The 69754-nt window shown below is 49.8% G+C and overlaps 4 protein-coding genes across 6 annotated transcripts; all 4 read right to left on the bottom strand.

Annotated features, from left to right (window-relative positions):
- Positions 1-10312: 10312 nt before the first annotated feature.
- Positions 10313-19986, bottom strand: TREML2 (triggering receptor expressed on myeloid cells like 2; the record flags this gene model as incomplete). Its single annotated transcript, XM_080664173.1, has 5 exons — positions 10313-10497; positions 10721-10827; positions 11913-12321; positions 15776-16096; positions 19929-19986. 5 exons carry the CDS (start codon positions 19984-19986, stop codon positions 10313-10315), a joined length of 1080 nt encoding a protein of 359 aa, XP_080520299.1.
- A 12949-nt stretch (positions 19987-32935) lies between these two features.
- On the bottom strand, positions 32936-39233 carry TREML4 (triggering receptor expressed on myeloid cells like 4; the record flags this gene model as incomplete). The annotated part of the gene is made up of 6 exons (XM_080665122.1): positions 32936-32943; positions 33334-33470; positions 37676-37736; positions 38220-38270; positions 38649-38987; positions 39173-39233. 6 exons carry the CDS (start codon positions 39231-39233, stop codon positions 32936-32938), a joined length of 657 nt encoding a protein of 218 aa, XP_080521248.1.
- Positions 39234-47726: 8493 nt separating this feature from the next.
- LOC308245666 (triggering receptor expressed on myeloid cells 3-like) lies at positions 47727-55021 on the bottom strand. The gene is made up of 4 exons (XM_080663260.1): positions 54807-55021; positions 53311-53655; positions 48355-48483; positions 47727-48034 (listed from the first exon to the last, which is right to left on the bottom strand). Exons 1-4 carry the CDS (start codon positions 54874-54876, stop codon positions 47988-47990), a joined length of 591 nt encoding a protein of 196 aa, XP_080519386.1. The 5' UTR covers positions 54877-55021; the 3' UTR covers positions 47727-47987.
- Positions 55022-59946: 4925 nt separating this feature from the next.
- Positions 59947-66961, bottom strand: LOC308245664 (triggering receptor expressed on myeloid cells 1-like). 3 transcript variants are annotated; one of them, XM_080663256.1, is made up of 4 exons: positions 66735-66961; positions 64883-65239; positions 63202-63403; positions 59947-60366 (listed from the first exon to the last, which is right to left on the bottom strand). In XM_080663256.1, the coding sequence occupies exons 1-4, from the start codon at positions 66781-66783 to the stop codon at positions 60261-60263; spliced, it is 714 nt and encodes a 237-aa protein (XP_080519382.1). In that variant the 5' UTR covers positions 66784-66961; the 3' UTR covers positions 59947-60260. The 3 variants fall into 3 exon arrangements, with proteins under 3 accessions (XP_080519382.1, XP_080519383.1, XP_080519384.1); XM_080663257.1 differs by having other exon boundaries at positions 63215-63403; positions 66735-66870; XM_080663258.1 differs by having other exon boundaries at positions 66730-66825.
- Positions 66962-69754: the final 2793 nt, after the last annotated feature.

The following is a 69754-nucleotide window of genomic DNA, read 5'->3' as shown; positions in this document are numbered from 1 at the left end:
CAGGAGACATAGTAGCTCTACCTAATACATAGGACAAACACAGAGAAGCAGCCAAAATGCAGAAACAAAGAAACATGTCACAAATAAAAGAACGAAAGAAATCTCCAGAAAAAAAACATACAAAACAACACTAAATGAAATGAAAGCAAACAAACTACTAGATACAGAGTTCAAAATAATGGTTATAAAGATGCTCAAGGATCTCACTGAGAGCTTCAAGAAACTTACTGATAATTTCAAGAATCTAAATGAGAATTTCAAGAACCCTAGTGAGAACATAAAAAACATGAAAAAGGACCAGACAGAAATTAAGCCTACACTAACTTAAATAAATAATAATTTACAGTGATTCAACAATAAAGTAGAGGACACTGAGAATCAAATCAGTGGCTTGGAATATCAGGAAGCAAAAAATACCCAGTCAGAAGAGCAAAAAGAAAAAAGAACCCAAAAATATGAAGATAGTGTAAGGAGCCTTTGGGACAACTTCAGCATGACAATATTCTCATTATGGGGGTGCCAGAAGGAGAAGAGAGAAAGCAAGATATTGAAAAACTATCCGAAGAAATAATGACAAAAAACTTCCCCTACTTGGTGAAAGAAATAGACTTATGAGTCCAGAAAGTGCAGAGTCTTAAACAAGAGGAACCGAAAAGAGGCCCACACCAAGACACATCATAATTAAAATGCTAAAGATTAAAGACAAAGAGAGAATTCTTAAAACAGATAGTTACCTACAAGGGAGTGCCCATATGACTGTCAGCTTATTTCTCAACAGAAACTTTGCAGATAAGAAAAATTCAAAGTGATGAATAGTAAGGACTTACAATCAAGATTACTCTACCCAGCAAAGCTGTCATTTAGAATTGAGGGTGAGATAAAGAGCTTCACAGACAAGAAAAAGCTAAAGGAATTCATCACCAACAAACCAGTATTACATGAAATGTGGACAGGTATTCTTTAAGAAGAGGAGAAGGAGGAGGAGGAAGAAGAAGAAATATGAACAAAAAATGGCAATAAATACATATCTGTCAACAACTGAATGTAAACATCAAAACACACAAACAAGTAATCTAATGAACAAAATAAACTGATGAATAAGATAGAACCAGAGCCATGGAAACATGGAATAGTCTGACAAATCTCAGAGGGAAGGGGGGTGGGGTGGGGAGAGATTAACCAAAAAATGTACATGCAGATATGCATTATCTATGGACACAGACAATAGGGTGGCGAAGGCCTGGCGCAGGGTAAGAACAGGTGGAGGGGGGCAATGGGTGGAAAAAGGGGGACATCTGTAATACTCTCAACAATAAAGATATAAAATAAAATAATAAGGAAGGCTACACAGAGTGCAATAAGGTCAGAGGGCCAGCAGCGCCCTAGATCTATTGGCCCAAAGTCTCTGGGGGTGGGACCCAGAGTGGCTGAGCCACTGGCCGTCATTACCCAGCAGATAAGTCAGCATTAAAAGCTGTCTCCCACAGAGGGAAGGTCAAAAGCTTGGTCAGTCAGCTTCTCCCTCCCTCTCTGAGGAGTTTGAGTTGGGAAATATGGGAAAAGAAAATGCATAGACAAGGCATTAGGGGCATGACCAGTCACAAGTGAGTCCAGGTTCAGAGTAAATAGAAACTGTAAGTAAACAGAAGCCAGAAATTTGGAAGAAGAAGAAAAAGAAGGAGGAGGAGGAGGAGGAGGAGGAGGAGGAGCAGCAGCAGCTCGGCCGGTGTGGCTCAGTGGTTGAGCGTCAACCCATGAACCAAGAGGTCACCAGTTCTATTCCTGGTCAGGGCACATGCCCGGGTATGGGCTCAGTCCCCAGTAGAGGGCATGCAGGAGGCAGCTGATGTTTTTCTCTCATCGATGTTTCTGTCTCTCTATCGTTCTCCCTTCCTTTCTCTCTAAGACAGTGGTTCTCAACCTTTTTAATGCCGTGACCCTTTAATACAGTTCCTCATGTTGTGGTGACCCACAACCATAAAATTATTTTCGTTGCTACTTCATAACTGTAATTTTGCTACTGTTAATGAATCATAATGTAAATATCTGTGTTTTCCGATAGTCTTAGGCTCTACATCAGCGCCTAAGAGCCTATGATTCATTAACAGTAGCAAAATTACAGTTATGAATCAGCAATGAAAATAATTTTATGGTTGGGGGTCACCACAACATGTGGAACTGTATTAAAGGTTGCGGCATTAAAAAGGTTGAGAACCACTGCTTTAAGATCAATAAAAACATATTTTTTAAAAAGAACAATAATGAAAACAAAGATACCCAGGAAAGCTGAGAGTCCCTCTGACGTGCGGGGGGATCCGTCCGATGCACAGTTTCATCCTCATGGGTAGAAATGTCATGGATGTGATGGGCTTTGCCCTCACCTGTGAAAAAACAGGTTTAAAGGAGAGACCCCTCTCTACCTCTCTCCTGGCAATTCGGGTGATGCTGGAGGTCCTGGCTGGGTAGAAGGGACCCTGCCTGACAGGGGAGAGGCTGAGCTTGGCTGGTGCCATCCTGCGGGAGGTCCAGCACAGATCAGTGCCAGAAAGCAAACATTAGTGCTAAACTAAGGAGCAAGTCCGATTGGCTGTCTGCATCTAATTTGCATCAAACCAGTAAACTTGATCCACAGACACGTCACTGGTATGTGGTTAATAAACACAGTGCGAATGTCCTGAACGAACCAACAAAAAACAAGGTAGGAATCATCAAAAGGCACGGGTACAATCATCTTGCACAAAATGCCATAGATTTCACACGTGCTCAGTGCTAAAACTTAGAACTTGGAGATTAAAAAGTGCTCCCAGTGCTTTTAGGAAGGCGATGTTTAAATGTGATAGCAACGATTAAAAACGCAGTGCCACACACCAGAAAGGCCTTCGGATCAATTTGTTTTAAAATCCTTAACTATAAAACGATGATAAAATATCTGGTCTCAAATGGATACTAGAAAACCCAGCGTTAGGCAAGTTGGCACTGGCCTCTCAGTCTGTTTCCTTGTTGGTCACGGGGCATAAGCCTGTCTCACGGCTCGCGGGCTCCTCACATGGGCGAGCGCTGGGCGGTGTGCTCAGACCCAGCGGGTTTACCTGCCCTGGCTCGACGCTGCTGCCGGGCTTTGCTGACGAAGTACAGGATCACCAGGAGGGCGAGCGCCAGCAGCAGCAGGAGCACCACCATCACACTGAGGAGGACATCCCAGGGGCCTGGGGAGCTGTGGAACGAGGACCAGCCAGGTGAGGAGAGAAGAGCCAGCTTCTCTCATCCCTCATCCCCTGCGGGGAACTCATCCCTCCCCAAGCCTGTGGTCTGGACGCTCCTGCTGAGCTGGCCAGGAGACAACCCATGGCCAAGGTCTCTGCCCCGGGGCCGTGCAGTGTCGGTGCCTATCCCGCCGCTGGGTGTGTTTCCTTCCTCCTCTGTAAGCAGGAATGCTGACTGTGTCTCCAGGTTTGCTCTGACTGCTTGCTGTCCCCTATCTGGCCTTCGGGCCCCCTGTTTTGGGATCTGTGCTCACCTCTCAGGCATCTTCCCTCAACTGCTCTTGGTCCCAGCCCCTCACCCTCAGCCCTTGGCTGAGAGGTGCAGTTAGCTCTCGGAGAATACCCGTGTCCTTTGACAAAGAGCTCTGTATGCAATAAACACATTCTGACAGGCCCTGTCTTCAGTCAAAGGAAGAAAAGGTAGACTTTCTCACAACATATTATAGCAGGCTCCTAGGGCAGCCGCCTGGCGTGTCAGGTGTCTTGGGGCGAGGCAGCAGCTCTGGAGACACCGACTACTCAGCTACACTGACAGCACCCTTAGTGTCTGGTGTAATGCCTTGGAGAGGGAACTGGAGTTTGCAGGAGCTCAGGATTTGCAGTGACAAAGGGCAGAGAGAAGAAGGTGGGAGGACAGAGGTGGGAGGAAAACCAGCCCTCAGGCCAGTCACAGGGCCGGGGCCTGGGAACCATGCGGCAGAGGTAGAGAAGTCAGGCCATGGGCTGAGGTCACTGTGATGAGCCTTTCCCTGGATCCCGTGGCTGCCCTGAAAGGAGGACATGGGCTGGAGCAGGGAGAAGGGAACAGACCAGGCCAGGCACTGGGTCCTTGGTGTCCCCAGAGGCAAACTTCGCACTGTCTGGAGACTTTTTCGGTTGCCTGGGTACCTGGCACAATGGGTACCTGGGGGAGGTGTGTGCTATTACGGGATAGTGGGTAGAGGCCAGGGATGCATAGGACAGCCCCTCACAACAAAGAATTGTCTGGCCCCAAATGTCAATAGTGCCAAAGGGAGCAAACCCTGTTGTACAGTGGGAAAGTCACTGATTCCATTTTGCAGATGAGAAAACTGAGGCTCAAAGAGGTAAAGTGACCTGGAAAGGGCCCCATTTCATCCGCTGAGAGCCAGGTGTCATGGGAACGTGTTGTTGGAGGTATCTGGCACGGCTGGCAACAGATGGGAGGCAAGGGAGGCGTAAGCGGACAGGGAGGATAGTACCTTTCAATGACAGGGCTGGTGGCAAAGGTCGAGGCTGTGGACCTGGTGGTCCCGGTGGACCTGGTGGTCCCGGTGGTCCTGGTGGTGGTCAGGGTTGGAGCTGTGAGAGATGACAGTGAGGGGAGCACCCCTCTCTGCCCCACACTCCAGCGCTCGGCCTTCCAGCCCCAGCCCTGGGCAGGAGGAGCCCATGCATGGCCCTGGACACGCGAGGCCAGAAGCACCACGTGCCCCGCGAAGGCATGGAGGCGGGCATGCCCTCAGGGCAAGCGGCTTTAGAGGAGACGTCACGCTGTCTCTTGTATGCTGGCTGTATTCTATGGTCTCTTCTGTTTCCATTGTTTTTTAACATGTCGTGCATGTTCCACCTGTAACGCCGCCCTCCTCCCCTCCAAACCCTTTTGCCTTCCCTGGATAAATTCCTGCTCGCCCAACCAGGCCCCTGTAGTGTCACCTCCTCTGGGGAGTCCTGCAGGCAGGTTCATACTCCTGGCTTTCACCGGCAACCTGGCTCCCACCCTCCTCTGGGACTCCATCCAACATGCCTCCTTTATGCCACCCACCACCTGCATCATAACCTTTTATTTATATGTCTCAGGGTTCCCATTCTCCTTCCAGGGCCTAGCCCCTTGCCCTACATGGCGTGGGCAATGAGCCCAGGCTTGGGCAGAGAATGACCGAGCAGCTGATGTGGGTGCCAGGCCCCCAGCTGACCGAATAGCTGGGCAGGCTCGGCAGCAGGGCGGGGGTCTTCGAAGGTACTGCTTCACCCTTGACTATCACGGGGAAATGTAGGGGGGCTTTGCAATTCTGTAGTTTTCAGGAGGCATATGGGGGAGGGGCTCAGGATTAGGAGGAGCCTCAAGCTTCCCACGCTGAGGCTGAAGATCACTCAAGTATCAGGGGCGGGTGCAGGGTGGGACACAGGCCCTCTGAGCCCTCAGGCCCTACAGCTCCCAGCCTTACCCCGAAGTCCCATGTCAACCTCACTGTGGCTGTCTCCTGCCTGTCCGCATTTCTTGAGCCCAACACAGCCCTTCGAGAGAACGTTGGGATTAGGGTCAGGGCGAGGGTGCCCCGGAATGGATTGATAAGCCAGGCTTGCTCAAGCCTGAGGCAGCTTGGTGATCAGTACGAGTCGACGGGGAGTCCTGTGAGCAACAAGTGTTCAGAGAAGTGTGTGTGCTGGGGAAGGAAGAACCGACCGAAGCCGGCAGTCTGAGTTCTGGTGCTGGTTCTGCCCGTAACCAGTGGCGACTTTGGGAAGGGGCCCGGGGTTCAGCCACGGGGGCTGGGGGATCTGACTTAGGTCCCTTCCGGCATCCGCATCCTGTGGTTCAGGGAACCTGGGAAGCACACACAGAGGGAAAGGACTCACCCTGAGATACCACCAGATGGATGACTCTGAGAATAACGATCCCGGAAGATGCGAAGGTTCCACACCAATACAAACCCGAGTCCTTCACTCCGAGCGCAGTCATGGTGACGGTGAAGTACCTTTGTTGGAGGTGATCCCTGATGACGTATCGCGGGTTTCCAGGCTGGGCCCGGAGCCTGGGATAGGTGACTAATATGGTACAAGTTCCTGCTGGTGTTACTCTGCACCAGGTTTTCGTCTTCGAACCTCTCTGGGGTGGATAATTGCACCTTACGGAGACTTCCTCCCCTTCCAGTTTCCGAAGCAGCTGTGGCTGCTGTTCCCAGGAGCCTGAGAATAAAACCTCGGGTCAGGGAGCCCCCTGCCTACTGCAGAGCTGAGAGGGCCCCCCTCCTCAGGAAGTCCTCCCTACGCTACACTCAGTGCCCACCCCCCCGCCACCTCACCCCTCCTCCCCACGCCCCTCATGCCACCTCACTAGCATCCCTCCTCCTCTTCCCCTCGCCTCTGCCCTCACCTGAGGCCAGGAGCACCAGCAGGACAAGGGGCAGCAGGTGCGTGGCCTCCCAGGCCATGGCCCTCTGTGGGAGCTGGGGTGGCAGCGGCCGCCCTGAGGAGAGGGTGCCAGAGCTGGCCGGTTCAGCAGCCACCCAGCCTGTCTGGGAAGAAGAGCTGAGGACGGCAAAGACTGCAGGTGGGAGGTGGGGAGGGGGGCAAGGAGGAGGGGAGACCGGGGCCTAGGCGGGACCCTCCCCTGCCCCGCTGCCTCTGGGCCTGGGTGGGGGCTCTCTGGGCCAAGCCTGCCCGCTGCCTCCCTCCCACAGCATGGGGAAATCGGTGAAAGCCCAGGAGGAAACGATGGTGAAATAAGAAGCCATTCCTCCTCCCTCTTTCTCTCCTCTGTCCTACCACTTCCTTCCCCGCCTCAACTTTCTCCTCGCCACCACGAAAAGCAGGGCTGACAGTGAGTGACAGAGGCAGGGGACCCTCTGGAGGCCCCAGTGGTCAGAGGCCTCCTGCCCAGGCCTGCTGGGAATTGGGGCATCCTGTGGGAACTAGAGGGGCAGGAGGAGGTGGGGAGTCATTTCCAGGGGAGGAGGTGCAGGGAAGGTCCCTGGCAAGGGTGTGAGAGCAAAGCAGACCTTGTGTGGGTGTGTGTGTTGCGGGGGGAGGGGGAGGCGGGGGGGCGGGGCGTCGAGGGATATGGGTGCGGAAGGAGGGGATTGGGGGAGAAAGGGGGTCTCTGCCCTCTGTGTCCCCAGCTCCCAGCTTGCCACTGTCATCACTCCTTAAGCATTTGCTGAAAGGCCATACTAACCAAGCTCATTTAGAAAATAATTTGTACTTTACATCCCCTTGACTAATAGGGCACCTAGCCAATAATAACTAGGAATGGTGCCAGCGGCTGGGGGGAGGGGGGGGAGGACCGCTTTGTAAAGTGTGTGACTGTCCACCTCTATGCTCTACACCTGAAAGCAACACAAAATCACACTGAAGGCAAACTGTAACTGAAAAATAAAAATTAAACTATAAAAGAAAAGAATCTGTCATTGAGAAGCTACAGGAAAACATTGTCACAGCTGCTTATAGTCACTAGACAGACAACCAGGTCAGAGAGCCCTGCACACGCGCAGTGTGGCCGGCGGGGCTGGCAGGGGCAGACTCCCGAGACAGAGACTGGCACGGGGTGGCGGGGGTGGGCACAGTGCTGGGACCAGGCTGTGAGGCAAGGGCAGGAGCAGCCCTCAGCCACCAGGAAGCTTCGGCCACCCTCTGAGGACAGGCTGTCCCTCGGGACCTTAGTCCCCTGCCTCCCATTCCGGGGCATGGGCTGCCCTGGGAGGGTTCACGTGGGGAGGGCCTTCCACCCTCACTGCTCCCAGCACTGGGGCGCGTCCCTCAGCCCTGCAGGAGGAGGGGAAGGCCGGCTGAACGGCCACCGACTGCCTGACCCGGAGCGAAGCCACGGTGTGCAGCATTTGCAAGAGCTGGGAGCCTCGGGCTCGCTGGCTGGCCTCACAGTGGCAGGTGGCAGGCCCGCCTGCCAGCTCCTCAGTTCAAACATCCGAATGTGCCAGGGGTGCTAGGGCCTCCTCGTCCATCCTTCCCCTGGCCACCACAGGTCACCCTCCGCAGGGTACCCCGTCTCTGCCCCTTGCTCGGGAAGCTCGGTTCTCACCGCTGAGGCAGCCACGGCCTTGGGCTGCCTGATACCCGCCCCTGCCTGCACTCCTGCCCTGGGTCTGCTGGGACCTGGTCCCCTGGAACTCAGGGACAAGGGTGGGAGAGGAAGACCGAAGTGAGATGCTGGGATTTGAGGGAGGATGTCCCAGAGGCCTGCAGCTCCAAAGAGGCCACCAGGCCCCTGGCAGCTGGGGAGCCGGGGACGGGTGTGCACCTCCTCTAGGTGCTGTGTCCTTCCTTGCCAAGGGTCATATGGGAGCAGGCTCTACGGATGGGCAGCGTGCGTGGGTCTGCCTGGTCCAGGAGCCCCTGATCCTGGGCAAGCAGGGACGGTGGCCACCCTGCCTGACACTAGGGCACACCCTGGCCCCTGCCTGGGTCCTGCACTGGCCACCTGGGGACCATGTCCCCCTCCACCCTCCCTTTCCCCTTACAATCGAGGACAAAACAGAGAAATGGAGTCCATAAGACTTTAGAAACATAGAATATGACACACAATATTAAACTTGAAAAGAACTTGAGGACCAGCAACCACAACACACGTGCTCAGTTACATAAAGTTCACATTCTTTTGTTTTATTCTGAAAAGTCGTGAGGTAGGAATGAGTGTCCCCTTTCACAGGAGAGGAAAACTGAGGCTCGGGAGGGTTAGTGACTTGTGCAGGGTCACCCGGGACAGGTGGCAACCCTGGTCCCTGGTCCCGGTCCTGAGCCCTGTGCAGCGCTCTCCACGGGACAGCCTGCTCTCCAAGAAGACAGGGCGGTCCGGCCGCTGTCAGGCCTCCATGGAGGTGGGCTCCTCGGGACCGTTTTCCCCAGGTGAGTTAAACTCCCTCCAAGTTGCATAGCAGATGGTAGCCACACCTTCCTGGTAGGGAGGACAGATGTCAGTGTGTGTGTGTGTGTGTGTGTGTGTGTGTGTGTGCACCAGGCCAGCCAGTTCCAGTTGAGTCTCCCCTCTGGCGCCCTCTCCTGGACACGGGGAAGAGGTGCCTCCTCCCGAAGATCCCATAGGATTACCCCCAGTCCCTTTCTCTCCCCATATCCAACTTGGAGTGGCCCCACTAAGGCCCTGGCTGTGTCGGTCTCCTGACCATGACATTTGCTCTCCCGCCTGGGAGGTCCCTGTCCCAGGGCTGAGCAGAGATGCTACATCTAGACCCATGTGTTTCCCCAGTCAGTCCAGGCTGCAAACCCCTCTTCAGGGGACAAATGCAGCCGGGATTCTCCAGCCTTCCCTGCAGGAGGGGCCAGGTCGGAGCCAGGAGCCTGTGAGGCAGGGGCACTTGCCGGCTACCACCTGCCAGCCAGCCCCTCCTGAGACGTGGCAGGCCACTGGGCCAGGGTCCTGGGCTGCATCTGCCCCATTGGCCCCGCCTCCACCCCCACCCTCCACCCCCAGTCCCAGGCTGTGGAAGCTCTGAGCTGTCTCCCTGTGTCACAGTGCCTCCTTTCTCCCCAGGGGAGGACACCCTGGGAGGGGGGGTTGGAGAGGTGGCAGTCCCCCCTCCCTGAGCTATGCCCCCCCCCCTTCGGGGGACCCTGAAGGGCCTTCAGTTCCCTCCAAGAGCTCAGACCTGGAGCACAGATAGGAACTGGGGGAGACATTCCTGAGTTCAGCCTCTGCACCCCAGTCTGGGGTCAGGCTGGTCCTGCCGCTGAGGGGCTGCCGGTCACAGCTGTCCCAGGAGGGGCTGGCCGGCAGGTGGCTGCGGTGAGAGGGTGGGCTCTGCTGGCTCCCAGGACTTGAGGGACAAGCAGCCTGGCCAGGACACATCAGAGGTCGGTTGGAGGGTACATGGCCGCAGGGCTGGGCTGGACAGCTTTGGGGCCCCTGCTGCCAATGGCTCTGGGACCCCCAGCTCTTAGTCACTTTCTCCTCCTCCTTCAGGGTGGGCCACTGGACCCTGCTGCCTCTGGAACTTTCTTCCCCAAGTTCACGGGGAAGCTGGAGGGGAGCACAAGGAAGCTGAGGACACAGGGTCCTGGTGGGGAGAGGGCAGCTGTCCACCCCGCCCCGCTCCCCTCCGCTGGACAGGACCCTCACCCCGCCTCCCTCCCCTCCAGAAGCCGTGGGAGCTGAGGCTCTGTCTGTAAACAGCATCAGGCAGCTGGGGCCGGGCTCTGAGCAGATTCCCTCAGGGGCTTCCCTGGCTTCCTGCGAGGTACCCTCCGCGGGCCCCACCCCAGGCTCCTGGCAGCCGGGGACTGGGCGGGTGAGTTGCAGCCCGGGTTAGGGAGGCCTGAGCCCATCCATGCTCAAGTCCTCACCCCCCAACCTGGCTCCAATCCAGACAGGTCCCCATCTTCACTTCTGTGACCTCCTGGGGTCCCTCGGGGAAAAGGTCCCCCACTCCATAAGTGGCCTTAAACCACGCAGGCTTCCACGGAGGCTCCGGCCTTTCAGGTGGGTCCCTCCAGGGCCTGGCAGCGCTCCTGCAAATGCTGTAGCCTGTGAGGACAGAGAGGGATGAGAGGCGGACTCTTGGGCTGAGCTCCCCCTCCTGGCCCTGCCCCCACTGCCGCCAGGTCAGCCAGAGGGGATGCTGCACTGTCCCTGCCTGTCCACCCTCCTCCCTCACCTGGTGCCTCGCAGCCCTCCTGTGACTCAGGTGAGGATGCACCACCTGGGGACCCACTGCCCTCGAGAGGCCGGGAGGAGGGGCTCTACTCACTGCCCACGTGTCTCTTCTTCCAGAAGCCATAGACCGCAATCATCATCACAGGCACCGAGAGCAAGGACAGCACCCCCGCCAGCACAGTGGGGTTAGCATCCCAGGGCCTGAGGAGACGGGAGGGAGCGGGATGTGAGCACCAGGTCCCCTCCCCTCCCTCACCCCCCTCCAGCCACATCTTTACACACACACACCACACACACACACACACACACACACACACACACACACACACACGAGAGGAGTCAGGAGAGGGGAACCCTGACAGCCCGCGAGAAGTGATGGCCTCTCTTCCTTGGGGACTCAGCTGCAGGAGAAGGCCGTGAGGCGTGAGGCACGGGGGGTTCAGGGGAGGACATCCCTAGGTGGAGGGGAGCATCTCTCCACTTTCGCACTCTTCCTCCATTTCCCCCCAAATCTGCTCATGGTTGAGGACAGGACTCTAAGAGACTCCCACTGGTGACAGAAGAGACCAGGGTTCTTACTCTCCTCATGGTAACAGGGGTGCTGGTCCCACCCCCGTCCTCTGTGTCAGAGGCTGGAGGTGCCCGGCCTGTATTCTTGGCCGTGTCACTTCCATGTACACCAGCCCATTTACTTTTTTGTTGTTTGTTTAGCCAGAGGATTTTCTCTTGTCACTGGTGCCCTCCATGCCACACATGGCCGGCAGCCCTCTACCGATGACCAACAGGAGCGGGAATATAAACACGCCAGCTCCCTGGCGCCCCAGGTGGCTGCTGGACCCTGGCACCCAGAGTCCCCGGTGGGACCGAGCTCCACTGCCCACAGAGGCCGCCCTGGCTCAGCTCTCTGCAGCCGCCTTCCCCTCCGTCTCACTTTCCCGTGCTCTCCCCACGTCCTGGTCTCAGAGTCTGCATCCGGGGAACCCAGATTAAACCATCCCCATTTCCCACTCCCCAAGCCACCTCCTTGCCCTGTCCCCACCCTCTGCATCCACAGAGCCTCGTGCTGACCCCTCCCCTGCCCTCATTTCCCACTGCCCTGCTTTATGTCCTGTGTGTCACTTCTCCATATCAGCTCCCAGCCTCCCACCTCCCATTCAACAAGCCAGCCCGAACTTCAGCAAGGAGTGGAGGTCGGCTGTGACATGTGCACCGTGAGGTCTGTTCAGGCACCAAGAACTGTTGCCATGCCTGATAGCATGTCACTCAACCCCCTGGCCCACGGGTACCTGATGGGGGATAATTTGTTGAGGAGCGATCTGCTGGTGTGGCACATTCTCATGGTGGGCGATGTGGGGCGCAGTGGCCTGGCCTTGGCAGAGACAAATGCGGGAGCTGCCGAGGAGGCTCTGGCATTGCTGGGAGACACAGTCACTGTCTGGGCCTTGCTCCTCGTGGGCCCCGGGGTGGAGGGGCTGGTGAAGCTGTAGCCTGTCACGGAGCTCAGCCTGATGGTCCCCGAGGCAGTGGAGGGCAAGAGCCTGGCCAAGGTGAGGACTCCAGGCGTGAGCATCCTGACGCTGGTGGTGAAGGGGGCCCCCGGGCCTGAGGTGGAGGCGTGGCCCGTTGTGACGACAACTCCACTCTTGAGGATGCCGGCCAGCTGTGTGAAAGGAGTGTTTCTCTCGGCTGTGGGGACTGAAGACCAGACAGGGAGGAACTTTAGACGAGTTAGGGGCGGGTGCTGCGAGCAGATCCCAGCAGCCCAGATGGCTGCCTGGATGCCGGGGTGGGGCCTGTCCTATTTCCCCTCCTGACCTGGGGCCTAGGATCTGCTCTGCTGAGTGACCAGGTGTGTTTCCTCGGAGGGTGATGTGAGGAGGAAGTAGCCCAGTAAAGAAGGAAGAGACTTTTAGTCTCTTCAGCCTCCCTGCCAGGCCTTTGGGGCCCAGAGGACTCGCCTCTCCCCATGCCCCTCTGTCTTGTCACTTCTAGACCCTCCTTATTTCTGTGGGTCAAAGAGATTCCTCTGCTGTGATGTTGGACAGGGTCTGTCCAGCTGCTCCATCATTGGTGATGGGAAGCAGAGATGAGGACAAGGAAGCATCGGGGGCCTAGATTCCAAAGGATGATGCAAGCGGCGGGTCAGACACCTCCCTTGGGGCTTTCTAAGGACACCAGTCATGCTATCCTCACCCACCAACCCAGTCCCTTCCCTGCCCGTTTTCTAGAGGAAGGTTGGCGTTTGGATGGTGGGGGAGAAGGGACTTGTAATGCTGGAGTGCAATTCTAGAGGGTAGTGTTGGGTCTTTCTCTGCAGGGAACAAGAAACTTGGAGAGAGATGGCAGGGGATAGAGAGGGCTGCGGCATCCCACAGTTGTGTTTGACGAGGATGCGTTCCTGAGGTCCAGGTGGTCAGCACAGAAGATACCCTTTTTTCTGGGCAAGGGAACCCAGAGCAAGCGGTATTGGTGAGGATGGGCATAGAGGAAGGACTGACCTGGAGCCAGCTCTCCCACATCATCCTGCTCTGCAGTGGGCAGACCCTCAAAAGACCCTGCAAAGAACTCACATGGAGGTGCCCTGGGAGAGCCAGCATGTGGACACTCACTTCATAGAGGCTCTCAAAGGTTGGGCAGAAAAGGAGTGGAATCCAACACTAACAGGGTCAGTGAAGTCAAAGCCTTCGTTCCTGCCCCAAGGAGTTGGCAGGGGGAAGACAAGAAAAGGTGACTAAGAGGAACCCCCCTTCCCCACCTCCAGAGAGGAAGGAGAAAGAGTTAGACTTCTCCCATTTCAGGTGCCCTGGCCCATGAAACCTGTCTTCAAGGGGGGGTAGAAGAGCGCATATATTGCTAGAAGATTCTGGTTTTAATTGGGCTGAGGATTTTTTATTTGCTAATGACTGAAAAGAAATGCATAGCTAGAATCTCCTGAAATTGTCATTGAGAGATGCAAGTTGAGATTTGACATAATACAATGGTGGGGGTGGGAGGGATATGCTGAGAAAAACAAAACTATTTCATGTTTGTATCCTTATAAATTGAGACTTCAGTAAACTGGTTTCAGCTACTTCCCTGGGTCTAAGTCGGAACTAGAGAGAGGAGGAGTGAGATGGGGCTCCACATCTGAGAGACAGCAGGCTCCCCAGTTCAGACTCAACAGAAGAATGGGACGCAGGTGGGTCAGGGACCAGCGAAGGGTGGGTAATGAATTCCATCATCGTTGGCTACTTTTTCAGGCTCTTTCACTGGCCCCTCACCCTCTCCTATGTACAAACGTGGGAGGGCCATGGGACTAGGTTCTTGGCCCTCCTTCTTTGTTTTCTACACTTAAGGGAGAGCTTTTATATCTCCTTGAATTTCTAAGAACTTTATTGAGATATAATTTACATCTCATGTAACAATTCCATTTAGTGTCAATTTCCATGATTTTTAGTATACTCACAGTCATGCATGTGGTTATATTTTTGGTATAACCACAGGCAATTTAAGAAGTTTCATCATCTCAAAAAGAAACCCCTCACCCTGTAGCCATTATCCCTCAGCCCTAAGCATCCACCAACCTATTTTCTATCTCTATAGATTTCTCTAATCCCCTTGACTTTAAACTGTCTTTACAGAGACACTTCCCAGCCTCTCACATGAGCTTCAGGCGGATACATCAACTGCCTGCTTCATTTCTCCATGTGAGGTTCCGGGAGGTATCTTAATAATGGTCATGGGACACAATAGAGCTCTTCACCTTTCTCCTCCAAACTAGCTCCCCTACCCAGTGCACAGTCCCGCCATCCACCTTGCTGAGGAAATGGAACACCTTGGAGTCATTCTTGATTTTTCACTTTTGCTCAACTCCCACATGAGCAAATCCTGTCTTGCCTCAAAAAACGCACAGGGTGGGCAGGAGTCTGACCATGGTCGATTTGAGCCCCTCCTCTTTTGTCCATCTCCAGGGACCACATACTACTCCAAGACACTGTCATTTCCAGCCAGGACACCCACATGCTTTTACCCTCCACAGTCCCTCCTCCACACAGCAACCAGTATTGTCTTAAAGACACACACAACACACCCCACTAAGCTCTCCAGTAGCTATTATACTTAGAATAAAACTCAAACTCCTTCATCATGGACTTCAGGGCTTCTGTTTGACTCTCCAACCTCATCTCCTATCATTCTGCCCCACACTCAATATGGACCTGTCTATAAGGTAGGCCTGCCTTATACAGCCCTCACTCCTTCTCACCTTGGGGCCTTTGCACATGCATTGCCCCCCGCAAGAAAAGACCTTTGGAGCACCCCCATTTCAACAACGTTAGAAAGCTCTCATCATTTAGGGCTCCGCTTGATGTCATCTGCTCAAGGAGGTCAAGGCTGGGACTTCAGCAGCTCCCCCCACCACTGAGTTGGGAGGGACTAGGTCTGCAAGGGAGGGCAGTTGTGGGTGATCAGGACAGCAGGGGAGGGCTGGTTTATCACGTTCTTTTATTTTCTTAAGAACATCTATTGTTATCTGCAATTATTGTCTGATGATATACTATTGCCTGTCATCTCCCACAGGGCAGAATTTTTTAAAAATATTTTTTATTGATTTCAGAAAGGAAGGGAAAGGAAGAGAGAGGTAGAAACATCAATGATGAGAGAATCATTGATCGCCTGCCTCCTGCATCCCCCCTATTGGGGACTGAGTCCGAAACCTGGGCATGTGCCCTGACCGGGAATCGTACAGTGATCTCCTGGTTCATAAGTCAATGCTCAACCATTGAGCCATGCCTGCTGAGCGAGTTGTGTCTGTTTTTGCTCACCATTGTATACTCAGAGCCTAGAATAGTGGCCAGCATATAATTAGGACTCAATGAATATTTACTAAACTGAAGAAAACAAAGCACAGAGTCCTGAGTTCGAATCTCTGCCACTAGCTGGCCCTGCTGTCTTAGACAAGGTCAGAGCCACAGAGGAGTTTTTAGATCTCATTTTTTTTTGTCTATAAAATGGTGACAATAATGTTCATGAAGATGTGTGAAGAACTGTGAGAACCCTACTGTGCAGCGTGCCCACTGATGGATTATTATTCTTGGTACATCCAATGTTAGTGCAGGGCAGAGCAAGGGGGACACCCCCACCCTCCTGGTGCCCCAGCAGGCCTGCTCACCTGGAGACACTTCCAGCTGGAAGCCCATCAGAGGGTAGAGGGTCCCGGAGCTGTTGCGCATGCACCAGTACCGACCTGAGTCCTGGCGCCTGAGGGCCACCATGGTGATGTTGACCACCTTGGCTTTGGCATCGTCCTGTAGCAGGTAGCGCGGCCCTGGCGCCCAGACCCGGGTAAACCCAGGCTCACACTTCTTCCTCCTGATTTTGCACCAAACTTTGCCCTCCACATGTTTCTTGCGGTTCTTGTAGGAGCACTGCACAGACAGAGTCTCCCCTTCAAAGTGCTGCACTTTGGAGTACACGTTCTCGGCGGGGACACCTGGGGAGACATGGCATGTTGAGCAAGGCCCAGCAAGGGGGGGGGGGGTGGCATTGTGAAACTTGGAGGGAGAGGAGGTGGGTATTGCCCTGCCGACATGGGACTCATGGTCCCAGGGAGAAGCAGCCCTTCTCTGAGGGAGCTTCCCAGTCTGAGGGGGCAGATGCAGGCCCTGCCTTCAGGGAGCCCCCATCAGACACAGCCCCTTCTTCATGGTATTTTCCAGTCTGAGGGAAACATGGCAAGCCCCATGTCCAGAGTCTTGTGGGAAAGACCCAGGACGTGTCCTCAATAAGAGACACACAGATGCAAGCACAAGTCATCAGGTTATGACATTCCAGAGCACAATAACGTAAGTAGAAAGAAGATACAACCTTAAGTTGTGAAAACATTAAGAGTAGTTATTTATTTTACAAACTAGAGGTCCAGTGCACGAACTTGTGCACATTGAAATGAGATTAATTATAAGAAATATTTTAATATCTCTATTTGCCCTTTCTCTATAATAAAAGTGTCAACCAAATTCACAATCGACAATGACAGATGGAAACACACACATGCAATTGGTGCCAGCAAGAGTTTTACATATATAGATAAACTTGCTTAATTAGACCTGCTTTCTGATTTAGCTAAACTTTTTCCAGCCCAGTGAAGTCCCCCAACTTCTATTTCAGGTAATTGTCAGCAACACAGCAGTAAACATCAACATGAAGCAGATTATTATTGTAGGTCACACAGGGAGAACAAAGGGTGAAATGTTTAACTGTAGCAGTGTTTGACTATATTCTGCGCAGTGAGAAAACCTTCATTTTCAAGTTCCACCATTTTTTACTTCTTTTCAGTCATGTCAAGTTTCTAAACTTTTTCATCTCCATTTTCTGACTAATAAAAAGAAAATAGGATTCTACCGAGTCTCTTATCTACCTACTCCAGGACTTCTGTAAGGATCAAATGAGATGAGGCACATGAAAACACTTCACAGACATTTGGTTAAAGTGTAAAATGTTTGCACCTGGCTATAAAGCAAGTCGTGTTCCTGGGCTGAAGAAACTCCAAGGAGGCTAGTCGCTAGGGAGAGGAAGCTGAGTGTTGCTACATGACGTCATTACCCAGCACCACAGCCACTATTTTGGTCTGGGCTGTGGGCCGCATTTTGCGCCATGAGGTCTCGGCAGCATTGGCTGCGATTTGGTGAGCTGTCCCTCTGGGTGATGGCGGGGCCTGTGTCCCACTTGGGAGAAGTGTTGCTTTATTGGCACCAAGCCATTTCTTTGTAAATGGCCAGTGCGCGTCACAGTAGCTCCTGCATTGAGCATCTGTCCCCTGGTGGTCAGTGCACATCATAGTGACCGGATGGATGGTCAGAGGGACACTTAGCATATTAGCCTTTTATATATATACTAGAGGCCCGGTGCACAAAATTCGTTCACGGGGGGGTGTGTCCCTCAGCCCAGCCTGTACCCTCTCCAATCTGGGACCCCTCAAGGGATGTCCGACTGCCCGTTTAGGCCCAAGGATTGGGCCTAAACGGGCAGTCGGACATCCCTCTCACAATCCAGGACTGTTGGCTCCCAACTGCTTGCCTACTTGCCTTCCTGATTGCCCCTAACTGCTTCTGCCTGCCAGCCTGATCACCCCCTAACCACTCCCCTGCCAGCCTGATTGATGCCTAACTGCTCCCCTGCCAGCCTGATTGCCCCTAACTGCCCTCCCCTGCAGGCTTGGTCACCCCTAACTGCCCTCCCCTGAAGGCCTGGTCACCCCAAACTGCCCTCCCCTGCAGGCCTGGTCCCCCTCAACTGCTCTCCCCTACAGGCCTGGGTCCCCCCCAACTGCCCTTCCCTGCAGGCCCGGTCACCCCCAACTTCCCTCCTCTGCTAGCCTGGTCACCCCTAACTGCCCTCCCCTGCAGGCTTGATTGCCCCCAACTGCCCTCCCTTGCAGGCCTGGTCCCTCCCAACTGCCCTCCCCTGCTGTCCTGATCACCCACAACTGCCCTCCCTTGCAGACCTAGTCCCTCCCAACTGCCCTCCCCTGCTGGCCATCTTGTGCCCACATGGGGGAAGCCATCTTTGACCACATGGGGGCAGCCATCTTGTGTGTTGGAGTGATGGTCAATTTGCATATTACTCTTTTATTAGATAGGATAGATAGGTTCACTATAGACATCTTTTAAATAGCAAGGTGTCTTGGTTCATTCTAGGTGGTGTTTAACTTTAAAATATCCTAGCTACATAAAACCCATAGATTAAATATGCCCCAAAGTGCATAGAGCCCTGGCCAGTGTGGCTCAGTTGGTTGTGCATCATCCATGCAACAAGTGGTTGTAGGTTCGATTCCCGGTCAGGGCAGGTACCAGGGTTATGAGCTCAATCCCCAGTAGGGGACGTACAGGAGGCAATTGATCAATGTTTCTCTCTCATTGATGTTTTTTTTCTCTCTCTCCCTCTCCCTTCCTCTCTCTCTCTCAGGTAAAAATCAATAAATAAATAATGCTTAGAAACTCCCACCAGAGTGCAAGCCAGAGAATTCTACAGTTATCCTCTCTTCACTTCCAGCATGTCACACACTGTGCCTAGGCATGAGATGTGGTCTTTATGATCCACGGTCTGGTGGGGAGAGAATAGGACTAAGTCAGATGTGTTGAGTCAGGGGACAGGAAAAAGAGCAAGCTGGGGTGGGGTCCCTCCACCCCTCTGCCTGCTGTAAGCTCAGCACTTGCCCCTTAACACCCCCAGAGCCTTCTGCAAACAAGCACAAATACACAAGTTACTCCCAGTAGGACAGAACAGAGCACACATTTGGAGTCTAAATAAACATGGTTAAAACTCTGATTCTACCACGTGAGCAGATCAGGTTGGTTATGAGAACTATGCCCTAGGACAGTGCCTTAAATACAGTAGGTGCTCAATGAATGCTTCCTTGAGTTGCTCCAGATTTCTCTAGGGCTATGATAACCAAGGGCCTGGCACCCAAGACATCTGCCTCAGTTTCCAACCCAGCTGCCACAGTAGTTAAGGCTGGGAATAAGGTAACACACACCATCTCTGAATATCACTTTGTCCCACGCAAATTAACACAGTGACCCAACTCAATTATATGGTAGGTGGGAGGTTTGGGGGCCCCAGGATGGCTCAGCACAGGAGACACTCTTCTGCCCTGGCAGAAGGGGGGGCCTCCCTGGGGGAGGTGCCTGGATGGGGTGACCTTGGAAAGGGTCTCCAGGGTACTGAGTTCATTGGTGTCCACCTTCCACCCCTCTCCCAGACGGTGAGGAGTAGGTTTTGCCAACCCCTTCCATTCCCAGAACTGAGCAGGAAGTGGTAACTTGGTTGCCATGGCAATGAGGGAGGCAGGATTGGGTGAGCACCCACCTTAAGGAACTTTGGTGCCTGTGGGTGGGGAAGCCCTCAGGGATTGCTTTCCCTCGGGACAGGGGGCGGTGGCATCAGCATTCTGAGAAAAAGCGAGTTCAAAGCACACACACGCATGATGCAATGATTCCAGTAACAGCCAACAAGGCTTTCCTGACCGAGGCCAGGGCCACGGCTTTCTGAATGAGGAACTTGCGTGTGCCCGGTCAGAGGTCCCAAGGGAGCCCTGCAGAGCGGGTCTGAGCTCAGCAGACCTGGGGCAGCTTTGCCTGAAGCCAGGTATTAGGGTGGGACCTTCTCGTTGGTCTCTAGTAAGGAGCTCCTTAGGCTAGCCCAAGCTCCCCCTCTCCTCCTCCAACTCCACAAAATATTATACAAGGTCATTGGGCAAGAAAAAGCCAGGTGGGAGGGTCCAGCAAAAGGCCGTTCCCACCCCCTTGGAGCCCCCACCTTCTCACCTGAGACGCAGCCCTGGAGCCACAGCAGGAGCAGCAGCAGGAGCAGCGTGGGAGCCATGGCTCCATCCAGCTGCGGACAGTCACAGGCCAGAGGGGCCGACACCTGGGGCCCAAGGTCAGGGCCCCTGGAAGGTGCAGGATGGACCCCTTGGGTCAGCCAGGGGAGAACCTGGGCTTCTAAACGTGAACTTGCCCATTTAGGGAAGTGAGGAAGTCACGGGACCGCTGTGACCAGCAGACCGCAGGAGCCCGCAGAGCCTGGGAGGGCGGTGCCGCAGCTGTTTCCGCCCCTCTTCCTCGAAACTTCAGGCAGCTGTGGCTGCACCACCCAGCCTGGGCCCCCAGCCCAGGGAGGACTCATGCTCTCTGGATTCCATCCTGGAAACTGGTCCAATAGTCGTGCTTCCTATTCTGAGAAGAGAGGCTGGTGTGAAGTTTCTAGAACCTCAGGTACAGACTTCCCTGGAATGCTCTGGGCTAACACCCAGGGGTAGGGCTTATGTGGCCAGGGCCAGGCATCAGGCATCTTGGACATTGCATTTTTCACAAACACATTCAAAGGAGGTTCTTATAAACTCACATTCATTCATTCATTCATCCCTGCTGGATGCATTCATTCTGGTTCTCTCTCTCTCTCTCTCTCTCTCTCTCTCTCTCTCTCTCTCTCTCTCTCTGACTCCTGGCTGGTCAGATCAGAACTGTCACTCCCGCTTACACTTACAAATAACCTACATGCTCAAATGCAGTCTTATTTTTGTCACGATTAGAGTGACAGGAAAAAAATTCTAAAACTCAGAGCCTAAGCTTTGGGTTCAGGGAGGGGCCTCTGTACCCTCACACGTGGGGGCACATGCACACACACACTCACACATACATTCACACACATACACACACTCACATCCATACACACACTCACATATACACACTCACATACACAACATGAACACACAAACAAGCTGCCTTTCCTTTTCGCTACATGTCTCCCTGCCTACCCTTCTCTCTACCTGTCCCATCCTGCCTACTCACCCACCAGCTCTCAGGAGACTCCTGCTCCCTCTTGCAGGCCTCCTAAAGCAACCTTCCCCCCACCGCCTCCCCAGAAGCCACACCCCCAGCCCCTTCTCCCCCAGCTCTGGCCCCAGCCTGCACACAGGCAAGCCCACTCCACTTCCTCCGCTCAACCCTATCTCACCGGTACAGCCACCCAGCTCCAGCTATAATGACCCAGCATTTGGCCAAGACCCCGCCCTTCACCTAGTCCCCAGGGCTGAGAATCAAAGGCCACACTACTGACAGCCAGGAGCTGTGTCATCTGCTCCTTCGGGTGTGAGCCCAGGACGATGCGTGCTCCCCCACTCACCTGTGCCAACTTCCTTCCCCTTTGATGGGATCAGAGCAAGAAGCCTCCAGTTTGCATGCCAGACACAGTCTGGAACTGAGTTTGAGCCTCCAAGTCCCAAACCAAGGAATTTCTTATATTTGCTGACCCCAAACTTTTAGTCTCTTAACTTGCTCGTTGGTTCATTCCTTCATTTGTCTGTCCTAACAGTCTTACGTGCAATGGTGGTGCCAGGCGTGGGGTAGAGGAAGGAGACCCCGTTCAGCTCCCAGAAGACCTGTCATGCTTTCCTCAGCCGCCCTTCCTTTCAACATTCTGCCCCAAGCCTCGGATCCCCAGAACCCCACTGGGAGGCTATCTCACCTCCCAACACACGCGCTGTCTTCCTTCTTTCCTTCCTTCCTTCCTTCCTTCCTTCCTTCCTTCCTTCCTTCCCTCCCTCCATCAGCACAGTCAACACTTCAGGGGTGGGATCTCATTTACCCCTGCTGGGAACCTCACAGGCCTGCAGTCAGCATTGCTACTAGATCCCTGCCGTGTGCCCCGTGTGCCCGCCCGGAGTGAGGCACTGTGAGAAGTGCCAACACAGCCGTGTTGAGGAGGGAGTAAGAACCCACTCTCATTCCTGACAGAGGTGGTGTAAACTGGATTATATGTTCTTTAAGGGAAATTTGGAAGAATTTATCAAAAATCTCTAAAAATGTGTATACTTCATTCAGGCTTTTACTACAAAATAAAATTTTGAAATTTTTTAAATTGATTTCAGAGAGGAAGGGAGAGGGAGAGAGAGAGAGAAACAACAAAGAGAGAGAGTCATTGATTGGCTGCCTCCTGTATGCCCCCTACTGGGGATCAAGCCTGCAACCAGGGCATGTGCCCTGATCTGGAATTGAACTGCGACCTCCTGGTTCATAGTTGACGCTCAACCACTGAGCCACACCAGCTGATCATACAAAATAATTTAATACAGCATTATATTTTTCTGTTTCTTTCTACAGGGTGGGGCAATAGTAGGTTTACAGTTGTGAGTATGTGAAACACAGAGTTTATTCTTACATTATTACTAGAGGCCAATGCACAAAATTCATGCAAGAGTAGGCCTTCCTTCCCCCAGCTGCCGGCACCAGCTTTCCTCCAGCACCCGGGACCCAGGGTTCCCTCGCAGCCCCAGCTTCGTCTGAAGGAAGTCTAGTCTAATTAGCATATTACACTTTTATTATTATAGATGTATTAATTATTGTATTGTTTTCCATACTAACAGCTGTAAACCTACTTTTGCCCCACCCTGTATTTCCATTAAAAAAAGGTCTCATTTACATAGAGTAAAATTCACTCTTTCCAGTTGGAAGTGCTGGGAGATTGGCATACCTGCAGGGATGTGTAACCACCCATAATCAAGATATAGAAACATTCTGCACCCCCTAAAGTTTCCTTGGTAGTCATCCCCTCACCCCACCCTCAGTTCCTAGCAAAAACTGACCTGTTTTGGTTTTTTCCCTTCTATAGTTTGCCCTTTTCAGAATGTTATAAAAATGGATGGTACCAGCCCTGCCCAGTTGGTTGGAGTGTCACCCGTGCACTAAAAGTTTATAGGTTCTGTTCCCAGTCAGGGCACATACCTAGTTTTCAGGTTCCATCCCCTTAGGTTGGGGCAGGTACAAGAGGCAACCAATGATGTATCTCTCTCACACCGATATCTCTCTCTCTTTCTCTTTCTCTTTCTCTCTCTCTCTCTCTCTCTCTCTCTCTCTCTCTCTCCCTCTCTCCTCTCTAAAATCAATAAAAGCACATCTTCAGGTTAGGATTTTATAAAAGGAATGCTCTGGATGGCATTGCTTATGGTTAGATCATTGCCCTACATACTGAAGGGTGGGGGATTCGAGTCTCCATCAAGGTCATGGGCAAAGGCAAGTACCTGGGTTGCAGGTCCAATCCCCGCCCCCAGCAGGGGTGTGTGTGGGAGGCAACCAGTCAATGTGTCTCTGGCACATCAATGACTATCTATCTATCATCTCCCTCCCCCTACTTTTCTTCCCCTCTCCCCTCCCTTCCACTCTCTAAAATCAATGGAATAAAATATTCTAACTCCTTGAGTGAGGATTAATTAAAAAAAAAAAGAATGATACCATTTGGCTCCTTTCACTTAGTATAATGCATTTGAGATGTGCATTTGGTGTTTTAGTAGTTCATTCCTTTTTATTATGAAGTAGGATCCCATTGTATGGATGTACCACAATTTGTTTATCCATACCCTAGTTGAGGGACATTCAGGTTGGTGTCTAGCTTTGAATTATTCCAGGTTAAACCACTATAAATATTGGTATACAGGTCTATATAGGTTTACATTTCACTTGGGTAAATAGAGTGGAATTACTGGGTTGTATGGCAAGATTATGTTCTTATTATTAAAATTTGAGTGTTCTTTGTATATTCTGATGTATTCTTTAATTGAATATGTTTTTTGCAAATATTTTTCCAAATTTATTGTTTGTCCTTTTATTTTTTTACTAGAGGCCCGTTGCACGAAGATTCGTGCCATAGGCCTTCCTTCCCCTGGCTGCCGGCACTGGTTTTCCTCCGGCACCCAGGACTCAGGCCTTTGCTCTGGCCACAGCAGAGAAGCCAAGCCTCTTCTGTCTTCAGTCTTCAGGCATCTTCAGTCTTCAGTCTTCAGTTCCGCGCCTGCAAATGCAAATTAACCAGCCATCTTTGTTGGGTTAATTTGCATACTCACTCCTGATTGGCTGGTGGGTGTCGTGGAATTATGGTCAATTTGCATCTTTCTCTTTTATTCGTGTAGATTATACTTAATACTTCAGGAGCAAAGGCTTTTAATTTTGATGAAGTTCAATATATCATTTTTTGACTCATACTTTTCATGTCATCTATATATACAAAAGCCTAAGAGACCATTACCACCAGAACTACTGGAATGACTGAGTGACAGGTCAACCAGTCGCTATGATACACACTGACCACTAGGGGGCAGATGCTCAAGGCAGGAACTGCCCCCTGGTGGTCAGTGTGCTCCCACAGGCAACCTCCCGCAGCTCCTCCCCTAGCTGGCCAGCCCCCATTGGCCCCTGGTGCTAAACCATTTGTAGAGACCTGCTTCTGGGTCAGGGTTTCATACGTAGCAGAGCAGCTCCCTCACTGCAATCTATTGAAAGTCAGCCTGCGACACAAAGGTTTGTCTTGCTCCTGTCCTCTCCCTTACCTGGGGGTTGCCCACCCGCTGCAGTGGTGGCGCTGATGCGAGGGAAAGTGGAGGGGGGGAGGCAGTTCCTTCTGTGCCTGGCCCAGCCACCCTTGCCTCCTCTCCCGACCCCACCAGGGCCTTCAGGCCTGGGCTGGGACAGGGAACCCAGGGTGGGTGGCAGTGGATACAGCCCCTTTCCCAGGGGTGCCAAGGGCTGGCTCCCTCCTTGGGGTGGGTGGCCAACCTCCCACCATTCCTCTCCCCAGCCCTGCACCGGGCCTCTAGTATCTGATAAATCTTTGCTTAACCCAAGGTCAGAAATATTTATTTAACAGCCTTACTGAGATATAATTAGCATAATATAAAAGTGACTCATTTAAAGTGTACAATTCAGTGGGTTTTAGTATAGTCACTGAGTTGCACAACTATCACCACAATCCAAATTCAGAATATTTTGCCCAGCTGGTGTGGCTCAGTGGTTGAGCATTGATCTATGAACCAGGAGGTCATGGTTCAATTCCCGGTCAGGACACATGCCCGGGTTGCAGTCTTGATCCCAGTGCAGGAGGCAGCCAATCAATGATTCTCTCTCATCATTGATGTTTCTCTCTCTTTCTCTCCCTTCCTCTCTGAAATAAATAAAACTATTTTTTTAAAAAAAAAAAAACAAATTTACAACATTTTCACCACCAGAATGAAACTCCATATCCAGTAGCAGTCGCACCCTGTATTAGTTTCCCATTACTGCACACTTAGGGACTTAAAACAACATAAATTCATTTTTTCACAATTCTGAGGCCAGACGTTTGAAATAATATCTCTGGGCCAGCCACAGTGTTGTTGGGGCTGTGGTTCTTCTGGAGACTCTAGGGAAGAACCAACCCTTTGCCTCTTCCAGCTTACGGAGGGGCAACATTCCTTAGCTTGTGGCTTTGTCACTCCAACCTTCAAGGCAACATCTCCAAACTCTCTCTGCTTCATCTTCACATCACCATCTCCTCTGTGCGTTCAATCCCCCTCAGGCTTTGTCTTATAAGGGTACATGTGATTGCATTCGTGCCCAGGCTCATAATCTAAAATAATCTCCCCATCTCAAAATCCTTAACTTAATCTCATCTGTAAAGATCCATTTTTAAAAAATACGTTTTTATTGATTTCAGAGAGGAAGAGAAAGGGAGAGAGAGAGAGAGAGAGACATCAATGATGAGAAAGAATGATTGATCAGCTGCCTCCTGCATGCCCCCTATAGAGGATCCAGCCTGCAACCTGGGCATGTGACCTCCTGGTTCATAGGCCAGTGCTCAACCACTGAGCAACACCAGCCAGGCTGCAAAGACCCATTCTTTATTTCACTAGAGTGGAATCTAAAGAACAAAATAAACAAAATAGGTTGGGGAGGGGGAAGTTGAGGAGCTTGGTGGAAAAGGTGAAGGGATTAAGCAGTACAAATTGGTAGTTTCAGAATCACAGAGATATAATTACAGCATAGGGAATCCTATCTAATAAAGAGGGAATATGCTAATTAACCATCACTTAGTCACAAAGATGGCTGCACCCACAGCTGAGGCCAAGTTCCCATAAGGAGCCTTAACAAGCAATCAGCAGGGACCTGAGGCTATGCCCTCCCCCGCCCCCGTGGGGCTTGACAGGGGACCTCAAGGTGCACTTCCCGTCCTGGTGCTGGGCTAGGGGACCTCAGGCTGCTCCCCCAGCCCCAGTACCAGGCCGGGGGACCTCAGGCCATGCCCCCACCAGGTAGGGCTTGACAGGGGACTTCAGGCCACGCCCCCCACCCTGGCACTGAGCCAGGGGACCTGAGGCTGCACCCCCCTGCCTGGCAGGTCTTGACAGGGGACCTCCAGGTGCACCCCCAGTGCTGGGGCGGGGGAACTCAGGCCGCACCCCCCGCCAAGTTGGGACCTGAGGCTGCACCCCCTGCCGATGGGGCTTGACAGGGGACCTGAGGCTGTTCCCCCCTCCCGGTGCTGGGCCGGGGGACCTGAGACTGCGCATCCCCCCCACCCCCCGCCTGGCGGGGCTTGATGGGAGACCTCAGGCCACGTCCCCCACCTGGTGGGGCTTGATGGGGGATCTCAAGGCACTCCCCCCGCCCCAGTCTGTCTGGGGGACCTCAGGCCACGTCCCCCATCCTGGCACCGGGCCAGGGGACCTGAGGCTACATCTCCTGCCCTGTGGGGCTTGACAAGGGTGGAACTGGCCAGGTCTGGATCTAGCCCAATGGGGGCAGGGGCCAGCCAGGTCTGGGTCTCACAGGATTTTGAGGTGCACGTGGGTGGGTGGGGACTTGACTCTGGGTCCCGTGGTGTGCCCCAGACTCTGACAGGAGGAAGGTTTTCATATACATTTTACTAATTTTCTTTCATCTCTGACACTTCTATTATAGAGGAAGGGCAAATAGCAATATTAAATTATTTTCTCTAATTAATCCCCTTTTAATGTGCATGAATTTCATGCACCGGGCCACTAGTATAGTCAATAATATGGTGATAACTATGGTTGGGGCCAGGTAGGTACTTGAAGCACAGGGGGGACCACTCTGTACAGTGCATGATTTTCTAACCACTTTGCTCCACATCTGAAACTAATACAGAATCAGATTGAATGTAAACTGTAAGTGGTCTAGTTGGCTTATCGTGTTGTTAAAGTCTTCTATCTCATTGTTGATCTTCTGTCTAGGTATTATATCAGTTATTAAAAGTGAGGTATTAATTATCCAGTTAATATTGTTTGTCTATCTCCCCTTTCATTTTTGTTAGTTTTTACTTCATGTATTTTTGGAGGACTGTAGATATCTTTGAATCTAAAACATGTCTTTTGTAAATAGTATATAATTGGTTTATGTCCTTTTTTTTGAATCTCTACTTTTTGATTGGAGTGCTCAATACAATTACATTTAATGTAATTACTGATAAATTAGGCTCTTTGTTTTCCAATTTGCTATTTCTTTTCTACCTGTCTTATGTAATTTTTGTTCCTGTATTCTTCCATTACTGTCTTCTCCGGTGTTAAATAGCTACTTATTGTGTACTATGTTGATGCCCTTATTGTTTCTATCCCATTATTAAAAACAAATATTTTTTATTTTTATATTTTTGTTACTCCTCATCCAAGGATATTTTTCCATTGATTTTTAGAGAGAGTGGAAGGGAGGGGGAGAGACAGAGAGAGAGAAACATTGATGTGAGAGAGACACATCAATTGGTTGCCTCCTGCCCCAACCAGGGCCAGGGATTGAGGTATGAGCCCTTGATCCAAATAGAACCCAGGACCCTTCAGTCTGCAGGTGGAAGCTCTATCCATTGAGCCAAACCGGCTAGGGCATTAAAAACCATTTTTTAGCCCTAGACGGTTTGACTCATTGGATAGAGCATTGGCCCATGGACTGCAAGGTCCTAGATTTGATTCTGACCAAGGGCATGTACCTCTGTTGGGGTGCATTGGGGAGGCAACCCATCAATGTGTCTCTCTCACATTGATGTTTCTGTCTCTCCCTCTCCCTTTCTTTTTTTTAAAAAATATATTTTATTGATTTTTTACAGAGAGGAAGGGAGAGAGATAGAGAGTTAGAAACATCAATGAGAGAGAAACATCGACCAGCTGCCTCCTGCACACCCCCTACTGGGGATGTGCCCGCAACCAAGGTACATGCCCTTGGCCGGAATCGAACCTGGGACCCTTCAGTCCATAGGCCGACGTCTATCCACTGAGCCAAACTGGTCAGGGGTCTCCCTCTCCCTTTCACTCTCTCTAAAAATCAATTGAAAAATATCCTCAAGTGAGGATTAATAAAACAAACAAAACAAAACGAAAATTTTTATTGGTTGTCCTGAGGATTTTGTCTAGAATCTTAAGAATTTTTGTTCCACTATAGCTTCATTTTCTCCCCTGCTTATTTTTGCTATTATTGACATGTAAGTTGCATCTTTAAACATTAGAAGCCCACACAGTTTTATAGTTATTGCTGTATGCAGTTGTCTTTTAATCAAATAGAGAGGAGTTATAAACAAATAGTATATTTAGAGTGTCTATTATATTTGCCTGTGTGGTTACCTTTCTAGTGTCCCTTATTTCTTCATATGGATTTGAGTTACTGTCCTTTCATTTCAGCCCAATCGATTCCCTTTAGTATTTCTTATAGGGCAAGTCTGCTGAAACAGAATTCCCTCAGCTCTCTTTTAATTTCACCTTCATTTTAGAGGGATAATTTTTAGCTACATAATCCTTAGTTTACAGTCTCTTCCTGCTGGAATAACAAATTCCTACACATAGTTGGAATTAACACTCCTTTATTGATAATGGGCAAAATATATAAGCCAAAAAATAATCAGTAGAGATATAAAATATTTGAACAAAATTATCAATCAACTTGACTTAATTGACATTTATATAGCTAATAACTGAAAATACACATTCTTTTCAAGTACATATTTTATAACATATTCTGGACCACACTATACAACTCAATAAATTGAAAAATATTTAAGTTATATAGAGTGTGTTCTATGACCATACTGAAATTAAATTACAAATAAAAAGGGATACAGTATCTAAATACTTAAATCATTGGGAATTAATAAACACATTTATTTCCAAATATACCCATGGGTCAAAGAAGAAATCATGGGATCAATTAGAATGTATTTTGAACTTAAAAACACTATAAAAAAATTTCAAGATCTAGATAAAGCTGTCCTACAGAAACATGAAGTTTAAATGCTTATATTAGAAAAACAGAAAGGTATTCTTTTGGGTAGTATGCTAAGTGAAATAAGTCAGAAAGAGAAAGACAAATACAGTATGCTATCACTTATATATGAAATTTTAAAAAGCCAAACTCAGAGAAACAAAGAATGGCAGTTACCAGGGGGTGGTGGGGAACGGGAAAATACTGGTCAAAAGGTACAAACTTTCAGTTATAAGATTAACAAGTTCTGAGGATATAATATACAGCATGGTTACTATCCTAATATATAAAGAGCCAGGTGCCGTCACAACCAAAATGACTGAACAGTCGACCGGTCACCATGAAGTGCATGGAGCACCCCCAGTCCCCGAGCTGCTCACCATGAGAGGGCGGGGGGTGGTAGCGAGCAGGATTGGGGACTGTTGAGCTGTGGCGGGCTGCTTCACGGGGCGGCAGTGAGCTTAGCGGAGCAGTCACCAGGTGGCAGCGAGTTTTGCAGAGCAGTGGTGGGGCGGGAGGAGCCTCACAGAGCAGTTGCAGGGCAGGGGGAGTTTTACGAAGCAGTGGCGGGGTGGGAGAGCGTTGTGGAGCAGTTGAGGGGCTATGAGCATCGAGGAGTGTCCCGCGGCAGGGAGCTTCATGTAGCATCACAGGGCGGCAGAGGCCAGCAATGGAGGCCAGGCTAGGCCTAGGGACCCTAACTGCACATGATTTCGTGAGCGCTGGGCCTCTAGTAGCTAATAATACTGTGTCATAAATGGAAGTTGCTAAGAGCAATACATCTTAAATGTTCTCACTGCAAAAAAGAAATGGTTGTATGTGGTGGGATGAAGGTGCTAGCTAATGCTGTGGTGGTACTCATATTGCAATGTTTAAGTGTAAGAAATCAGCATGATGTACACTCTAAACCTACACAATGTTATATGTTAAGTATATCTCAATAAAGCTGGGGGAAAGAAGAATAGAAAGATTTAAAATCAGTGCTCTAAGCTTTCACATTAAGACTCTTGAAAAGCAGAACAAATTTTAAATAAAAGAATATAAAAAAGGAAGTAAAAAATGAGTGGAGATTAATGAAATAGAATATAAGTAATAGAGAAAACTAACAAGCTAAAGGTCTTTGAAAAGGTAATACAGTTGTTAAACTCTAGCTAGACTGATTGAGAGGGGAAAAAAGAAACAAAAATGATAAAGGGACATTTTTACAGATCCCTACAGCTTTTAAAAGAATGTAATGGTATGAAGTTCTTTATGCCAATTAATTTAACAACTTAAATGAAATTAATTGAAACATACAAATTACCAAAGCTAACACAAAAGAAATTTAAAATCTGGATAACCTCATATTTATTTTATACAGTTCTTTTCATTCTTTCATATGTTCTTGTGTAATATTTATCTCTGTAATCCATTTAGAATTTATTTTAGATTACAGTGTGAAGAGAGGGTAAAATATAATTTTTTCCAAATACTTAAATATGCTCCAATTCCATTTGTTAAATAAACACACTAATGTGGCCCTAGCTGGTTTGGCTCAGTTGATAGAGCATCAGCCTGTGGACCAAAGGGTCCCTGGTTTGATTCCGGTCAAGAGCACATACCTTGGTTGCAGGCTCCTCCCCGGCCTGAGCCCTAGTTGGGGCTCATGCAGGAGACAACCAATTGATGTGTTTCTCTCACATTGATGTTTCTCTCTCTTCCACTCTCCCTCAAAATCAATGGAAAAAATAGCCTCAGGTGAGGATTAACAAAACAAAACCAATAAACACACTGATGTGGATGGCTCTTTGTGAGATATGAAATGTGATATATACACACTTGGATTGTTTCTGGTAACCCATTACCTCTATTCATCCCTGAGGCTGCCTTAAACAGTAGAATTTATAGAGATTCACTAACCTCCAAAAACAAAGGGCGCTGCCGGGGGATGCACTCAACGGAATATGCTGCAGCACTGAGAAGCGTGGGCTGGGTGTGTACCCAGCAATGCGTGAAGCAAGCGCAGGAGAAAAGCATGTCACAATTTCTTTTACAAAAATGAAAAATACAATCACAGGAACAATACCGGAGGTTTTACAAGGATACATTCAAATTCAAGGTTAAATGTCAAATGTATTAGAGCAGTTGCCTCAGAGCCATAGGCAAGTGGGGAGAGGGAAAGGGGATAAAAATGCCAGAGTGAAGAAAAGAAGCAAAAGTGGTGCCTCACAGACAGGTGATGGCCATGTGCTGAGCAGAAAGGCACAGAACGTGGTGTGATCACAACCCCGTGCTCTGCGCGGTGGCCTTCCTCCGGGCTGGTGCTCAGCGGTCTGCCCTGGGACCACCACGTCGGAGGTTCATGGGGGACGCGATTCTGAGTGGGCAATGCCAGGCCTTACTGGATGTTAAACGTTCAGAATATGACGCTGGCCTTTTCTTATTTTACAGATGTGAGTTCCTCTTCTGTTCCCTAAAACATTTATCTTTCACTCGCAGTCAATTATTCTGTTTGTTCAACTTGCTCTTCTCTTTTAGGCCATGAATTTCCTCACATGTAGAGCAGCAAGCATAATGGATGCTCGTTGTTACATTTTTTTTAATTGACTTTATTTGGGCGACACAGATTAATAAAATTTTATAGGTTTCAGGTGTACCACTCTATAATACGTCATTTGCATATTGTATTGTGTGTTCATCGCCTCAAGTTAAGTCACCATTGATCCCCATTCTTCACCTTCCCCACGCCCCTTTCCCTCCGGTAATCACCTTGCTGTTTGTGTCAATGAGGTTTTTGTTTTTGCTTAATTCTTTCACCTTTTCACCCAGCCCTGCAGCTAGCTCTCCTCCTGACAGCTGTCAATCTGTTCTCTGCATCAGTGAGTCTGTTTCTCTTTTGTTTGCTAGTTTATTTTGTTCATCAGATCCCACACATGAGTGAAATCATATGGTGCTTGTCTTTCTCTGACTGGCTTATTTCCCTGAGCCTGGTGCTCTCCACGTCCATCCCATCTTCTTTGTGGTAATTGTCTTTGGGGTAATTGTCTTCTGCTCGTTTTCAGCTGCTGAGTCATCTGCTCTTGCCATTTTAATTGCATCTGACTTTTTCCCAACTTCTAGGAATTCCTCAGTTTCTGGTCTGCTGGTTATAGCCTTTCTTATTTTTTATTTTAGAATTTATTTTTAAGTCATTTTGATCTCACTTTAAGATGCCCAGGGTGGGTGGAGGAAGGCCGGGATTCCTCAGCCATCTTGCTCAGTTTCCCCTACACATTTCAGTTCAAGGGCTTGGATATGGGCACAAGAGGAAATGCATAGGAACTTGTAGGTAGTGCAGAGGCAAGAAGCGGAAACCGTGAGGAACAGAGGTGTCCAGCTGAGGTGGGGTGAGAGAGCCCAGGAACCCTTAGAGGAGCCGGGCAGAGGAGTGGGCAGGTGCTGAGCACGGCTTTGGCCCACAGCGTGGAAGTGTTGAGCTGATGCAGGTAAACCTGCCGGAGGGTCAGTTTGTGGGAAGATCAGGGCCCGGGAAGCAGACCTCAGGTACTCAGTACCTGGATGAAGGGTCACCACGGTGACCTAGGAGCTGCAGACGTCTCCAACGCCTTGGGCTGCACAAGGCTGTGGGCTCAATGGTTAGGGCGTCTCTCGGTAGCTGGGCAGGGGAAGGAGAAGGAGGGTGCATCCTGAATCCATGGATGAGGCCAAATGCACCTAAGAGACCTGGGGCCTGAGCTGGGCGGGCTCAATCAGAACTCTTCATCACTGCTGTCCCCACCGTGTCCTCATGACCCTGAGGAGGGAGCAAGAGGAGGAAATTAACAAATGGAAGTGACTCTTCTCCCCACCATCTTTCCCAGCCCTTTCACCGACTTCCAGCCACACCCCTTCGTCCCCTAAACCTTCTCCCCAGCTCTCTGCTTTCTCCTCCTGCCCTCCTTCGCCTTAGGACGGAGAATGAGGCGGAGCCTGCCATGGGGGCTCTGGGAATGTGTCTGTCTCCAAGGTTCATTCCTTTTGAATGGGAGCAGTGAGGCCGAAATTGTGAGAAATAAGGAATATTTAGATTAGACGCAGTTATAGATTTTCCCACCTGCGTATTCTCTGGTTCCTGGCCATCTTTCCTGAGACAGAAGCTGTCCCAGCTCCGTTGCCTGAACCCAGTCAAACCCCACCCACTCACCCTGCGCCCAGCGCCTGTAGCTCAGGAGGACAAACAGGACTGACAGCACCAGGCCCTTGGCCACGAAGAGTCCACACAGCACAGCCATCAGGACGCTGGAGGCAGCACAACCAGGGCCCAGGGGGGAACTTGATTTCCTGGTGGGAGGGGAGAGGGGGGATGGGCCTGGGCTGGGATGTCCGCTGCTCCTACAGGGTCCTGGAGCCAGGTCCCTTGTGGCTGGAGTGGCTTGTATGTATCAGGACCCCCTGAACAGACTGTGCAGGGGCAACGCACTCAGGAGAAGGGAACAGGGTTCCACGGGTGTCTCTGAGCCTGTGAGGAGACCGGTCATACGGAATCCAGCAGTCTTGGGTGGACGAAAAGCCTGGCTCCAGGCAGAGATAGGGATCCCAGCTCAGTGGGGTGGGAAGGATAGAGCCAGGGGAGTAGGAAGAAACCAACCAGCTTGGACAGGGCTGTGAGGCTGGACCATCAGCAGGAGGCTACTGAGGCCAGAAAAGAAAGGCAGATTTGGGGGGTATGGGGTGTGGGAGAAGGCTCCAGAATCAGAGTGAGGCAGACCAGGTGTGGGATCCACGCAGAGGGCCCCAGGGAGGACTCTTGGGTTCCAGCAGTCAGGAGCCTGGGTCTGTGTTCCTGAGCAGCTGGGGGACAGTTTGGGACCAGCCGGCTCCATGCGACCTCTGGGCCTCATCCGCCCTGTGATGGCTTGGATAGTCCCTAAGATGTTTTGGGAATGCTAAGTGCCCCCTCCTAACTCTGTGGGGCGGCCAGGGAGAGAGGAAGGACTGTGGCCCTCCCTCTGCACTCGCATTGGAGTTCCTATGTGCAGCGTCCTCACGATGCTGGGTGAAAGTTGTAAATGGACACTTGGTGGTTGTTTTGCTATTTCTTTGATTTTTAATAAGTGTGAACATCTCTTGGGTGCCTTTCGGATTTCCTCTTCTGTAAACTGCCTGTCACGTGCTTTACCCATTCCCAGTGGGATGCCTGTCTTTCTCTTGTTGCTTAGCATAGCTCCTTGATTATTACAGAATGTATTACCATGGTAGTTTTAGGCATTCTCAGTTAATTTTTCCCGGCTTGTCATCTGCTTAAGAGCTTTTCCCATAGTGTTGTTCATTGAATAGAATCCTTCAAGCCTGATGTAATCATTTAAATTCTTTTTTTCCCCCCTTGTGATTTGTGCTTTCGAACTTTGTCTAAGAAGTCCTTCCTCATCTCTAGGTCACATCTGCAGTTTCTTTGTTCTATTAACTTAATTTTATTTTTCATGTGTATATCTTGAATTCATTTAGAGTTCATCTTTGTATTTAGTGTTAGGTAGGGATCCTGTTTTTTTGGTTGATTATTTTATTTTTAATTGATTTTAGAGAGAGGAAGGAAGAAAGAGAGAGGGAGAGAGGAGGAGAGAGAGAGAGAGAGAGAGAGAGAGAGAGAGAGAGAGAGAGAGAACATCGATTGGTTCCCTCTGTCACATGCCCTGACTGGGGATCAAATCTGGGTATGTGCCCTGATTAGGAATCAAACCCTAAACCCTTCGGAACATAGGATGATGCTCCAGCCACTGAGCCACACCGGCCGGGGCAATTGTTGTATTTTGTAATGTGCTCTGTCAGTTTTCTCAAGGGCGTCTACCAAATAGTGGGCACTTTGCCTGCTGGTTCGTGGTGCTTCCTCCTCATAAAGTGTGTTCCTGTATGACCAGGCATCTGCAGGGAACTCTTTAGCCTGTCCCCTTGTTCAGTCGTCAGTTCTTGTAGCAGCACCACTGTTAGCGGTTGTATAGCTTTTTGGTATATCTTAGTATTTGGTAGGACAAGTCCTCTCTTCTTATTTTTATATTGTCATGGCTGACATAGCTATTCATGCATCTTTATTTTTCCATATAATTGTTCAGTAAGTTTATCAAGTTATTCAAATAATAATTAAACTGAAATTGTGTTTGGGATTCCATTTAGAGACTTTTCATTTGGGGGAAACTGACATCTTTAGAATATTATAATCTCATCCAATAGCATAAATTATTTCTATTTATTGAGATTACCTATGTCATTAATTGGCATTCAAAGTTTTCTCCATAGAGCTCTTGGTTAAATTAATTCTTTCTAGATACGATATAGATTTTATTGTTATTATGAATCATACTTTAAAAATATTTTTTTAATCCTCACCCAAGTATATTTTTTCCATTGATTTTTAGAGAGAGTGGAAGGGAGAGAGGGAGGGAAAGGGAGAGAGAGAGAGTAACATTGATATGGTAGAGACACATCAATTGGTTGCCTCCCACATGTGCCCCCAATCAAGGCCGGGGATCAAACCTGCAATTCAGGTACATGCCCCTGCCCAGGAATTGAAACCCCAGCCCTTCAGTGTGCGAGCTAACTCTGTAATCACTGGGCAACACCATCCAGGCAATCATACCTTATTTTGATTAGATTTTCTAAGTGATTATTTCTAGTGTAGATAAATTACTTTTGGCTTATGTCATTTGATCTTGTATTTAGAAGCCTTGCTGAACTCTCTCATGAGATCGATGGTTTATGGATCCTGCTTATTTTTTTCTAGATAGATGACACTTCTCCTATTTAATCTTCTTTCCCCTTATCTGTTTTTCTTTTCCTATAGCAATAGCCTGGACCTCTACTACTATCTTAAGCATTAATGGTGACTGTGAAAATCCATTATTTGAATTTACACTTTTTCCATTATGTAATATTTACAGTAGTCATGGCTATACAGTCTTTACCAAGTTATTTCTTCTTATTTCTAGTTTATTAAGGGTTTTTTTCTTATCATGATAAATATGTTAAACTTTTCCAAATGCTACTTTTGAATCCATTGACTTTTTTCTTAAGTGGAACAATTTTTTTGGCCCTGGGACAAACCCCCATAATCATAATACATCCTTTTTAAACACACTCTTGACTTCAGTAGCTGATACTTATTTTCATCTTTTACTCCATGTTAATCAGATAAATTAACCCATAATTTAATTTTCTTTTCTTCTCCTCCAGTGGTTTTGAGGCTAAGAGGACATTAGCCAATTAAAATGAGCCGGGCAGCTTTTGCTTCTTTGTTATTTTCTGCAACATCTCCTATGAACCAAATGGGAGCGTGCTGGTTGGTGAACACAGGTGCTGAGGTGGTGTCGCCAGGAGGGGGCGTGGACGCTGAGCCCTCCCGCTGCCACGGCTCCCTATGCCTCGCTTCCACTGGGCTCTTCCTGAGGTGCATCCTTTAGAATAAACCTTGAAACAAACTTACGAACTTTTCCTGCTAAGACCTCAATCTAGGTTTTAGAAAAGCAGAAATACTGTGAAAGATTGATTTTATTTTTTAACCTTTTAAAATCTTTTTTTAGTGTATCTCTTATAGACAAATTTTTAAAATCCAACTGACAGTCTATTCTTTTTTTTTTTTTTTTACAACTACACTTCATTTTTATAAGAAACTGCACTTCTGTTCCCAACGGTTTCTGTTCCTTTGGTGTGATGTCATTCTCATAAAGTGTAGTTCTCCCAGATGCAATGCTGTTTTGGCTTGTAAATTCAATTTCCCCCGGAGTTAGCATATACCAGTATGGTCACAGATAATGGGAAAGAATGGAAGGGTGAGCCCTTCTATTTAGGGAGTTTTAAAAGTGGGAAGGATAAGCCCCAGAACATAAGGGTACCCCCTTGGGTACCCACGTTGCTGCTATTCCCATCTTCTAGTCCAGATTTCAACTTTAAACTCTTTGGGAAGTACTCCTCTAGTTTATAATCCAGCTGCCTTGGAGTTTGGAGAAGAAAGGAATTAGGGAGCAAATATCCATGGGCAGTTGGCCATCTATTTTCATCAGTGCTCCACTGCTTTTGCTGAGCCTCATGGCCCCCTAGCGCACCTGTGACCTGGGCTGCTGCAGCCTATTTCTGTGGCGAAGGGAAGGCCATGACAGTCTCAAGGTGCATGACCGCAAGAGTCAAGAGCAGAAATCAAAAGTTTCCTCTCACCTGTTTCTTGCTATGGCTCCAGCCACTGTTTGCCCCAGACATACCCACCATTCAACACACACCAACACAGCCTCCAGCACCCGCATTGTTTTAGTTCCATTTGGTCTCATTCCAGAAATCCATGGCTAGCTTTTCTATAGTTCCTCCAAAGTTAATGACCTGTATTGTCCTCCCCATTTCTCTCTCCCCAACTTTGTATCTGAGCCCCTGCGGCTTCTCTGCAGCACCCTGGGCCTCAGTCATCTTGGAAGAATCTTGGGTTTCCTCTTCGTGATTCTGAGGCTGCATGAGCTACCTGGCCATCCCTTCCAGGACCCTCCCTACTGGCGAGACTCCTGACCTACCTGAGTTCAGATCCATTGAGGAAAGGTGGACCAGAGGTCCCCTCTGGAGAAGTGATCCGAACTGGAAGGACATAAAGAAAACAATGGCTGCTCAGGAGACCAGAATATAGCATGGGATTAACATCCAAACCCTTGGAAGGAAGTATGGAGGAGACAGCACCTCAGGGCCCGGTAGGCCAGGGGTAACTGGGGCTTGGGATCATTACAAGCGACTGAAGCCAGGCTGGCACTGAGCCCAAAGAGAGGAGTTTCTCCCTGAGCTGGAGGTAAGCAAGGGGCAGAGCTGGGACAAGCAGGTACAGGGTCTTTTAGGACAGACTTGCCTCTTGGGACACCCCATCATTCATGGCTATCTTCCTGGTCAGATCAGATGGGGCACATTTTCCTCCCTGGGTCTTAAGCCCTGAATCCAGCTTCCCACCAGCCTAGGCCCAGGGGCTCCGCCCCCAGAAGCAGGCCTCCATGGTGCCCCCTTCCCTGAGTCTGAGGTTCCCAGGCTACCTGGCCACCCTTTCCTCTCCTTGCACTGAGACCTTTGACCTACCTGTACTTTCCAAGGGCCAGGTGGTGGTCCACATAGGAGAAGGGGTCAGTGCTAAAGAGAAAAGAAAGCAGGCAATGACTTTCCGGAGGCCAGAAGACAGAATGGGGTCTGGTCCCAAAACTGTGAGAGGAAGTAGATGACCCAGAGATAGTCAGTCCCTCGGGGTCCCTTAGGCCAGGGGTGACCTGTGACTACGGTCTGTACACCAGAGGTGTTGGTGTGTGTGTAAGAAAAAGAGAGTCATAGGGAGACTCCTGTCCAGTGAGTCCTGGGCATCTCTTCCCACCAGCGGGAGCCAGAATGGGCAGAAAGAAATAAAGGTGACAGCCCTTCTCTGGAGACAGGGGGCTCAAGCCCCTTGGGCATCTGGAGCGGTGTTTTGCCCAGGCCATGGGAGGGAGGGGCCATTTCCTCAAGAAAGGAGCTTACCTGGAGACACCAGCAGGCTGATGTTTCTGAGAACAGTGACGATGTTTCTGGAAGAGTTGTAGATTCCACACCAGTAGGGCCCGGAGTCCTTCTCAGTCAGCTGAGCCATGCTGATGTTGAAGAAACCAGCATCTGGCACGTCCCAGATCATGTATCGAGAATCCTGAGTTCGGGGCCCAGAGCTGGTGACTAACCTGGTACAGAAATTTGGAGATGTCTGCCGACACCAGGTTTTCTGCCTGTAGGATACTCCCTCAGGAGAGTACTGGCATCGCACAGAGAGTGTCTGCCCCGCCACATCATGGAGCTCCTCAGGCACAACTTGCTGTCCCTGGGAACCTGGAGAACAAGCCCTCATGTCAGGGCCCTGGGTGGACCCAGCCACCCCTGTCACAGGGTGTGGAAGGAGAGAAGGACCAACTTCTGATGCCCACACCCAGAAAATGGTCCCCAAAGCCAGCCCTCTGGTCACAGAGCCACCCTGCTCCCTGCCCCAGCTCTCTCCTTTACTTCCTGCATCTCACCTGAGGCCAGGAACACCAGCAGAACAGGTGGAAGAAGGAGGCATGGGGCTCCCCAGGCCATGCTACCCCCAACCTGTTTCTGATGATGGCGGACAGAAGAAAGGGGAGGCCTCTGGGGAGTGGACACCAGAAGCTGGACCTAATTCTGCCCCAGCTTCCCAGCATCTCTGAAATGGGAGAATTGAGAAAGCCCAACACCTTGATTGGGGAAGTGGTTGGCCCGAGAGGCAGGCTCTGTGGGCGAGGGGAGGGAGGAGAAGCCAGGCCTGGGTGGGGGGCCACCAGCTGAGGGTCTGTCTTTGGCCTGGAGACCTCAGCTCTGACTCAGTTGCTTCTTTTTGCCTAACTTCTCCCCGTCTTTATCGCTCCACACCTTCCACCTATCACACTACTTCATTGTTGCTGGTGGAACCTCTGAGAATGTCCAAGAAGAGATCATGGTGCAAAAGAGGCTGTTCCTCTTTTCTGTCTCTCTGTGCAGCCTATGAACGGTTGGGGGCCCTTGCTGCCTGACCGCAGTCCTGAATCCCTCTGGTGCCCAGGGTAAGACAGGGACCCCACTCCCAGGCATGGTAGGCCAGTAATGTGCTTTTACTCTAGGAGGTTGGGGAGGGCAGAGTTTCAATTCCAGAAACTGTAAGGATGGTCCCTGAGAAAGGTGGGGTCCAGGGGAGGTGGGAGGGAGGAAAGAGAACCCTGAATGGGGATTCTCAGAGGGGAGGGGAGGAGGCAGTGGGTCAGTTGGGTTGGAGGAGGAGAAGGCAGGAAAGGGGGCTCAACGTCATGTCCATATCTTCAGTTCTCACTCCCTAGTGGTGCTCAATCAATTAGTGTTGATTAAAGGAATTTGTGAGTGGGTGAAAAGAGGAACCATCTTTTTGTTTTAATAATGTGTGTGTAGCTCTAACCGGTTTGGCTCAGTGGATAGAGCGTTGGCCTGTGACTAAAGGGTCCCAGGTTTGATTCCGGTCAAGGGCATATACCTTTGTTGTGGGAACATCCCCAGTAGGGTGTGTGCAGGGGGCAGCTGATTGATGTTTCTCTCTCATCAATGTTTCTAACTCTCTATCCCTCTCCCTTCCTCTCTGTAAAAAAATCAATAAAATATATTTTAAAAATAAATAAAACTTAAAAATACACAGCCATTTCTTTTTTTAAAAAAATAATGTGTGTAAAAATGTATGGAGGAAAAAAAATGGCCAATGTTGGAACAACCTGAGCAACAAAATAAAGTGGCATTGAATTATAACCCAAAATATAAAATAAATACACATGAGTTTGTACTAATATAAGTAAATGGTTGAATAAATAAGTGGGGAGAATAGACAAATCTCCCATGCAAAAGAATCCCAATAATTTATGTAGACACTCGGCCCTTAAAGAGGGACAGTGTAATTCCCCATCCCTTAAGTATGGGCTGTCCTTAGTGACTTCCCTCCAAAGAACACGGTATGGAAGTGGGGGGAAGAGTACCTTACAGTGGAAAAACCTGGCACCAGTTCAGCCTGGTGATCAAGGGTAAGATCAACAGTGATTATTGTGTTGATAGCATGTACCCTTGCTATGATGTGATGAGAATGGTACTTTACTCTATGATCATCCTCCCCCAAACCTCTAACCCTAAGAGAAAAAAACATCAAACAACTCTAAAATGAGGTACATTACAAAATACCTGAACAGTACTCCTCAAAACTGTCAAAGTCATAAAAAATAAGGAAATTCGCCCAGCTGGTGTGGCTCAGTGGTTGAGCATCAAACCAGGAACCAGGGGGTCAAGGTTCGATTCCTGGTCAGGGCACTTGCATGGGTTGTGGGCTCGATCCCCAGTAGGGGGCATGCAGGAGGCAGCTGATCAATGATTCTCTCTCATCATTGATGTTTCTATCCCTCTCTCCCTCTCCCTTCCTCTCTCTGAAATTAAAAAAATAAATACTAGTAAATAAAAAGGAAATTCTGAGAAACTGGTTTAGCCAAGCGGGGCCTAAAGAGACATGACAACCAAATGTCACCAGGTATCCTGGACGGGATTCTGGAACAGAAAAAGGACATTAGGTAAACGTTAAGGAAATCTGAATGAGGTCTATGTCATGATTGACTGATTGGTTGATTGATTGATTGATTGATTGATTGTGACAATATGCCATGTTCATGCAAGATATTACTAATAGTGAAAACTGGGTATCTAGAAACTCCCTTTAATGACCTCGCAACTTTTCTGAAATCTAAACCTATTCTAAAATTTTTAAAAATGTAGACAGATTATTTGTATAAAACCTGTTTGTAAATACTCGATTACTAATAAACAAACAAAAGAAAAAGAAAGTATTGTTTAAGAATGTAGTTTGGTTGGACATAAAGAATACTGGTTGGGGGAAGGTCAATGGGGGGAAAGAAGGAGACATATATACTACTATTTGTAATACTTTAAACAATAAAATGAAGAAGAAGGAGGAGGAGGAGGAAGAAGAGGAGGGGAGGAGGAGGGGAGGGGAGGGGGAGGGAAGAAGGAGGGGGAGGAGGAGGAGGGGGAAGAGGAGGGGGAGGGGGAGGAGGAAGAAGAAGAAGAGGAGGAGGAGGAGGAGGAGGAGGAGGAGGAGGAGGAGGAGGAGGAGGAGGAGGAGGAGGAGGAAGAAGAAGAAGAAGAAGAAGAAGAAGAAGAAGAAGAAGAAGAAGAAGAAGAAGAGTAGTACTGATTGCAGCCCTGTCCAGTTTGGCTCACTGCTTGGAGCATCGGCCTGCCTACCTAAGGGTCACAGGTTCGATTCCCGGTCAAAGGCCCATACCTCAGTTACAGGTTCCCCAGCCCTGGTCTGCGCATGCAGGAGGCAACCCGTGTTTCTATCTCTCCGCCCTCCTCCCTCTCTTCCACTCCCTCTAGAAATCAATGAAAAAAATATATATCCTCGGGTCAAAATTAAAAACAAAACAAAACAAAAAGAACCCAATTGCAGCCATGTAAGTGACTAGCTAGTGAAGGTCCGCTTGCCGCGCCGCACACAGACTACAGGTGTGTCCCAGCGGGTGTGGGATTCAGCCGCTCGTTTCCAGCTGGTTGGAACCTCGCTCTCCTTCCGCGTGATCAGTCCTCAGAGCATCCTGTTCGGGCAGGGATTGCTCCCTAAAATGAACGGACACTCCCCTCTGCTCAGGACCCACCTGTCCCGGAACCTCCCTGCCCTGGTCCTGCCGCACACCTGGGCCCTGGGAGCCCCAAGGAGGAGGGTGGCCACAGGAGACAGGAGGTGAGGAGCTAGTTTCTGAGGCCAACGACCAGAAGGTCTGGAGCCCAAGCTGTCACTAGGCACCAGGACGCTGCCGGGTTAGAGGGGAAATGGGGAGGGGTCTGCAGCTACTGCCTGTCTGTGACCATGTGTCTTCGCCATGGAGCTCAGGCGAGTGCTCAGCTACCCTGACCTACTTGGACGTCTTGGCTCGGTCAGAGGCGCCGGCCTGAGCTCAGACCCCACCATCTGTACCCACCCAATGTGCCGAGTCCCCACATGGCCCCCCTGACTGCCATTATGGTTCTGCCTCAGACTGCGCTGGAGCTTGTCCCTCCCCCAGCCTCTGGAATGCCTCCAGGGCTCGCTCCCCAGCGAGTCTCACGGTGTGGAGCCACAAGGGGGCTCCTCAAGAAGCTGGTGCAGAGGACTGGAGTGTGCAGCCACCCCACCCCACCCCACCCCCGTCACGACCCCCATCACCACTACCCGGTCATGGGTGCGCAGCACCTGGCTGCATCTAAGGCCCTGATCTTGCGCCATTTTGTCACTACCCTATTATGGACACTTTTTGTTCCTCTCCGGATACTCTGTAAGAGCCAGGCCGGCTGCTCTCATTTAGTGTGTGAGCCCTGTCTTGTCAACTCTACATCTGGCAGCGCTGTCTGCGCATGCTCCTTGGTCTGATGGGGAGGGGGCTCCAGAGCGCATCGCCAGCCTCTAGCGTTTTTCCTTGTGGAGGCTGAGCTACAGTGAAGGCCGGGGCCTTGCCCGGGGTTTCACAGAGATGTCATAGCTGAGGCGGGCATTTGAATTCTGCCTTCAATACTCCTCCAGGCTTTGCCCACTGCGGAGCAGCTCCCAGCCACCCCAGCTCCCTCAGTGTCCCCATCATCCATCCGTATGGGCCGAACTTGCCCTTGCTGAGGCCCAAGGACAAGGCGGCAGCAGCGGAGACTCCAGAAAAAAAGGCAAAAGGACTGAGGCACCAAAATAACTGAGCCTTTTTTTTTTCTTTTTTTAAAAGTGTATTTTAATTGATTTCAGAGAGGAAGGGAGAGGGAGAGAGAGAGAAACATCAAAGATGAGAGAGAATCATTTGTCAGCTGCCTCCTGCACGGCCCCTACTGGGGATCAAGCCCACAAACCGTGCATGTGCCCTGACCGGGAATCAAACTGTGACCTCCTGGTTCATAGGTTGACCACTGAGCAACACTAGCCGGGCATGAACCCTTTCTTTGAGAAAGGAATATTTAAAAATCAGGTGTGATTCTCTCTTTAAGAGGAAAACCTGCTTTAATTAAATGGGAACTATAAGCCAAGCTACCCAGGGGTAAAAGTACCATGTGCTCTAAAAAGTTTTCATCCGTGTTGAGAATCTAAGTTTATAACCAGGAACTGAAAGCTTTGCAAGCTGACCAGATAATGCATGAGAATATCTTTGTACACTGGCTAAAGGACAATATTCAAAATAGGACTGTCGAACGCTGGCTTCCTAACACAACCTGTTGCTAGGAGAAAGTTCCGTTTCTGATATTTGGGAAGCCAGCGTTCGACAATGTAGGTAAACCCATCCATTTCCCCTTTATGACTTACATTTTGGGATGTTTTTAAAGTGTCCTTCCCAATCTGAAGCACAATCATGTTTTGAATATTGTACTTTAGACAATGTACAGAGATGCGGTTTTGACATTCACAAACACAACACAGAAATCTGCGCGCTCTGAAGGGGCGGGGTTTTGTTAAAGTTCACCTCAGTCATTTAGAGCTTCGTCATCTGATAGGTTATCCATAAACCACATGCGCCTATTACCATTATAGTCTATTGAGATTCCGGAGAAAGATTCAGTTTATCTCCGTCAGATGCTCACAGCCTCTGGTGGCGGGTGGCTGCTGTGTTGGACGGGACGATGCGGGACATTTCCATCATCCCAGGAAATTCTGTCTGAGGGCACTGCTTTTTAGATTGTAGTTTCAACACAGCTGGGCGGCTAGCACAGCTTTCAGTTCCTTGTTATAAATTTAGCCTGAGAATTTAGCTTCTTAAGACTACACATGACAACTTCTTATATGGAGTAAAGAAATGTTGAAATGAATTGCATGGGGAGACTCACCCGTGTGGAGTTTTCGTCCCTCCCACAATAGAGGAAGAAAGACAGAATTTGTATGTCTATCAATTACCTATGATTTGCAGAATCCTATATAATAAAACCCTAATATGCAAATCAACCAAACAGCGGAACGACAGGCAGATTTGATTGCTATGATGCCCACTGCCCCCTGAGAGGGAGGTGACCTGTGGCAGCAATCAGGGGGCGGCGCCATGCCACCAGCGAAGGTGGGTGCCAGCCGGGGGCCCCCTGATTACCCCACTCACCAGTCGCCCCACAGAAGGCCCTGATTGCTGGCCAGGCCTAGGGACCCTACCCTATATATTGGGAACAGTCTCTTAGACGTAAATATTCAAACCTGGCAAGGCTACTCTAACACTGAAAAAACAGGATGAGGCAGCGATGACAGGCATGAACTCTGGCTTGCACATTATAAGTGTCAAAGCCCCGATTCTGACACTTATAACTGTGTGACAAAGTCAACTACTTAACTTCTCTCTGCTTCAGTTTTTCCATCCATAAGAAGGGGAAAACGGTACTATTGCCTCAGAAGGATCATGTTATGTACTACTTTTTATAATCAGGACAAAAAATATGTAGCTGCCCATAAAACAGCAAGATGCCTTTCACCTGTATGGAAAGTATGGTCACTGGTGCATGCAGCATCCCGGATTTCGAGAGGGATGTCTGACTGCCAGTTTAGGCCCAATATCCCCCTAGGGGTCCCAGATTGAGAGAGGACATAGGCCAGGCTGAGGGGACCCCCACCCCCCATGCATGAATTTCATGCACCAGGCCTCTAGTTATAAAATAGTTCTCATTGAATCAGAATCAGAGAATCCAGGAAGAATGTGCTAAAGACAATGCAGTTTTCCAAGGGAGTGCACATTTTTTTAATGGAAAGGTGTAGCTTTGAGAGTCATTCCCAGAAGCTCAGAGGGAAATGTGTATAAAATAAAGCACATGAATCACTTCTATGTGTTTTCAAGGACCTACACAAATGTAAATACATGTATGGAAAGTAGATTGAAAGGACATATGCATTAAATATATTAAGAGGATACCTATAGGCCAATGGGTAGGAAGAGCAGCTAGGGGATGGAGGTGGAAAAAATAAAAATAAAATCCATAAAACCAGAGGAACGGTGAAGTGTGTCCATGGATGACTGTGTGCATGGACTAGGGTGCTGATAGTGGGGAGGCTGTGCACATGTGGGGACAGGGCTATATGGGTACTGTACTGTATCCTTAATTTTGCTGGGAACCTAAAACTGCTCTAAAAATTAGTCTATTTTTTAAATGACCCAGAAAATGAAACCTATATAATTTTATTAACCAATGTCACCCCAATAAATTTAATTTAAAAATAAAAAATTTTAAAAAAGGACCAGGAGAGTGATGGGTCTTGTCATAGATTTCACCAGAGGGCCAGAGACACCCCAGCAGAGCGGGTCTGAACAGCAGCAAGGGAACACACACAGGTTCAATTGGATGCTTTTTTGAGTCCCAGTTGTTGTATTTAATTTTATAAAAAGACTAGTGGCCCAGTGCACGAAATTTGTGCACAATAAAAGGGGATTAATTAGAAGAAATAATTTAATATTGCTATTTGCCCTTTCTCTATAATAGAAGTGTCAGAGATGAAAGAAAATTAGTAAAATGCATATGAAAACCTTCCTCCTGTCAGAGTCTGGGGTGCACCACGGGACCCAGAGTCAAGTCCCCGCCCACCCACGTGGGCCTCAAAATCACATGAGACCCAGACCTGACCAGCGCCCCCCCCCCCACCGCCATTGGGCTAGATCCAGACCCGGCCAGTCCCACCCTTGTCAAGCCCCATGCAGCAGGGGGTGTAGCCTCAGGTCCCCCAGCCCAGACCAGGGCAGGGGGCATGCCTTGAGGTCCCCCATCAAGCCCCGCCAGGTGGCGGACATGGACTGAGATCCCCTGTCAAGCCCCACTGGGCGGGAGGCATGGCCTGAGGTCCCCCATCAAGCCCCGCCAGGCCGAGGGGCACAGCCTCAGGTCCCCCGGCCTGGCACCGGGAGGAGGCACAGCCTCAGGTCCCCCATCAAGCCCCGCTGGGCGGGGGTCGCAGCCTGAGTTCCCCCAAACCAGCACTGGAGGTTTACCTTGAGGTCCCTTGTCAAGCCCCGCTGGGTGGGGAGCATGGCCTGAGGTCCCCTGTCAAGCCCCGCCAGGCAGGGGGCCATAGCCTCAGGTCTCCTGGCCCAGTGCCAGGGTGGGGGGTGTGGCCTGAGGTCCCCCAGCCTGGTGCCAGGGTGGGAGGTGCAGCCTGAAGTCCCCTGTCAAGCCCCACATGGTGGGGGGGTCTGGCCTGAGGTCCCCCGGCCTCGCACTGGGGTGTGGGGAGCAGCCTGAGGTCCCCTAGCCCAGCACCAGGACAGGAAGCGCACCTTGAGGTCCCCCGTCAAGCCCTGCTGGGCGGGGGGCATGGCCTCAGGTCCCCTGGCCTGGCGCCGGGGTGGGGGGCAAGTCCTGAGGTCCCCCAGCCCAGACCAGGGCGGGGGGCATACCTTGAAGTCCCCCATCAAGCCCCGCTGGGTGGGGGGCATGGCCTGAGGTCCCCCATCAAGCTCTGCCAGGCGGAGGGTGGGGGGACACAGCCTCAGGTCCCCCATCAAGGGGGCGTGGCCTGAGTTCCCCCAACCCAGCACTGGGGGTGCACCTTGAGGTCCCTGTCAAGCCCTGCTGGGTGGGGGGCATGGCCTGAGGTCCCCCAACCCAGCACTGGGGGTGCACCTTGAGGTCTACTGTCAAGCCCTGCTGGGTGGGGGACACAGCCTGAGGTCCCCCATCAAGCCCAGCCAGGAGGGGGGCGTGGCCTGAAGTCCCCTGCCAGGCCCCACCTGGTCAGAGGCGCGGCCTAAGGTCCCCTGGCCTGGTGCTGGGGTGGGGGGAGCAGCCTGAGGTCCCCTAGTCCAGCACCAGGACGGGAAGCACATCTTGAGGTCCCCCGTCAAGCCCCACCAGGCAGGGGACATAGCCTCAGGTCCCCTGGCCTGACGCCGGGGCGGGGGGCACGGCCTGAGGTCCCCTGTCAAGCCCTGCTGGTTGGGGGATGCAGCCTGAGGTCCCCTGTCAAGCCCCCTTGGGGCAGGGGAGGGCGTAGCCTCAGGTCCCTGCTGATTGCTCATGAAGGCTCCTTAAGGGAACTTGGCTTCAGCTATGGGTGCAGCCATCTTTGTGACAGAGTGATGATCAATTTGCATATTCCCTCTTTATTGTATAGGATAGTTTGCCATTTTCTTTGCCTGTGATTAGTTCAGTGGGTCTCCTTCCTTCCAGCTCCCCACGCTTTCCTTTCAGTACCCTTCTCTAAATAAGAAAGGGGCTGGGCGGAGACCTCACAAAAGAAGTTTAGGGAGCCTTTTACTTCCCTGAGAGAGAAGTTTATTTGTTTGTTCATCTGGTGAACAGAGAGTGGAATGTGATGTTTGCTAGGGGAGGAAGGCATGTCCATCAGCTCCTGGAAGGGTGACTTTGCTGCTCCCCTGGGTCTGGCTCACCTGAGGAGTGAGAGAAATAGACAGCATTTGCCAATGATCCATCCATGCCAGTCCCAGCTTCAGTCTCCCTCCCTCCTCTGAAGAAAAGACTGGATTGCCAAGCAGCAAAAACCTTCTGGCCGCTCCCAACCCCAGGTCTTCCTGTCCAGGTGAGCCCAGCCCAGCACCATTCATAGGGTTCCCGGGGCTGGGACTGCCTCCTAGGCAAAAAAGTAGGGAAAGTCATGGGGCAAGCTCTGGGGAACCCCTGGGACATGGCCCCTCTGAGCTCTTGTCTGCAGATACCATCTGGGTCCCTTCATTCATTTCCACCCACTCACCTGAGGCCCTGGCTTTCCAGAGAAGGATAAACAGGACTGAGAACACCAGGCCCTTGTTTAGGACGAATCCGCAGGTCAGAACAATAGCCAGTAGCCGCAGCTCGGGAAGGGCAGGGGCGGGCGGCACGCCTGGAAGGTCAAGCACAAGCGTTGGTGTCCTAGGTTTGACCCTCCTGAGTCTGAAAGGGTGGGTGTCTGCCAGGTGTTCTGCTCTGAAGCTCAGCCTGCTCCCTGCCTCCTGGCCACCACAGCAGCCAAGCAGGGACTTTGAGGCTGGGCCTTACCTTTCCCATAATGCTTTGTGATGGCTCTCACCCTCAAGGGATCTACTGGTCTTCTGCCCCTAATATCTCCCTTCTGCATAGTTCCTGCCCATAGCTGCAGCATGAGCCCTCACTCTCCCACTCAAGGCGCCAGGGAAAGCCCTGCGTGCTCCCGTTCCTACAGAGCAAAGTGCACAAGGCTGCAGGCGCCCAAGGCTCTCGCAGTCTGAATCCACGACCAGTCCTGCTTTAGCCTTACCCATCTCCTCTCCACTCAGCCAAACTGTCTCCTTGTGTAGCTGACACTGTGAGTGCATGTCACCACCTGCTCCTGGCATGGTGGCCACCCCTCTTCTGCATGTGTTACTCCTCTGCTACCTTCAAAGTTTCTCTTCCTCTAGGTAGTGGTCTCTACACCCCTCCAGGCCCCAGGCCCCAGCAACTCTGTGCAGAGGATTTCTGTCCATCCCATTCCTTTAACTCCAAGGAAGATTGCTCAAATTCCATTCGCCCCTGGGCCACGCTTTCTAGGTGATGCTCTGTCATCAGGGGTATAAAACACCTTTGTAATCTTAGCTCCCCAACCCCAGCTCCTTTCCTCTGTGGCTGGTTGATGGGACTTGTGCTGCCTTGAGGCAGTAACATTCAAGGCTTGTATGAGGGTGAGGGCTTCGGAAGAGAAATAGAAGCGAAGATCCTTCTGCCTGCAGGCGCTCAGGACTCCCTCGCCTGCCTGGAGCAGGAGACAGGCCTCCATGTGGTCTAGCCTGGCTCTCTGGAGCCCACCTGTGAGGCCTGAGCAGAGGGCCCAGCTAATGACCCAAAGTATCATTCTACTTTGCTGTGGCCTCTGGGCAGCGACCCTCATTCAGACACAACTGAGGCTGAATCCAGATTACCCTTTAGGGTTCGTTCTCTTGGACTGACACTGGGCCCCTACCGGGCCCAGAAAATGCTTCATGAAGATGGGACTGCATACCCTGAGCCTGCCAGGCTGCTGACACAACCTGACTGACTTAACCTGAACCGAAGAGGGACCTCCAAGATATTTGGAACAATTTTTCTCCCACAGGCTGAGCAACTATGTCCCAAGTTCATTGCTATGGGACTGTACTGTATTTGGGGGATAAATATTCACAGAGTCCTAGAAGGTCAAAGGTGAAAGCAAGCATTCAATACCATCCAATCTAAGCCCTAAGGAACAGGATGGACAGAGAGTGTCCAAGGCCACTCAGTAGACATCAGCAGAGCCAGCACTGGGACCCATGTCTCCTGCCTCCTTGCCATGTATTTCTGTGACATTTGCTGCTCTCAGTCTTCAGAGTCTTGTCCAGTGAGCCTGGCCTAATTTTTTAGCTCTTGGCTCCTAGGTCCACCCAGCCCTTCATAGTCAAGTGGCCCGCTCACCAGGTCACAAGTCCTGCTCTCACTTCTGACCCTTCTCCTACCTCCCATGCCCACCTTCTCTCCCTAAGTTCCCATTGCAGGCCTCTCTTCCTATTGCAGCATTGGGTGGACACATCCATCACCTCCAAATAGCATGACATTATGTAAGTGTCTTTCTGTGGGCATCTGCTGCCATGCCCTCCCCGACCTGGAAACGTGGAGACAAATGCAGAAGGATTCCCCCCAATTCATTGAGGGTAAGTCCATTTTTCTAGGCAGGCCTTACACCACTCCAGAAAGAAGTCCCCATTCATTTGTTTTAACCTAACTAAAAACAGTGCCTGCCTGCCACCCCCTCCCCAGGCCACCTCATGTTTACCGCAGGTGTCCTTTTCAGAGGATTGTGTTCTTGTTTCCCCTGGGAGACCAGTAAGTCCTTCAGGCAGGAACAAGCTGTACTAGACTCAGTTTCCTTAGCTACATCAGCCTAAAGTTTTCTCCAATTACTGCAGAAAAGAAATAGGAAGCTGCTATGAAAACTCCACTGTCTGCTATTTGTGGTTTGATGAAAATAATTACATTTACATTTATCCTGTATTAAACTTGATATCATTCTCATTCAATAATATGGGTTCAGTCATTCCCAATAATTTCCCTTATTGTCTTTATTAAGATTTGCGTTAAAGAATGAGGCTGCTATTAATTGATGGAGTCAAACCTGGTGGGCCCAAGCTGTCTAATGGAGTGGGCAAACTTTGCCAAAGGTGTAATATAAAGCCCATTTCTCTGAACTTAGACATAGAGAACCCCAGAGCATTGGAGCCATTGAACATCACAATGGAGCAAGCCTAGAGTAGTACGAGGGACATTCTTAAGGTCACTGAGTAGGTTCTGGGTTGAGGAGTGGAAACCAGGCCTGTGCACCTTTTATTATCCTGTGACGGCCTCACTTACCTTTGCAACCAGCAACCGGTTTAGCACTTCCACATGTACAGGTACTGAGACCAAATTACTAAAGTGCTCCTAGTAGAGAGGACAGTGGAAATGCTTCACCAACTGTATAAATCACTTGTAACCAGTCTCTCAATTCCTGGGCATCACTGGATGTTCCTAAAGGCCTGGGGGATGTTTTCCTATTATGTGGGTTCAGTAGCTTCCCTCCACTCCTGCCTATAGCACCTTCCTTTTGCTTGGTCAACTCTTTATTTCCAAATATTACTATGAAGTTCAACTCTAGCCCCACCCTGGCCTAATCTCTATATAGAAGAGGCCTGGTGCACGAAATTTGTGCATGGAGGGTGAGGGGGTCCCCCAGCCAGACCTGCACCCTCTCCAATCTGGGAGCCCTCCGGGGATGTCCTACTGATGTCCAGGGAGCCGCAGTCTGGCCTCCCTCTGCAGGAGGTGACCGGGCTGATAAGGGGAAAGCACCACCCCCATCACCCCGCTGCTGCTGCCACTGTCGGCCGCCACAGCCACCAAGGTGTTTTCATCAACACGGACTCCAGGCCCTTCACTATAAAAAAATGACAACTTTCGCCGAAACCGGTTTGGCTCAGTGGATAGAGCGTCGGCCTGTGGACTGAAGGGTCCCAGGTTCGATTCTGGTCAAGGGCATGTACCTTGGTTGCGGGCACATCCCCATTGGGAGGTGTGCAGGAGGCAGCTGATCGATGTTTCTCTCTCATCGATGTTTCTAGCTCTCTATCCCTCTCCCTTCCTCTCTGTAAAATATCAATAAAATATAAAAAAAAAATGACAACTTTCTTTAGGCATTTTCAAGATGTCTCTTTCATAGGATATGACATTTCTTTCTTTCTTCCTTTTTTTTTATCCTCACTTGAGGATATTTTTCCATTGATTTTTAGAGAGCGTGGAAGAGAGAGGGAAAGACAGAGAAAAACATCAATGTGAGAGGGACACTTCAACTGGTTGCCTCCTGCATGAGCAGTCAGAAAAAGTGTTTCCTCTGCAGTTCACACACAGAGGCGGGACTGCTGGCATGCAACGGCTGGAAGACCCTGTTCTCTGCAAGCCTGTGCCATCCATGGCTAGCCTCACTGCTCACACAGTCCCCTCCCACCCTCCTGCACTCGCAGCCTCCTCCTGAGTAGTTGTGACGTTACAGCGTTCTGGCTAATTTGCATATTACCTCTTTATATATATAGATTATATATATAGATAAAAGGCTAAGCCACCAGCCTACCCGCCAGTAGGTATGACATGCACCAACCACCAGGGGGCATATGCTCAATGCAGGAGCTGCCAAGCGACAACAACTTTGCAGAGTGCCCTCTCACACTCTGGGACCCCTTGGGGGATGTCAGACTGTTGGTTTCAGCCTGATCCCCACAGGCCAGGCTGAGAGACCCTGCTCACTCTGCAGACGCCATTCAAGCCCCTTTGAGCCCTTTGCCCCATTGTGGTCGGCTGGGGGAGGGACTGCGAGAGGTTGGCTCCAGGGCATGTCATGACCGTCTCCCCCAGTCCTTCCCCGCCAGCCCCCTTCTAATTAATTTCCTTTCAATGTGCATGAATCCATGCACTGGGCCTCTAGTATTTACATATTGGGATATCCAGGATGTGGAGAGCAGGGTCCTGTGTGGTGCAGGCCTCTCCAACTCTCTGGTTCAAAGGGAGAAGGTTTATTGGGGAGCTCGGGGCAGAAGTATTGGGTTAGGTGGGTAGACAGGCTTTCTGAGAAAAGAGGGGGAGGACTAGCAGACCTCCATCCATGAGAAGCAATTCAAGGACGCGAGAGGCCCTTCATCTGGCTGTCTAACACCTATTGCTTGTTTGCTACTTTGCAAATCTCTTGAGAAAGAGAACAGTTTCACTGGCCACACTGGGCCCCCTTCCAGGATCCACCAAGGACAACCGAATCCGATGGGTCTCTGTCGGATCCCAGCTGCTCCAGGTATCGCTGAATGACACTGTGAGTAGCGTGCCCTCCCTGGGCCTTCTTCCCATGTACAATGGAAACAGCCATAACCTTGGCTATGCAGTCGGTATTCAGTACCTGGTCCCGCTGGCAGGCACTCTGCACAGAGTGAGAGAAATTTTGAGATCACCTAGTCTAACTTTCTTGCCTTAACAGGTGAGAAAATTGGGGTCCAGAGAGGAGCTATGACTCTCAAAGTCACAAAACGAGAAATAAGAAGACCCACGTGCTCTGATTTCAGACGGAGAAATTTTCCCATGACTCTGCACTCTCTCTCCAAAGGCCCCGGAGGCAGAGGGGTCCCACCTGCGGCTCAGGAGCGCAGCCTCCACAACCTTCCCTGTCTGGGCTCTCGCCGCTGCTCACCTTCGCACGGTACCAGCCGAATCTGAGGAGGCAGGACCACGGGGGTCTGAGGTGAGAGGTCAATCACACACTGATAGAGCCCCAAGTCCTGCCTCTGGAGCTCTCTCACAGTGACGCTGAACATGACCTCGGTGGGGTCATCCTCCAGCAGGTATCTCCCAGCCTGGGCCCGATTTAGGTCCATGTTCCTGGTATCTGTGCGCACCAGTGTCTCTGGGGGGCCGCGGCTCCTCACGCGCTGCCAGGCCTTCAGGCTGGAGGCGTACTGCCTGGTGTAAAAACAGGATATGGTCAGGTTGCTTCCTTCCAGGAAGCACATTTGCTTCTCATCTTGGCCTCGAAGTCCTAGAATGAGAGAGCGAAGAGCCTCACTGAGCCAGCCTTCCTCCCACCATCCCCACAGCCACCAGCCACAGAGCAGAGCCCTGAGCGCAGGCGAGAGTCCTGGCAGCTCCGTCAAACCCTTAGGAGTCATTTGGGGTTTCTGTGCACTATGTGAAATGGCTCAGCGTCTGTAGCAATATGCACACATATGGAGCAAATACGGCAAAATATCGATCCTGGTTCAATGTCTGAATCTAGTAGATGAGTTTATGGTGACTATTTTTTCTATACTTTATAGATTGAAATTTTTTAATAATAAAAAAGGTGGGTGTGGTTTTTTTTTTAAGTAAAAAGAGAACTTAACCAGTTTTGCCACCCATGTTCTTTTCTACCTGTGGTTCCCAGGCATGTCCGATGCCTTCAGGGTACTTCGTATTACCCCTTGGGGTTCCCAAGCCAGATGCGCTTCCACTCCTCTCTGCCCATATCCATCCCATTAGGTCCCAGGGCTGAGTCCGCTGAGCAGTTCCAGCTGGCACTAACCTCTGTCTCCCCCCACCCTCAACCCACTGACCACCCTACACCTGTTACATCATCAGTGTCATGGTCCTGGGCAGCCACCTGGACTCTGTTAAGCACTTACTAAGCCCTAAATACTGAGCCAAGCATTTTACATCAGTCTGCTGTTTAGCTCTTAGCACAACCCTCTGAAGTAGGTGCTGTTTACAAATGAGGAAACTGAGGCTCACAGAAGGTAGAGGACTTCTTACGACCACATCTGTAGAAAGTGGCAGAAACAGGATTTGAACCAGCTCTGTCTGGTTCCGGAACCAGCTCCTCAGCCCCCGAATGTTCCTCTGAGGAGGGACCGTGCCTTGCACTGCTCTACATCTCCCAGGCTGTCCGCACAGCGAGGGGAGGTTGTTTGGTGACTTCACATAATTTTCTCAACGTGGAGATGCACGGGAGGACCCTCCAGCACCCACGCGTCGCCCAGCCCCGCTGGCTCGGGGTCAGGCAGCACAGTCTGCGTTCATTTCCTTCCTTCCCCCATTCCTGTCTCTAACACATACCAGGATCCCATCCCAGTCCTCCTAACGGAATGAGAGAAAACCCCTCTTAGTAGGCACCTTCCCTGGGCCATCTACGTCCCTCTCCCTTCCTCTCCTCACCTGAGACCCAGAGCAGCAGCAGCAGCAGCCGTGGCCGCCCCCAGAGCCCCGTCCTGTCCATTTTATCCATCAGGCGTTGGCCATCCCAGGGGCTCTGGCAGTTGCTGGAGGATGTTGCCCCATGTGGGTACTTTCCACCTTCTCTGAGAGGTGTAGCTGTTACTTTGCAGTTGAGAAACCCTGAGGGAACTGCAGTGAGAGGGACTGGTTCGGGAAAATGCAGAAGGAGAAAAGAGACCACTGCCCTTGTGACATCTTCCTTCCCGCTCTCATTATGCCACAGCCCTATGGGGCAACACCCCGTTCCCCACCACAGCAGGCCCCGACCCACCATCAGACGTCCCACCTCTGCTCCACTCACTTCCTCAGGGCACCGAGACACCCTCATCACTGGGCACCGACCACTGCCTCCTCGAGCCTCTCCGGTACATTCACATTCGGTTACCCTTCAAGGTCTGGTTCAGACCTTCCTGATGACATGCCTTGTTTAATCTCACTCCACACCATGCTCCTCAAGTATGAGCATGTGGCTCAATCATTTGGGAACCCTGGTAAACATACATGTGCGTGGGCTCCACCCCCGGAGACTCCAGTTTAGGAAGTCTAGAGAGGGCCCAGCATCTGCATTTTAACAAGCAGCACAGGTGATTGTGAGGCAAGTGGTCCAAATGGATGATGCATTCAGAGGGGCCCCAAGGCTTTCCAGGGTCCTCAGCCTGCGTCTGAGGTGAGCGCTTCCAGGAGCCCCAGTCTAGACACAGGCATGGAGGTCACAATTGTAATGCTACTGGGAGTGACTAACTGCCATGGATTGAAGGCCCTCGTGCGCCAGGTGCTTTACGCAGGTGATCTCACTTAATCCTACCAGCTTAGGGAGACTGTGTAGTGAATATTTGTCATCTTTTGAGTCTCCAGCCCCAATGCCTTTTCCATTTGGGGGATATGCCCCAATGTGTGGGTCTCACTAGGATGCAAAGCTCCCCTCCCCCCTCTGTTGAGATGAAGGCAGATTCCTCCTGCCCTTCTCCCTGGTGCCTATGGAACAGGCTTGGGACATGACCTAAGCCTGGCCAAACGCACGATCCTGTGATGAAAGATGTGAGCCAGTTGGAGACAGTGCACACAGAAAGCCCATGGACAGCATGGTGGCAGGTTCGAGGGCTTCAGGTGTGCAGGGGAGGGGCTGTAGCATTAATGGCACGTTCACCACTAGACGACCTCATGCTGTAACCTCAGCTGTGGCCTCTTGCCCATTCTCTCTTGGCTTCTGCTGTTTTCTAAGCCTGGCCCTCCAGCCTTCTCATTGAGTCTATGAGCCACTGACATCTTTCTCAATTCCTTTGCTGTTCAGGACAGCCGGGCTTGCATTCGGTTGTTGGCAGCAAGAGCCATGCCTGACCTTGGTTATTTTGTCCACGAGGCAATGAGGAATGTCTCAAGGATGAGGCCTAGAGAGATGCTCTGAGTCTTTCAAGATCAGACATACTTCAAGGATGTTGTGGAACTGGGGTTCAACCTGGGTGTTGCTTAATTCCAAAGCCCAAGTAATTAACCACATGGTACTGTCCTATCCACCAAAGTCCAGCAGGAGACAGGTGGCTCACTGAAACTGAGTAATTGAGCCGTGTTTGACAAAAGTGTGGTGGAATTTGGAGAAATCAGTAAGGGATGCTGCAGTACCCTGAGGCTGCTGAGAGTGGTGAGTCATTACCACCTCTAGGCCTAAAGGGAAAAGGGATGGAGCAGTTGCCCAAACTTGGAGATAGCAGCTGTCTGGTGAGGGGTATGAAGGGGCCTCCCTTAGAGGAATGCAGCCATTCCACAGAGAAGGAGCCCAGAGGATAAAATCCCCGCCCTCATCCTCTTCCCGCCCTCTGCTCTGCTTTCACGCTGCTGCCCATGGGTGAAACACAACTGGAAGCTAGTTGGCAAGGGAGCCAGTTGATTTAACCCATCTTGCTCAAGAAAGAGAAGGATGGAGAGTGGGCCTACAGGCGCAAACAGGAAAGCATCCAGCACAGCCATTTGTCTTCCAATTCCGTGTTCATGATTTCTCAGGCAAGTTTAATACACTGAGTGGCCAGATTATTATGATCTCTGAACGCATAATAATCTGACCACTCAGTATATATATATGGGTGGGGTCCGGCCAGCCTGGCCAGGGGGAGGGGACATGGGCTGTTGGCCGGCCTGTCTGCTGGTCGAACTCCTGGTCGAGGGGACAATTTGCATATTAGCCTTTTATTATATAGGATATACACTGAGTGGCCAGATTATTATGCATTCAGAGATCATAATAATCTGGCCACTCAGTGTATATTGGACTTAAACACTACATAACCTATAATTACGTTAAGCACACAGCAAATGAACTCCTGCAGCTGATTTCCTCTACTATGAATGTGTCCTGGTGTTTGGTAAGAAGCTTGATGACTTCTTGGAACTCTATCTTGCAAACAAGCTTGAGAACCACCAAGAGAGAGCTGTATGCGCTGGGATTCAGCCGCATGCGCTGGGAGGGTCCCTGGAATCTGCTTTTTAAACAAATGTTCCAGGAGACACTGATGCAGGAGGACTGGAGTTTGAGAAATGCTGCACTAACGTGTTCTGCTTCTCCTAGTCAACACTTAGCAATGGCACCTCCCTTGTCCCTTCGTGAACAGGGACAGCACTGGACCTGCTGGCCTGCAGGTCCCAGAGAAGCAACCTCAGAAAGCAAACACCGCATGTCCTGTGGTTACTGCCGCTGAGCTGCTCGACCCCCTTAGGGAGGCAAACAGATGCCCCGAGATGAACAGTTGCTGGAAGAAGGGCTTCTCAGAAGACAAGACTTCCCTTTGCACTTCTTCTGATGGACTCAAATTGGGGGATGAGAGAGAGTCTCTGGGGTCAGTGCCATCCTCCTGAGGCTTCAGCCAGAGCAGGTGCTCTCAGGTTGATGAGGAAGTCCTTGTATGATGGCCGTGTGATCAGGACAGGGCGGGGGCTGGTGGGGGGACTGCACCTCAGCACTCAGGCATCTTTTTCCCACAGCAGTGGGGGAAAGTCATGCTGATGGTAGGAATATGTTTTCCTAACACAAGCTGGATTGTGTGTTGGAAGATGTGTTTGTTCTTGGGGAATGAGATATGAAATTAGCCTTGGCCATTGCTGAATTGGAGTAGGAGGACCCATCATTTTTTCACCACCGATGGAGGACCCTTCCTCCTTTAGGGCCAAAAGAGGTAGGGAGTTGGAAAGTCCTGATTTAAATCTGTTGGATTTTGCCAGACACAGGTGGGCCTGGACTCCTACTGCATGGGTGAACATGGGGGCTAAAGGGCCCTAGAGGAAGGCAGAATGGGGAACCGGAGTGCGCACAGGGGAGAACCTCCCGGAGCCTAAAGGCTGAGCTCTTGTCATGCCACCATCCCTGCCCCTGGTGTGATACCAGGGAAAGAGGCATGTAGAGGCATCACAGGAAGAGCTCCTGGCTGTTCTCTTCTCTTGGGCTTAGCCTTCAGGAAAGGGACTCTTCAATTTTTGTTCCTGCCAACAAGTGATGACTTTCTACTCGTGTGGCCTCATTCCAGTCACACTCTGCTCTGCCTTCCCAGGCTTGTTCTGAGGATGCAGGGATGATGCACACAATAGACAAATGATACTCTCTATCAGCGATACTCTCTACCAGTCTCATCCTCCAAAGCCTATCTCATCCTCCCAGTACTGTCCCAGGATGCTGCCTTCTGGTTCACTCCGTTTCTCTGCCCCAAAGGGGACTTCTCCCCGTGACGTCATGTCTTCTCCTCACTCCATGGCTTTCAACACCTTTTCCTGGGAGTGTTGGAAAGGGCCACAGCGTAAGGGAGGAACCCAAGCGACTGATTCTAGAAGAAAGGAAGGCCCCGGTGGCCGGGAGAGCAGGATGCTTCTGTGGTGCTGCTCTGCCAGGGTCCAGCCCCAGTGCAGTGGTCCAGGGCAAGGAGCAAGGCAAATTTACTAGTAGCAGCTGTGCCCTCTGTACCTCATGACCCCACAGGACAGCGAGTGACAGTGAAAAGCACTGGGGTGTTCGCAGCCGCCCATCACTCTCTAATGCCTGCACCGCCTCCAGCTCTCAGAGCTCCAGCCGAAGGAGAAGGGTTAAGTAAGGAGGTCTCTATACCATGGCTCCTACAAAGCAGACTGCCCACAAATCCACGGGGGTAAAGCACCAAGGAAGCAACTGGCTACCAAAGCCGCTCGAAAGAGTGCGCCCTCTACTGGAGGGGTGGAGAAACCTCATCGTTACTCGCCTGGTACTGTGGCACTTCGTGAAAGAGGTTAGGAGAAGTCCACTGAACTTCCTGTTCACAGACTTCCCTTCCAGCGTCTGGTGCGAGAAATTGCTCAGGACTTCAAAACACACCTGCGCTTCCAAAGTGCAGCAATTGGTGCTTTGCAGGAGGCCAGTGAGGCCGATCTGGGTGGCCTTTTTGAAGACACCTACCTGCGTGCTATCCATGCCAAACGTGTAACAATTATGCCCAAAGACAGCCAGCCAGCACGCCGCATACTGGAGAACGTGCTTAAGAATCCACTATGATAGAAAACATTTCATTCTTTTAAATTTTTTTTTTCTCTTCTCCCTGTTATTGGTAGTTCTGAACGTTAGGGTTGTTTTTTTTTCCATGGGGTCAAAAGGTACCTGAGTATATGACTGCAAGTTGAAAGTAGGGGACAGAAATCAGGTATTGACAGTTTTTCCATTTTCATTTGTGTGTGGATTTTTTTAATATAAATGCGGGGACATAAAGCATTAATGCAAGTCAAATGTTTCAGTGAACAAGTTTCAGAAGTTCAACTTTATAACAATATAAGTAAACCTGTTAAATTTTTCTGGACAATGCCAGCATTTGGATTTTTTAAAAAAACAAGTAAATTTCTTACTGATGGCAACTAAATGGTGTTTGTAGCATTTTTATCGAACGGTACATTCCATCCATTCACTATACTTTTCTAACTTAGTTGTCCTACATGCAAATACATGTTTTTAACGTTGTCTGTCTTCTGTGCTGTTCCTGTAAGTTTGCTATTAAAATACATTAAACTAAACTAAAAAAAAAAAAAAAAAAAAAAAAAAAAAAAAAAAAAGAAAGAAAGAAAGAAAGAAAGAAAAGAAAAGCATTGGACTCCGTCTTTATTTAATGCAAACTGTAGGCCGCCAGGGGAACGGAGGCCCAGGACATGTTAGGGCCTGTCTCTTCTTTTCTGATGGAGCAAAGCTCACACCCAAGGTTGTTAGTGAAATGAGGGGAGTCAGCAGGGCCAGGAAGGTTGATCCTGAGCCTTAGAAATAACCTGAGTTACAGATTCAAGTCAGTCATTGCCCTCCCCACCCACCCTACCCCCTTGCCTCTCCTTTCACATGCTTCTTCTGGCACAACTGCCAGATGGACGTGGATGGAGGTCGCAGGGCATTCTTGGTTCATGGGCCTAGCGGCCAAATGACCTCTGTGTGGCGATCAACAGGAAAGTGAAGACCAGGCTCTTACTGAGGATTCCACACACCACGATCGTGATGATGCTGATCTGAGAGATCCTGGGGGAGAGAGAAGATGTCACGCTGCTGCTGGCAATGACACTCCTCATACTTGAGCTTTACTCTGCAAAGCTTCTTCACACCACTATTTTATCGGTGTGGGTTCTTCCAGAGCTTTCCCCACACTGACTGCCTCTGTGCATTTAGTTGGTCCCATTGCCTAAAACTGCTGACGTAGGTTTAGTAGAGAACATGGGGCCAGGAGAGGCAGCGAGGGGAAGAGGCAGGTTGAGCAAGCTCCTCTTCCTCCACTGTGATGACTAGAGAGAGCGGTCCCAGAGCCAGGAAGCCTGGGTTCCATTCTCAGCATCAGGACCTACTTCCGGGAAAGGTCCCTCGCCTCTTTGGCCTCAGTTTCCTCCTCTATCAGCCGAGAGGAATCCAATCCTTATCAAAATCCCATCATGAATTTTTATAGATTTTTAGCAAAAATGATTCTAAATGTCCTAGGTAACTGTCATTAGATCGCAAGAGAAAGGCATAGAAATAGTGAGGACACTTGGCCTGCCTGGACTCAGTAGACATGGAAATAGATTATAGCACAAGTGACCTGCGTGACAAGACACGGAACCAAAGGAGAAAAGGTAGCAGTGAAACAAATTGAAATCCAGAGGCAGATCGAATGTTACATAAGAATCTGAAGTTTAAATTTAAATTTGACATTTTTAAGTAACTGAAAAGTCACCTGGAAATAGAATCAAGCACAAGGAAGGAATAAAACAAAGCAGTAATTTTAGAATTGGCATTTGCCTACACAAAACTAAAAACTGAATGTACAAACTAGCAAAGTGACCAATGACATATGGCTCTAGAAAGTGGGAAGCAAACCTGTGGCCTCGACATCCACCCCCTGCCGAGAAACTGTCCTGAGTCACCGGAAAGGAGATGTGGAAGGCAGCCTGGTCAAGTTCAGACACCAGTGGTGCTGCTGGCTGGTGGGGCATGGGGCAGGGCCAGCCAGACCAGGGCCTCTCTGGCCCTCCTCCCTGTGGCCTGTGCCTGGGTTTGAGCCCTGCTGCAGAAAGGCCCAGCTAGGGCTCCTCTACTCCACCTCCTTCCAGTCTCCCGTCAGTGCCCCGCCTTATCCCCTCCCGACCTTATAACGGATCTCTTAGGTGGAGTCACTCTCCGGGGCCAGCACACAGCCCTTCAGAGACTGCATGCAGGGCAGACCTCTGCAGTGCCTGGGAGTCCATGGGCCGCCCTCACCGGGAACTAGAAATTCCGGAACATAAATACTCCAGCTCTGGCCCTGGTACTGACAACTCTAGGGTCCTGTGGGTCCCCAAGACCCTCTGCAGGACTGAGCCAGAGTACCCCCCCCCCATGGGACTCAGCTTGGTTACCACGGCCTTTGCTAGGCTGCCCTCTCCCCTGCTCCCACTTCCCTAATGGGTTTATCTGCAGCAGCTTCCTAAATCATCTGCACAAGACTTTCGCCACAGCCTGCTTCTGGGGAGCCCACCCCAGCAGGGAGACAAATGGCTTCCTCCGAGCGGCCTCTCCTGCCATCCCCAGACTCAGCACCATCACCTGGGCAAACCGCTCCCTGTATTAAACTGCCTTGTTTTCAAAGAAGCTCGGTGGCTTCGGCTCTCCTGCCTGGACTCTGAGAAACTAGTTTATAACTCATTAATAGATAAAGTGAATAGATAAAAGCGGTGCAGGTGCTGGCTCTAGTAGGAATGTGGGCAAAGGTTGTGCACACTCATTGACATACTAGAAATTAAAAGTTGTGAATAAAAACATTGGCCTTGGCCAGGGCGGCTCAGTTGGTTGGGCATCATCCCATGTGCCAAAAGGTTGTGGGTTCAATTCCAGGTCAGGGCACATGCCCAGGTTGCAGGCTTGATCCCTTGTTGAGGGCCTGCAGGAGGCAGCCTATCGATGTTCCACTCTCACAATCATCTTTCTCTCTCCCTCTTCCTTCCTCTCTCTCTCTCTCAAAGATCAATGAAAATTTTTAAAAAGAAAAATGTTGACTCTCACTAGATCACTTAGTGTATTTAGCTCATAAAGATTTAATGAGCACCTACTACGTGCCAGGCACTTAGGCTGGTGCCAGTGAAACGATATAAGAGGGAAAGGCACTACCAGCACCCAGCTCACCCCCGCAGTGACAGGGAAATTCCAGTTCGCACCTCTGTGGGCAGGACCATTTCAGAAACTCTGAGTCCCAGGAGGCCACCTGCAGCGACTGTGCCCACTTATGCCTTATGGGTCACACAGCTCCCGATCTTTGGAGGAGCATTTGGTATAGAGAGCAGTACACATGTTCCATTTCTCTTCACTGGACTTTTGTTTGAATACATGATTTAAAGGAAAAGACATCTGCAAAAATATGTCCATCTCAGAGTTAATAGTATAAAAAAGAGGAAACAATCTCAACATCTAAAAACAGGCCAACGATTACATAAGTTATGGTTTCCCCATTGATAAAAAAGTAGACATTCGTTGAAATTGTAATTAGGAAGAATAGGTAGCAACAGCAAAGAAGAGTTTTCGCACAGAAAATTAATGAAAATGTTTAGAACTATCACTGTGTTAAAACATGTACAAACAGAAATAAGCATTGGAATTCAGCGAAGATGCCACTTCCCCCCTCCTCTGGCACCCCAGGAAAGCGAGGGTTGAACTGGGGAGATGGCAGCCTCGCCAGAGCCTCCTCCTCCCTCTAGCTCCACCTCCCTCCGCCCTGGGAAGTCCTACCAGATGGAAGTGACTCAAGTCTGCTCCTGGGCTTCACCCTCCCCATCCCTCACTCCCCACATCATCTCAGGACAAGGACTGGGAATCAAAGGGTCCAAACCCACCACCCATCCCCCACGGAGAGACCTGGGCACCGTACTGAGGACATCCGTCCCGTGTGTGGGGTTGATTCCAAGGCCAGGGGAGGAGAGGCTGGCAGTTGACATGGGCAGGAGCTGAGTCACAGGACTGGGGCTGGTATGGATCCTGCCCCGGGCCTTGGTGGTAACAGGAGGAAGAGTGGAACTCCGAGCCAAGTTCTGGATAGGATCGATGTGTGAGGCAGGATCTGCAAGAAGACACATTGGGTGGATGGATGGATGGGTCATAGGGTAAATGGATTTGAGGAGGGAAATGAACTTTGACATTCATGACACAAGGTTTCCTTTTGCTAAGATTTTTTTTAAAATGTGTAGGGTCAGCCTGGGTCAGAGACAGGAAAAAAGAAAAGAAGGAAGGGAGGAAGAAAGAGAAGGAGGAAGGAATTTTCTGTTCATGTCTTTGGAAATGCACTTGCCTGCTATTCTTCACCAATCCATATGCCCCCACCTTCTCAAGAATAATCCTCGATTCCTCCAGCTCTCACCATTCCCTCAGCCTTGCACTCACCTATACCTGTGGCATACTGCTTCACGAGTCATTTTTTATTAATATATTGCATAGGTTGCCTTGTCTTCCTAAGGCTTAGGCTTCCCCAGGTGCTAGGAACTTGAAGCTGTCTCTCTTTCCTCTGCCTTCCTTAATTCATCAGATCAACATCTGTTGCAGACCTACTGTGTGCCCCGCACTGCATTAATCATACTACATTAATTGCTGGGGATACAGACCTGAGCCGGGCACAGGCTCCTCCCTCAAAGTGCTCAGAGATAAATAGGGGAGACAGATAAGCGAACTGGCCACTACTACTCAGTGAGAGAGTGTTGTCCGTGAAAGGGGGTGCAAAGTGAGCTCGGGAGCCTTGCTACCCCAAATGGGAGCCATGGACCACAGCATCAGCATCATCTCTAAGCAGATCAGAGATACAGAATCTAGGTCCCACCCTAGGCCTGTCGAATCCATCTGTATTTAAAATAAGATCCCTGGGAAGCCGAAACCGGTTTGGCTCAGTGGATAGAGCGTCGGCCTGCGGACTGAAAGGTCCCAGGTTCGATTCCGGTCAAGGGCACGTACCTTGGTTGCGGGCACATCCCCAGTAGGAGGTGTGCAGGAGGCAGCTGATCGATGTTTCTCTCTCATCGATGTTTCTAGCTCTCTATCCCTCTCCTCTCTCTTCCTCTCTGTAAAAAATTAATAAAATATATTTTAAAAAAAAAAAAAAATAAAAAAAATAAAATAAGATCCCTGGGTGATCTGTGCCCACAGGGAGGTCTAAGAAGCACTGCTTTGTAAGCACATAGGAGGGCCATCAAATGCACCTTTGGGAAGGGGGGAGCGGGTCCCAGAGGCCTCCCGGCTACATGAATTCTACCTGGAACCCTGAAGAATGAGACGAAATTATCCCAAGTCTACCACTCACCTTTCACTGTACCCCTCTTCCTATAAGAGCACTCCAAATTAGACTCTGCAACCCAAGAGGAATCCTATACATAGAAACCCTTTCTCACTGTTGGACCAAATGCCTCGTAGGGACCTCAACAGACCTGGAACTTCTGGGAGGAAGACAGGCTGCTGGAAACCCTGGGCCACAGCCCTGCAGGTGCCATCACCACAGCCTTGCCCCCACCCAGCCTGGCTCTCCCGCTTCACCTCCCAGCCCCGGGCCACTCACCCTTTGTCACCACCAGGCGTATGGGATGGTGCAACAGGAAGGGGGCTTTGGGAGGCTGGTAGATCACACACTGATACAATCCCGAGTCCTCCACGCGCAGGTCGGCCATGTGAACATGCAGTATGCCGTCATTGGGGATGTCTTCTAGGGAGTATCTGCCCATCTGGACTTTGGAGCTCATCCCTGAGACCCCGTCTGTTTTGACCAGTGTCTGGGTCTCCCCTCTGTCTCCCAGCCTCTGCCACGCCTTCCGGCTGTGGAAGTACTTGATCACATTGAAGGGACAGCTCTCGTCCAGGCTCTGCCCCTCCATCCGCGTGTACTGGATCTCCTCTGATGTGGGCGCACCTTGGAGTTCTGTAAGCAGGGAAGCAAAGGTGGGCTCTGTACGTTTTCCTCTCTTTGGAAAGAAAGAGAGGAACCACTTCTTTTTCTTGTCCAACCACCCATTTTTTTTTCAGACAAGATCCTTATGGCCTCTAGCAAAGAGGCAACTTTCACTGTGAGTAGTTTTTGTTTGATTGTTTGTTTTTTAACTACACCAGCTAGACTGCATATGGTTCTTGCAAATTGTCTTTTATAAATGACTGGAGGCCCAATGCATGAAATTCGTGCAAGGGCCTTGACCCCTCCCCACTCCCCTCTCCCCCTGCCAGCTGCAGCTTTGTCCGGAAGGAAGAATGTCCAGAAGGACGTCCAGTCTAATTAGTGTATTACACTCTTATTATTTTAGTTTGTTTTTGAGAGGAAGAAAGTACCTGATTAGAAACAGAACATGGGACGTGTGCTAAGACCATGCATGACGAGGGCATGATGGGAGGGGAAGATTATAGAGAAAGGCATACAGAGTGGAGAGTGGATGTGTGGACACTATACTAGCAGAGATCAACTCCTCCCAACAGCTAGAGGAACTTCATCTAAGTCAGGAAAAGAGATAAGTTCGAGAAACTATTGAATAAACAGTGAGGAAGCCATCTTGAGGACATGGCGGACATAGATATCTGACTCGCTGGTATTCCAAAGCACCTCTATCTCAGGGGACCAACCCCATGTGGCTTTACTCCTGGGGCTGCCCACATTCTCAAGGATGGAACACGACACAGGCTTAGCCAATCAAAGAATCTCATCACCCTGGCCCCTCTGATCGGTTTAGGAATGGGCACATGACTGGGGCTGAGCCAACTAGAATTCTCCCTGAGACTACTGTAACTGTTGAGAAAAATGCTCTTTCTTGCTAAAGTTGATAGGTCAATGGGATATGGAACTTCAATTGCTGTATTTCTACCGGGGACACTTTGCCTCCCTGGGGACATTGGGCAATGCCTGGAGACATTTTGGTAGGGGGCAGAGATACTGCTAAACATCCTACAATGCACAAAACGGTCCCATGAACAAAGAACCATCCTACCCAAAATGTCAATAATACCAAGGTTGAGATCCCTTGGGTTATACCGACACTAGTTTCGATCAGCAGTCCCAGCCCAAGTGTGAATGGATGCCTAGTGACTCTAATTCCCAGAAGCTAGAAGGAGCTTTGAGTTAACCCCAAGCCTTCCCCATAGGACACGGCAAGTACACCACCTCAACCCTCACTCTTCTCCCAGTTCTCCTTTTGAAAAACATGAAATGCACCGGTTCATGAAAGCCAAACTCCATCTGCCCACCTGGATTATCACCCCTGATTCTGCTAAATTTGCATAGACAAAGCCAGCCTGACATAACGGTTGGTCAGCTCTAACTTGGGCAGTCATAGCTCCTGGAGCTTTAAATGAAAAGGGAAACCTTTCTCATGGTGGGATCTCCTGGGGTCCTGGCAGAGGCCTCACCCGCTCCCTCCTCTTCCTCACCTTACCTAGGATGAAGGACGTCCACAGCAGCCCCCAGAGCCTGGTCTTCCTCATCCTTCATGGGCACCAACTCCAACTGCCGACGTGGCTCCTGGGACAGCTACAAGGTGACACTCTGACCTAATGGCTCCCGAAAGTTGCACAACAGGATATGATGCTGCTGCTGGGAAGTTCTGCGTCTGTTGTTGTTCCCGTCACTGGTTGCCTCTGCTCCAGACGTCAAAGACAACGCAAAAGTCCAGAACCGGGGCTCCCGTCTTACCTGAGCTTATCCAAACCCCGGCTTCCTGTTCTCTGCGGATAATGACAATGACCTTTGCAACTATCTCATGAAATTGTCGTGAGAATAATATTTTTGTGTAAACAAAAATAAGGTGTGAACATTATCAGTGGACTAGAGAGCCACCTTGCTCTTCTGAGGCCCACTCTCCATCCCATCCAGTCAGCAAAAGTGAAAGGGTCAGGCACACTGCCGTCGGGTTGAGTATCGATACCGCATTGCTAGGGGCTTTGTGAGGACTAAATGAGGTCCATAGGGAGAGTGCTCAGTGAGGTACCTCACACACGGTGTGTCTACGTCCTGTCCCTACTCACCCCACCCTGTTTCCCTTGGCTTTTTCTGACATGAGGCCCACCCCCTCTTCATCACCAGGGTGGCCCACACCCGGCACTTGCTCTCAGCATTCTGTGCCAGACATGGCCATGGTAAAGGAAACCTCAGAAACACGTTGAGAGGATATAGCCGCCATCAAACAAGAATAGACTTAGATTTCAAAAAGTAAGAAAGAAAGGAAACAGGGTGCTATGTTATTACAGAACAGTGATGAAAAAAAAAGGGGGAAAAACGCAGTAGGTTCCATTCTAGAAGCAATAGACGACAGCTTTGATGGTGTGAAAAATCTAATGAGTAGTGCTGAGAACCAAGATCAACAGTAATTAATATAAATTGGAGAAGTCCGGTCAGAAGGCTGAATTGGGCTCTTTGATATTCACAGGGTGAATATTTGCATTTTATTACCTACTGCTGACTCAATGGCCTAAAGCAAACTCCCCCAACCTGATAATCTGACTGTTTAATAAACATTATTACCATTGATATGTCTGTTTGCATTCCTAAAAGGCAATTGTGTATTCTAGTAAATAAAAGCAGACCTGAACAGAGACTCAGTGGAACTTGGCTACTACAGCTAAGCTTTCCCTGGCTTCCCCCATAATTTCCAAACTTATATTTCTTGTCTTGTGTATTAATTTGTGTGTCAGCCCTTTCTCCAAGCCTTTGAACCCAAGGCCACACTGGCCGTGGCTTCAAATAGAGAGAAGATTCACATCAGAAATACTTCCAAATGTAAAATGAATAAAGACATTTTGAAGAGCTCAGAAGTATAGTGGAGGACAAGTCATAGAAATCCAACCTACAAATAATCTAGAAATAAGAGATTTTTTTTCTCTTTCTTAAATTTTTAAAAATTAATTTCAGAGAGGAAGGGAGAGGGAGAGAGATAGAAACATCAATGATTAGAGAGAATCACTGATCTACTGCTTCCTGCACCCCCCCTACTGGGGATCAAGCCCACAACCTGAGCATGTGCCCTGACAGGGAATCTAATCATGACCTCCTGGTTCTTACATAGGTCAACGCTCAACTACTGAGCCACACCAGCTGGGTGAAATAAGAGATGTTCTTGAAGTATAACATGGAATAATGGGACATAAATGAGGATAAAATGTATATATTTTTAAAAACTTTCAGTACACCATGGCAACTATAAGTAACAATGTTTGAAAGTTGCTAAGATTTGCCCAGCTGGTGTGGCTTAGTGGTTGAGCATCAACCTATCAACCAGGAGGTCACGGTTCGATTCCCAGTCAGGGCACATGCTCCCGCTTCAGACTTAATCCCCAGTAGGGGGCATGCTGAAAGCAGCCAATCCATGATTCTCTATCATCATTGATGTTTCTATCTCTCCTCTCTCTTCCTCTCTGAAATCAATAAATATATATATATATTTGAAAAAATATGTAGAGATATTTATTGACCCAGTATTGTATTAATCTAAAGTTTATTAATAATCTTATAAAATATGACTAGGTCATGATCAATAATCAACTCAATTATATGAATAATTATTATAGAAATATTATACTTGAAAAAAATTACCAAAAGATTCAAGTGGAATGGTAGCACTGATTTTCAATTTTAGATGGATTACAAAAACCAATTAATATAAACACCAATTATTTATACAATAAACACAGAACTTTCATTTTTATATGAATTACAAAAGCCAATTTATGTAGACTCCATTTATACAAGGGCAACTTTTAAATTTTTTATAAAATAATTATAGCAGAAACCATTAGCCTCATATTAAAGAACTGCCATTCATTCCACAGTAACTGCACTATTATCAAATAGAAGGAACACAAAGTCACTTTATAAAGAAAAATAGTTTTAAAAATCAGTTATAAATTTCCAAACTCAGTCTTTTGCTGTTTGTTTTTTTTTTCTTTTTTGTTGGTTTTTTCATTTGTATTTGTTTTTTGTCCTGAAGAAAAAGCAGAACCCTCAGGTCTCTAAACTCACCACTAGAGGGAGCAATTTACCTGGTTTGTCTTTGAATGAGCTTCTGTCACTTCATATGTCCTAATCAAGTTGGGGTGTGGGGTGTGGCATTCTAAGAGGCCGTTAGTTTTTAGACTCCTTATCCTCACCCCTCAATACTCGAAAGGTTATATCTTTTATCCTACTAATATCTTTCACACTAAAGTAATTTTAGCCTAGAATAAATTTTTAACTTTATAGCAGCTGTTATTTTCAAAGAGGATCTACCCATGGAAGCACAAGGTTGCCTTTTGGTCTAGCTGAATTTTGGTTTACACACAGGGTTTATATTCTAGGAAGGTCCCAGGGACAAGAGGATCCTCTGTAAATGAGTGTATGCCTAGTTCTGATTCAATTAGAATTAGTTGGCTAAATATAACAAAAACCAGAGTGGCTTAAGCAAAGTGGCAGTTAATTACCTCT

The sequence above is a fragment of the Plecotus auritus genome (genome assembly GCF_963455305.1).
Source record: "Plecotus auritus genome assembly, chromosome: 4".
Taxonomy (NCBI): domain Eukaryota; kingdom Metazoa; phylum Chordata; class Mammalia; order Chiroptera; family Vespertilionidae; genus Plecotus; species Plecotus auritus.
This window is presented reverse-complemented; position numbering and strand designations above follow the sequence as displayed.

What these genes read in the sequence shown, in the direction of transcription:
- LOC308245666 (XM_080663260.1), bottom strand. Translation starts at nt 54,876, where the DNA reads ATGGATAAAATGGACAGGACGGGGCTCTGGGGGCGGCCACGGCTGCTG. An exon ending in GCTGCTGCTCTGGGTCTCAG is followed by an intron (nt 53,656 to 54,806) that starts GTGAGGAGAGGA and finishes CTCTCATTCTAG; the next exon opens with GACTTCGAGGCCAAGATGAG. An exon ending in CTGGAAAGCCAGGGCCTCAG is followed by an intron (nt 48,035 to 48,354) that starts GTGAGTGGGTGG and finishes CTCACTCCTCAG; the next exon opens with GTGAGCCAGACCCAGGGGAG.
- LOC308245664 (XM_080663256.1), bottom strand. Translation starts at nt 66,783, where the DNA reads ATGAGGAAGACCAGGCTCTGGGGGCTGCTGTGGACGTCCTTCATCCTA. An exon ending in GTGGACGTCCTTCATCCTAG is followed by an intron (nt 65,240 to 66,734) that starts GTAAGGTGAGGA and finishes CCCTGCTTACAG; the next exon opens with AACTCCAAGGTGCGCCCACA. An exon ending in GTCCTCAGTACGGTGCCCAG is followed by an intron (nt 60,367 to 63,201) that starts GTCTCTCCGTGG and finishes TCTCTCCCCCAG; the next exon opens with GATCTCTCAGATCAGCATCA.